The sequence below is a fragment of the Bacillus rossius genome, chromosome 5 (assembly GCF_032445375.1).
Source record: "Bacillus rossius redtenbacheri isolate Brsri chromosome 5, Brsri_v3, whole genome shotgun sequence".
NCBI lineage: Eukaryota > Metazoa > Arthropoda > Insecta > Phasmatodea > Bacillidae > Bacillus > Bacillus rossius.
The window spans coordinates 22,964,005-23,017,391 of record NC_086333.1 but is presented as its reverse complement, the minus strand read 5'-3'; the positions used below and the strand labels follow the sequence as shown (position 1 = coordinate 23,017,391).

General features: G+C 33.0%; 3 protein-coding genes across 6 annotated transcripts; 1 reads left to right on the top strand and 2 right to left on the bottom strand.

Annotated features, from left to right (window-relative positions):
* The first annotated feature begins 773 nt into the window (after positions 1-773).
* On the top strand, positions 774-25,082 carry LOC134531642 (hemolymph lipopolysaccharide-binding protein-like). Of its 3 annotated transcripts, none has more exons than XM_063367404.1 (5): positions 774-878; positions 13,433-13,612; positions 18,834-18,936; positions 21,318-21,569; positions 24,805-25,082. In XM_063367404.1, the coding sequence occupies exons 2-5, from the start codon at positions 13,457-13,459 to the stop codon at positions 24,954-24,956; spliced, it is 663 nt and encodes a 220-aa protein (XP_063223474.1). In that variant the 5' UTR covers positions 774-878; positions 13,433-13,456; the 3' UTR covers positions 24,957-25,082. The 3 variants fall into 3 exon arrangements, with proteins under 3 accessions (XP_063223474.1, XP_063223476.1, XP_063223475.1); XM_063367406.1 differs by having other exon boundaries at positions 776-878; positions 13,450-13,612; XM_063367405.1 differs by having other exon boundaries at positions 792-878; positions 13,417-13,612.
* Positions 4,778-7,046, bottom strand: LOC134531637 (uncharacterized). Its single transcript, XM_063367398.1, has 2 exons — positions 6,720-7,046; positions 4,778-6,621 (listed from the first exon to the last, which is right to left on the bottom strand). Exons 1-2 carry the CDS (start codon positions 6,945-6,947, stop codon positions 4,942-4,944), a joined length of 1,908 nt encoding a protein of 635 aa, XP_063223468.1. The 5' UTR covers positions 6,948-7,046; the 3' UTR covers positions 4,778-4,941.
* Positions 25,083-33,043: 7,961 nt separating the features above from the next.
* LOC134531639 (hemolymph lipopolysaccharide-binding protein-like) lies at positions 33,044-51,258 on the bottom strand. 2 transcript variants are annotated; one of them, XM_063367402.1, is made up of 5 exons: positions 51,158-51,258; positions 49,873-50,167; positions 40,793-41,003; positions 38,813-39,052; positions 33,044-34,143 (listed from the first exon to the last, which is right to left on the bottom strand). In XM_063367402.1, the coding sequence occupies exons 2-5, from the start codon at positions 50,077-50,079 to the stop codon at positions 33,983-33,985; spliced, it is 819 nt and encodes a 272-aa protein (XP_063223472.1). In that variant the 5' UTR covers positions 50,080-50,167; positions 51,158-51,258; the 3' UTR covers positions 33,044-33,982. The 2 variants fall into 2 exon arrangements, with proteins under 2 accessions (XP_063223472.1, XP_063223470.1); XM_063367400.1 differs by having other exon boundaries at positions 38,777-39,052; positions 51,158-51,245.
* Between the last annotated feature and the right edge of the window lie 2,129 nt (positions 51,259-53,387).

The following is a 53,387-nucleotide window of genomic DNA, read 5'->3' as shown; positions in this document are numbered from 1 at the left end:
ATAGTTTGCATCTTAGTGCTAAGCTTGTTTTCCTTCATTGCAACTACCTGACAGTTCCCTACATTTGCTTAGGAATATTTAAAAACCCTTTGATATCTTTATGTTTATTTTGTAACATATGTTTGTGATACACCTATTTAAACATTTACCTACTCTGTGAAATATGTTCCTGGTCTTTCAATCACCTGCCTTATTTGAAGCCAATGAAGTGATTAAATAAAATAATTTATGAGTTTGCAATGCAAAAATATATTTTAAACACAATAAAATAATAAATTAGATTTTTCAAAGAAAAAAAAGTGCGGTAATTAGCGCAGTAAACATGCATTGTAAAAAAATTGTTTTCTTAAAATTTTGTTTAAAAACCATTTTCAAAATTGGAATAGGAAATTACATTTATTTAATTTTGGCAATATTCAAAACCAGAATTTTCACTTGACAGACAGTGCCAAACTGCAATGGCATTGTCCAAGAAAATATATATTAAATCACAAATACAATTTGCATGAATCATTTAAGGAGCGTAGAATCATGGCATTTCAAAATATAAAACATTATATTTAAGAAAAATTTTAATAAGCATACCGCAAGTGTGTTTAAACGAAATAATGTCACATAATTTTAATAAATGTTTTCAATACCCTTAATTCCACAAGCCAATTAATTATATATGATAAAAATTGTGTTCTCGATTAAAAGTGTTGTCGTTACAGGACGACAAATAATAATCAGTTTGATATGTAAGAAGGAAGTTTCTCATTTCCTGGTGCTGATAAGATTCCGTCTTCATAGGGTGTAACCGTATGCCTATTACTTTGTTTTAATATGGTATGACATATTCTAAATAACGTTATAGGGTCCTTTGAAGAATACTGTTGGTAAGTACTCTTAAGATTTAATTTTAAAATATAGCTAAGTTAAACATTAAAATACACCAAATATTACCTTAAAAGACTATAAAAAATAAAATGAGATATTTTACTTTACAAAATATATTGATGTAACAATTTTAATACATAGTGGTAACTTGAGTATTCACAATTCTGTGTTTTATTAAAAATTCATATATGTTTATAGAGTCGTGGGTTTTCAGTAAATCTATATATATATAAAAATGAAACCCGTTTTCCTTGGTCACGGCATCACGCGTGAACGGCTGGACCGATTTCACTAATTTTTTTTGTTGTGTTTGCTATGGTCAGGAGAAGGTTCTTATGAAAGAAAAAAATTAAGAAAATTGTGCGGAAAATTAGAAAATTTAAGAATAATGAATTTCTATTTCCCTTGGTCACGCCATCACGCGTAAATGACTGAACCGATTTCACTAATTCTTTTTTTGTTGTGTTTGTTATTGTCATGAGAAGGTTCTTATGAAAGAAAAAGTTTCACGGAAAATTAGAAAATTTAAGAATACTGAACCACCATATATAAAATTATTTCCAAACTAACCCAACACGTTGTACAATATAAATAATTTAAAAGTAACCTTATGACGTTTGACATAGAATTGACATAATGTTTGCTGCAAATATCTTCAAAGAGGATGTAAAGAAACTGTATCGTTTAGGAAATATTTTTCAACATTAACGTTTTACTACATATTGTACCGGTACATTCGGTACAGAGCTGCTGGCGCAGGCTATTCTGGCTGTGTACATTCTGCCTAGGCCATTGTCATGCCATAATTCGTTATAACTGTGTTGCAGTTTAAAAATATAAAAACAAATCAATACATTATGTATACATTTTCTATGTTTGTTTTTGTGTGATATACTTGCTTATAAAGAAGAATACAACAGTTTTCTTTAATTTACAGTTGAATTTTCATTTTTGAACTTTTTTAATGTAACTTTATGTCGTTTGACATATAATTGTTTTAAAGACTAAGAAGATTTTTGTTTGCTACTAAGTGTTTGTTAATCATGGTAAGTTCACAGCTTCATATTGATTTTTAGAACTTTTTGGTGACTACACAATACTATAATTTGGTATACATGGTTATACAGAAAATGTATGAGAGCTTTTTATTTTCAGTTGGATTTTCGTTTTTAACAATGCCACCAACCAGACGTACAAGTTAGGCCGCAGAACTCGAAATACGGCAAGTCAAAGAAATATACGAGCAAATCAAAGTGATGAGCAACGCGAAGCGCGAAATGAACTTGAACGGAATCGATATCAAGATAGGAATGTTGTGTTTAATCCCCACAGAGCTGCATTCAGTTATAATGTGGCAATTGATTACAGTTCAGAGCAAATTGTTGCTATTGGACTAATGAATATTGTGTGTCCACATTGCAAGGCATTGAAATTTAAAAATGAAGCCCCTGGATTGTGTTGCGCTAGCGGCCAAGTCAAATTTACGCCATTTGTACCGCCACCAGAGCCACTACGTTCATTGGTTTCTGGAATTGGCCAAGATTCTTATCATTTTTTGTCTCATATCCAGCAGTACAATAATTGCTTTCAAATGACATAATTTGGAGCAACAAAAGTTATTCGAGACAATTTTATGCCTACTTTCAAAGTAAGTAAGTATAAGGGTAAACAATTTTTTTAGTTTTACAACCATGTAGCTGGTGCAAAATATGTTGAGCCAGTGATGTGTTTATTTTGTAAGCAATAAGTCAAATACTTAATAATAGTCTATAATCAAATGACTTAATCAGCAACATTTTATAACATGTATTTCATAGTGGCATGAGCAAGGTGTTCCAATACTTGGTAAAGACTATTACCTAAAGCTGCCATTGAAGGCTGTTCAATGTCGAGGTTTAAAGTAGTTTTAATTTGAAAAAATGATGTAAAGTATTGTGGCAATATTTTGCCAGCCACATGGTGTTACAATTTGCTATACAATTACCTATATACATATTTATATTTTTGCAGATTCAGAGTCAAATATATCATCGAACAGGTTCCTTATTGCCAATGCCTGATGAAGACTATAAATTTTTGCAAATATATTTTATGGGCAATTCAGCTAGAGAAGTCGATCAGCGTTGCGCACACAACAACTCAGTGAAAATATCCATTGTGGAACAACTTCAAACATTTTTCCATCAACACAATGAATTAGTTGCATTATTCACAACTGCATTAGACCGCATGCCATCAGATTATCACAAAATTGTCATCAGAGCCGATAAGGCGCCTGCAGGACAACATGCTGGACGTTTTAATGCGCCAACAATTGATAAAGTGGCTATTGTTGTCGTGGGTGAAAATTTAGAAAACCGAGACATTGTTTTACATCGGCGGAACAATCAGCTTCAGCGTGTGTCTGAAACACATCGTTCATATGATGCCTTACAATATCCTATATTATTTTGGCAAGGTGAAGACGGCTATCATTTTTCAATGAAGATGATAAATCCAGTTACAGGTAAATTGTTAACAATATGTTTACTACATTAAAATATATGTTTACTAACTTAAAATTTATATTATTAACACAAAAAATTGTTTACAGGTGCTGACACGAACAAAAAAGTTAGTTCAATGAATTATTATTCATACAGAATGATGGTTCGGGAAAATGAGGACAATCACATCTTAAAATGTCGGCGTCTATTTCACCAATACGCTGTGGATATGTATGTGAAAGTTGAAACTGAACGATTGACATTTATCAGGTTGAACCAGGCAAAACTCCGTTCCGAGGAATACATTCATCTTCGGGATGCCATTAATGCTGACGGAAATGCACAGAATGTTGGCAGAACAACTATTCTCCCAGCAACATACGTCGGAAGTCCGCGTCATATGCATGAATATGCTCAAGATGATACGTGCTATGTACGACATTATGGCACACCAGATTTGTTTATCACATTCACATGCAATCCAAAGTGGACAGAAATTCAACAAGAATTATTTACTAGCCAATCAGCCATTGATCGCCACGATATCACTGCAAGGGTGTTCAAAATGAAATTAAAATCACTCATGGATTTTATTGTTAAGCATCACGTGTTCGGCGAGACGCGCTGTTGGATGTACTCAGTTGAGTGGCAAAAACACGGATTACCACATGCACATATCCTCATTTGGTTGGTTGAGAGGATAAGACCGAATGAAATTGATCATGTGATATCAGCAGAAATTCCCGATTATAATGAAGACCCACTGTTACATGAGGTTATTACAAAAAATATGATACATGGTCCATGTGGAATATTAAATCCCAACTCTCCGTGTAGGGGAGACCGGGGCTAGTTGGCACACTTTTTAATAAAACATTTATATAATTTTTTCAATGTTGTTAATGTGAAATTTTTTTATGGCAGTTCAAGTATCTACATTTCAGCAATATATTTGAGCCACAACAATCGCAGTTTGAAAGTCATAAAATGGTTTATTTAATAATGAACTGTCCCACTGCTTGTGTGCCAACTTGCCCCTGGAACGGGGTAAGATGGCACACACGTAGGGGCATGTTGGCACACATTACAAAATTGAGCATATATGTGTATATATGTGCCTATATGTATAGGCTACATATATCTACATATATACAGGGATATATAGAATAATTTTACAACTAATTACTTTTTTGCATGTATCTTTATTTTATTTCATTACTAAATTTTATCGATTGCCTTCAAGTTTTTTTAACAGATATCACAAATTTATGGAAATACAATCATAGATAATATTACGAATGTGTTGCTTATTTAAGCTAAATATATAACATACATTAGCGCGCATATATATATAAGTATACATATATATATATATATATATATATATATATATATATCCAATTTCCGTATTTTTTAATGCTAATAATACAAAATCTTAAAATCTTAGCAATTTTACCTACAGTATTTTTCTCTGTATAGCCTATCATACAGTAAAATGTTAATAGAATGCCAATTCTGATCATGAAAATATTTATACTAAATTTTAACTGGTTGATCCAACATGAGCCAAAGTCTTCTAACATTTCTTACAGTTGTGGCACAAAAATTGCACGCTATTATCCGAACAATCTTCGTGGGCCCACATTTTGCAACCGACGCACTGCACCCACTGTTCACCGGGCCGGCTTTTGGAATATGGTCCTAAACAAAGAAGACATAATGTATCCTCCCTACTGGCTCTGCTGTTTGCTGTGTTGACACATATGTTTTTCTTTTTCTTGCATAACATTTTCACCTTAGACTTGCGTGGATTCTGAACTGTATCTTTCGAACTTCCAAACAAGTTTTTCTTAGCTCCTTTCTTCTTATCAATATCTGATTTCTTTTTAGCTAATTCATTTCTTATTGGAGTATCTGTCAACACTTCACTCTTCCTTTTCCTATTATTTACCCGGTTATTTTTCCTTGGACCAGCTTTGGGAAATGGTCTCACCATTTCTGGGCTTATGTTGCACGTAGAATCAACTACAATTTCCTTATCTTGTGATGCGATTTCGTGTAAGCCCCTGCTCGTTACGTCCATTGACGTTTCCTGATCAGCTTCTTCCTCAGTTTGTTGTACAATCAGCATATTTGAAGGGCCTGCTTCCATGATTACAGGTTCATTTGGTCTACATTGAACAGTGTTGTCTGAATTAGGCAATTCTCCACTGTCAACATCATTTTCGTCAGGTGCTGGGCGGTCTGTTACGTAACAACCAAGATAATCTGTATCATTAAAGACATCAGGGTTGAAAGGTGATACCCCACTTACTCTGAAACCAGATAAAATATTTCTCGGCGTAACCGCACTAGAAAAAGCAGCATTTACAACTTCAGGTATGTCATAAATAGTCATTGTTTTCCCAGGATGGTTCACCAGCCAAGAATCACAGGCACTGTTCACAAATTTCTTTAAAGGGCCAAATACACTCCGGTCTAATGGTTGCAGTTTATGGCTGCAGTGTGGAGGGAAAGAAAGGACAGTGACCCCCTTATCTTTAAGGTAGTCCAATGCTTCAATTGAAAGATGTGAGTCGTGATTGTCAAGTAGCAACAGACATGGGTTTTCTTTGGAACACTTAACATTTGTTACGAAGTGATGTGCAAATTTGACGAAATTTGCTTCCTTCATCCAGCCGGTAGCATTTGCATCTCCAGAACTACCTGTAGGCGCTCCTTTCAGAAAATATTCACGAAAATTGACGCGAGGGAAAACAAAATATGGTGGCACATGATTTCCTGTCGCAGATACTGCAACAGCTACAGTAACTAGAGTTCCTCTTTCGGCAGAAGTAATTTTACCTACTTGCTTAAAACCTTTCCGTGCAACTACTCTGTCTGGTCTTTGCACTGTAGTGATACCAGTCTCGTCCATGTTCCACACATCTCCAGGCCCAATTTTCAATCTATTCATAACGTCTTTCAAATTGTCGAAAAATGCTTTCACATTAGTGCGATTGAAACACGTAGCCCTTGAAAGACTGGTCGCTTCAGGTGTTCTTATAGAAAGTGTAGGATGCCGTTTTAAAAATGCAGAAAACCAATCCGCACCTGCCATTTCACAGTCAGCCCAAGAAGAAGGAAACCTTACCTTAAGTCTCACTGCATATTCAAATGCGAATTTCCTGACTTCCTTTGGTGACAATCCATAATAAATATCAGCTGCTTTCTTCAAATAATCAGCAAACTCATTCTCTTGTTCGTTTGTAAAAACCTGAAAAAAACAACCACAAGCCATTAAGCATCTTTAAATTCCTAATTGATATATTTATTCAGGTCGACAACATAACATTTTTTTTAAAAAGCCCTTACCTGTCTCAGTTTCTTGTAGCCAATTGTAAGAGGTGGGGTATCTTGTGGAGCAATAAGTTTTTCTTCAGTTACTTTGCTACAATATCGAGCCAAAGAGCGAAATGGAATTCCAAAATCCTTTGCTACGCTTCTGATGGACTTCCCTTCGAGTTTAACTTTCTTTACTGCTGTTAAAACAACGTCTTGGGAAGTCTGGCATCTATTACTTGTTCTTTTGTAGGTGCGCATGTTGAAGCCTAAAATAAAAAATGATATCCAATTAATAAAACTATAATATTTTGTTGTCTTTCCTACTTGTAATAATGTATGTAATGGTTTGAATTTCAAAAAAATATGCTATTTCATTCCAGTGCTAGCTTATACCTTTTACTCATAACAATGCGTTTCGTTTTGGAAGATCTAGAATCGCGAGAAAGTGTCCGGGGCATGTTGGCACATGTGCCAACATGCCCCGCCATCTATGTGCCAACTAGCCCCACAGCAACTTTTAAAACTTACTTGAGTGAACGAAAGAATTGGAATATATTTACATTATTTTAGTAATTGCTTCTTAAAACTAGCACGTTATAATGTTATACACAAATATTGTTTTAAAAATATATAATTTATTATAAAAGTTATATCCAAGTCTTTGTAAGACAAAATTTTTACTCACCAAACGTAGAAGTAAAGAAAATGGTCTCCTGTTTGTAATAGTGAAGACTCGCGGCGGAAAACAACAGGATCTAGGGACCTGGTCTGTGTGATCCTACATACAAGAGCGTTATGCTATCTGTCGGTAATTATTCGAACTATTAGCACTGTGCCAACTTACCCCTGTAGCCAACTAGCCCCGGTCTCCCCTATGGTTAAAGGAAAATGTTCAAAACGCTACCCAAGACAATTAGTAGCAGAAACTATTACTGGAAATGATGGATATCCACTTTATCGCCGCCGATCCATTGATGACAATGGAAAGTCAACAATAGTCAAATTAAATCGACAGGACATTGAAGTTGATAATCGTTGGTTTGTTCCGTTTTCGCCATTACTCTGCAAGGCATATAAAGCACACATAAACTTCGAATTTTGCCATTCCGTAAAATCTATTAAATACATTTGCAAGTATGTGAACAAAGGTAGTGATATGGCTGTCTACGGAGTTGCTGCCGAAAATTCAATTGATGAAGTCACTCAATATCAAATGGGTCGCTATGTTAGTAGTAACGAAGGCATGTGGCGTATATTTTCGTTTCCTATACATGAACGACACCCTACTGTTGTTCACTTGGCCGTACATTTGGAAAATGGTCAACGGGTGTATTTTACAAATGCAAACGTATTACAACGAGTTGACAGGCCACCATCGACAACATTAACCAGCTTCATTGAAATGTGCCAGAATGATGATTTTGCCAGAACGCTACTTTACTCCGAAATGCCAAGATATTATACCTGGAATGAATCATCAAAAAAATTCCAACGACGTAAACGAGGACAGCCAGTTCCAGGTTATCCACAAGTATTTTCCACCGATGCACTAGGCCGTCTTTATGCAGTCCATCCCAGTCAAGACGAGTGTTTTTATTTGCGTTTACTGTTAGTAAATGTTCGTGGTCCAACATCATTCCAACATCTGCGAACTGTTAATGGTCTATTGTGTGGCACATACAGAGAAGCCTGTCAACATTTGGGATTGTTAGAAAATGACACTCATTGGGACCACACTCTCGAAGATGCTGTGATTTTGTCAAATGCTAAACAAATACGAACATTATTTTCTATAATTTTGTCTACATGCTTCCCATCAACACCGACTGATTTATGGCATAAATACAAAGATCATATGGCAGAAGATATATTGCATCAGATGCGTCTTAGAACATCGAATGCAGATTTACAAATGAACGATGAAATTCACAATGAAGCATTAATTTTAATTGAGGACATGTGCTTGATGCTTACCAACAAAGTATTAACACAAATAGGAATGATAGCACCCAATCGCCCAATGCGCGACTCATTTGATCAAGAATTTAGACGCGAAGCTCAATACGATTCTGAAACATTACGAGAAATGGTTGATATAACTGTTCCCCTTTTAAATCAACAACAAAAATATGCCTACGATACGCTCATGAAAGTAGTGAACGATGGAACTGATGGATTTTATTTTTTAGATTCTCCTGGTGGAACTGGAAAAACGTTTTTGTTATCATTGATTTTGGCCACGATTCGATCGCAAAATGGAATTGCACTAGCCCTAGCTTCATCAGGTATTGCAGCTACGTTGTTGGAAGGCGGTCGAACAGTTCATTCAGCTCTCAAGTTGCCGTTAAACCTTCAAATAAATGAAACTCCAACTTGCAACCTTTCGAGGAATTCTGCCATGGCCAAAGTGCTGCAGCAAACCAGATTGATCATTTGGGATGAATGCACGATGGCACACAAAAAATCTTTGGAAGCATTAGATCGCTCAATGCAAGATTTACGAAATAACAAAAACCGGTTTGGTGGTGCAATGATACTATTGGCAGGTGATTTTCGACAAATATTGCCAGTTGTTCCACGCTCAACGCCAGCTGATGAACTAAATGCATGTTTGAAGTCGTCCATTTTATGGAAATACATTAAAACACTTAAATTGAGTATAAACATGAGAGTCGAATTGCAAGGAGACCAGTCTGGAGAACTTTTTTCCAAACAACTGCTCGATATTGGTAATGGTAATATTGCTGTTGATACATCATCTGGATACATTACATTCCCTACCAATTTTTGTAACTTTTGTGAATCAAAGACCGAACTCATGGAGATGGTCTTCCCAAACATTGCTAAAAATTACGTAAATCACGTTTGGTTAAGCGAACGTGTTATATTGGCTGCAAAAAATGTTGATGTGAATGAAATGAATTTTCTGATTCAAGAGAAAATATCTGGCGAATTGAAGAATTACAAATCAGTTGATTCCGTTACTAATGAAGATGAAGTTGTCAATTATCCAACAGAATTTTTAAATTCGCTTGAATTACCCGGCTTACCACCTCATAATCTGCAATTAAAAATCGGATCAGTAATTATTATGTTACGGAACATAAACCAGCCACGTCTGTGTAATGGCACCCGGCTTGCGGTGAAGAAATTATTGAACAATGTCATCGAAGCCACAATTTTGAAAGGGAAGTACAAAGGCGAAGATGTTTTAATCCCACACATCCCTATGATACCGAATGACATGCCATTCAGCTTTAAGCGTTTACAGTTTCCAGTGCGGCTTGCATTTGCAATGTCAATAAATAAATCGCAAGGGCAGTCGCTAAGTGTATGTGGCATCAACCTAGAAAATCCATGTTTTTCACATGGCCAATTATATGTCGCCTGTTCCCGTGTCGGAAAACCATCAACATTATTTATTTATGCGCCAGAACATAAAACTAAAAATATAGTTTATCAAAAAGCATTAGAGTAGAGAGAAGCAGTGAGGGGTACAGAGACTATTAGTTGATTTATAGAGCGCGCGTGGTATTGAGCTCATTGTTTACTTAAAAATGCCAAGTTGTTAAATAGCAATTTGTAAAAACATTAGTGGAATTATTGAATCCTATGGAATAAACAATATTTTGACAATATATATTTTGTTTTTTATTTAATTAAATTAGTAAGGTCCTTTTCAGTTATAGTGATACCAGGGAATTATGGATTCATTTTTATATGGAGGATATTATAGATTCCAGTTCAAATTGAATAGGTACTCATACCTAAGATAGGTCAGCTATACAAAATAAAGTAGTGCATCATTGCTACGCTAAGGCGGTACGAAGTTCGCCGGGTCAGCTAGTAAAGTAATACAATTACCAAAATTGTATTTTTGTACACTAAAGAACTTTCTCTGTGTATCATAGAAAAAGCGTTCGACATATCCTACTTGATTCCGACAAACTCACGTTTATAGGTGAAGGGTAAATTTTGTCAGTATAATATTACCGCCATATTTATCTTCTTGTGTGAATCTTCTTAAGTAGGTACTAACTCTGCCATGTACGAATTTTTATTAATAAGAAAATTAGTCCCGTAAGTAATCAAAAGTTATTTTCAGTTATTGTACTCTTAAAGACAAATTAATAAAGGTAAATTGAACAGTAACGTGGCTGCCATCTATGCTTACTATACAAACGTAGTTATTTATGTGATTGAATAAAGCAGCCAAGTCTGTATTTCAAGAGAGTTTATCCTATTTGTTGTCGCTGCCAAACAGTTTTCTTGATACTAGATGCAACTTGATCAAGGATTCTCCAGAGATCTTTAGGATATTAGCATAGCCGAGAAATTATTTTCCAAAAAGACAGGGATTTTTAATGTCAGTATATGCGGCCGGGGCCAAAACATGTTTTCCACCGTATTTGGTTACTCATTTTAAGTTAATACTGAACAATATTGACAAATATAAACTTCAAACGAAAAACATAAGTAGGGGTAGCATGTACGTTCTGGGGCGACAAAGTATATTCAAATTTGCTAAAAAAATCACTTTTACTTAACATCACCTCATTAATCAAGTTTTGACTTATTGTTCTCACCAATTCCCCTATTTATTTGCACAAGAGGACCCCTCCCTTTTCCCCAATTCCTCCTTCCCTCTTGGTGCGTGGCCCTCTTAATCACGTTTATAAATTTTCAATTCTATTTTATATTTTCTGTTATAATTGATTATACTAAGGTTTATTGTTGTATATAATAAAAACTAAACACATCAATTATTAAAAAAACAGTTTATAACTCTTTTCTATACCCATTAATTTAGAATTTAAATATTGAATCATTACTGTAGGTAATTTAAATATCAAATTTTATTTTAAAACAATTCTTAATAAATAATATGATTTCATTAAAATAAATGATTTTTTAACTGTAAATTTACTAAAACAATTTATTAATAACTACAGAGCTATATAAGCGTGAATCTAACCGCGAGCTTCTAGCAGCAAGCGAGTATGTTACCACCTAGGCCGCTGTGCCGCTGACCAGAGCGGAACTTAACTAGTATATAGATTTTACGTAACCTTGTCAAGGCCTTTCTTTTCGGAATTGGCTTACCAGTGTGGTTTATAATTTAAAGGGATGTACAACCTAAATATATACTACTAATAATTTGAGTCTCATGCCAAAGTGAATTTCCCAAGTCGTACCCTCCCTTCGTTAGTGGTTATTTTTGTCTCCACTTTTCAGCAAGTTAATAAAAAAAAATTTTTATTTTTTTTCGCTAGCAATTTCACTTATAATTTTAAAAGCAATAAATCGTTTTTTAATTAATTTAAAACATGTAAGTTGAAAAAATAACTAAATTTTTATAAACGGTACTATACGACATGTAGTATATATTATCCGTTGATATTAATACAAACGAAAAATATTTTTTACTAAAAATATATTCATGAATCATTTAGTTATATGTATATAAACAATTAAACCAACTTTGATGAGTTGAGTGGAGGAAATTTTTTTTTTAACGAAAACTGTATAATAATCTTTCTTTTTAGCAATACTATTAAATCTATTTCACTTGTTTTAATTCATCTTATTGTAATCATTAATATTTTATACAATTTATGATACAACCAAACACTTATCCAAAGTTTTGAAAACTAAAATATTTAATTAACAAAATAATAATAACCTTATTATTAGGAAAACTTTATTAATCCGTTAGGATTAATTGTATAATTTCTAAATAGTGTCCAAACATATTTTAATAACAATTTTTATGCTGCTATTTATTATCGAAACTGTTGAACTAAAATTATTTAAAAAAAAAAAATCACCCATGCCTCTAACAGTAAGGATTCGGTGGATTTTGCTATATGATATTTTTAACCTAATGTTACGTTTTTTTAATTGTGAAAAAAAAAATATCTCATTTAAATAACTATTACTTAAAAGGGGGAGGGGAAATTTAAAGGGGCAGAAGACAAAAATAAATTTCAAAACTTCTTTAATAGGGACAGTATAAAACCAATTTAAAACATTTCGATTATTACCTCAAAAATAAAACTAACATATAACGTTCAAAAAGTTTTTTATAATTCTAACTGTTGGCACAACGATTGAAAAAATATTTGTGAAGTTTAGCATATTGGACAAAATGGTTATATTATCTCACTGATAGTTTTTCCAGCAGTATAGTACCTGTACAGTTCAGTGTACCTGTACCATGTTTATTTTAAGCTAGTAGTTATGTTGTTATACTTCATAAAGACAACATTCTAAAAATTATACATAAGTGCTGTATGCATTGAATTGAAAAAACATTAAACATACTTGGTTCGCGAAAATATATAAATAAGACTTATCTAATTACAGGGGAAAAAATGGAAAAGTAATTTTATAAATGTAACATAAGTTAATAAAATATTCTAGAAGTTTCCATAACTTTCCAATAGGATATTGTCCCTTTGAAATCTAATTGCCCTCTTGGAATGTACCAAAGCGGGAATTTAATGTTAAGCTTTACGTAAATTTAATAGAAAACAGTTACAATTAATTATTAACATAAAAATAAGTTCATAAAATTTTGATCGTTTTCATGTGTGACACATTAAGTTATTAGTGACTGAACACACGACTATCTTGCTTATTCTTCTTCCTGAATGGACTGTACGAGCAGTTGCAAACCAGTTATAACCATGCAGACGTGAGTGAGGCGGGCGAACGCCGGTATCAGGTGATCGCGCCTGCAGAGGCGACTGTCCCGCAGAGCGGAGATGCTGCCCGTGTGGCTGCTCGTGCTCGCAGCAGGGGCGGTGCGACATGTTGCCAGCCAACCAGGGGCCGAGGCGCGCTGTGTCCTGGCGCGCCTGCGCGTGGAGGGAGACAACAGAGAGGCGGGCAACTGGTCGGTCAGCGTGGGCAGCCTGCAGGTTGGTGACTGCCTCCAGAGAGCATGCAGGTGGCGGGCTCTTTACTTGAGCGAGTCTCACGTCTCGTGCACGCTAGGCGGCCGTGTCGCGCCTGCGAGCGAACACTCGGCCGCGGTGGCATGAAGGTGGCAAACTGGCCGCTGATCACGTCTCTTGTGTGATTCTGCCCACCGCAACTTTGTCGCATAGTGTGCCTGAGCTATTAGAGCTAATAGTGTGAGACGCTCTCCCAAATGCAAATACAAAGTATGGAGGCGGTTAGCACATCTCCTGTATTGCATTTTATCTACTTTTATATATTTTCTGGTATATACACTCAAACGATATAGCTTTGGGTATATTGTAATTTTTTTTAGTAATTTATTTTACTTGCTTAAAATAATAAATGTGCTTATTTGCAAAATAGAATAATGTTTTTCTAGCAGTAAAATCTAGTAATAATTTATTAATATTTAGTAATATCTAATAGACTCAGAAAAGTGCCCTTTAGGAGCGTAAACGTGCATAGTAGTAAAACAATTAATTGGAATTTAATATTTTTACGAAAAATATTTACGTCTCACTAAATAAGATTTATGGGAGCGATGTGTTGAAAATAAATATTATATAACCCATTTTTACCTCCTTAAAAGATAAACTTCGATTAAAATAGCTATGACTAAACTCTAGTTTCAAATTATATTTCTATCGTTTATTATTTCTTATTTCCAGTTATATTAGAAAAGGAAGTGTTCTTTTCCGTTTTAAAAATATAGTTAAATATTTTATCTCACCTTTTGACTTACGAAAAATGGCTAAATTTAGTTGATTTACCCGTAATTTTTTTTTATTCGTTTGCAATTTTCTTGTGCTTGATTAGATTTGGAGTGGTATTATTTATTTAAAAACCTTTCCCCCTTTATTCACCACTTAGGTTTGAATTTCTCAAAATATTACAATTTTTATTGGTAATTTTCGTTTATTTTAAAAATGGTTTTTTTATGTTTTATTATATAAGATGTTACCTTTATTTATCAAAACCCATATTCAGTCAATATTCAACCCTAAGGGGTAGAATTTCGTAATAAATAAAATATTGGTTGGTAATTTTGTATGTATATTATTAGTACCCAATATAATTAATTATGCTTTATTCGATTTAAAGTCCAAATTTTTAATCTTAAAACCATATTCACCCAATTTTTTTCCCGGTTAGTGGTTAAATTTATTAACATGGTTAAAATTGTTTGTGGAAGTTTTTGTATTCTTATTATCAGTCGGTTTAATTTTATTATTTTTAATGAATTTCGGAGATATAACTATTAATTAAAAACTTTATTTTTTATCTTTTGAACATTTTGGGATTGAATTTCGCAAAATGTTATAATTTATTATCGTTTTTCAAATATTTTTAAATTGGAACCCAAATTATTTTATCATAATTAATTAGATTTGGAGTTATATTTATTTAACTTAATACCATTTTCATTTTTTTTTTCACCCCTTAGGGGTGGAATTTGATATAATGGTATAATTAAGTGTATGCCTGCAGGCCTAGACAATATATTTTATTATTTCATCCATATTAAATATGTAGACATGCCGTAATACCTCTATACTATCTACAGGTGCTTGATTTTATTACTCTTTGTAAAAAAGCTATGTGCCTTGCAAATCTAATTTCTTTATCTAAGCAATTGTGTTAAATTCTTTGAATCAAAAGTATGTTTATTGTTGGCATGTTGTTCCATTTTTGTAGAAAAGTGATGTTTAATGATAATTATATTGATTGTAAATGACATACATTACTAAAATTCAGGTTAATCTTCATCACATTTTGAGCTTTAATATGTAATTATTTTGTTTCAATGTAAAACATTGACTCGAATGATTTATGAACAAATTTGATAGCAAATTATATTATTCTTCATCTTTGTTTGAAAATATCTACGAGAGAATCGTTGTATAATGTAAAATTAGTATGTCGCTGAACTAAAAAACAATCCAGATGCAAAACTGGTACACAACCAATTTAGTATAAAAAAACAAATTACATTGGGGTGAAAGATTTTATGTTGATTATTTTAATTCAATATCCTTTAATATACTTTGTAGATTCGGAGTTATATTTATTTATCTCAACCATATTCACCCCCTCTTACCCCCTTAGAGATTCAATTTCACATGAGGTAGAATTTTGGCTGGTAATTTCTGTCGGATGATTACTGGTATTCCGTATCTTAAATTACGTTTGATTAGAGTCTGAGTTAATCTTGAAACCATATTCACTCCTTCTTCAACCCTTATAAGTTATTTTTTTCAATAAACGGTATAATTATGGTTGTTAGTTTTTTATGTTAATAATTTGATCCCAATAAATTGTATTGTACCTAATTAACTATAAGGACATAATTAAATATCATAAACGATTTTTACCACTATTTCACCCCCGAAGTGGTTAAACAGTGAATGGCAATTTTTTAACATTTATTGTTTCTACACAATATCTTTTCGTATTCTTGATTGGTTTTAGAGACACAATAATTGTTAAAACGATTCACCCCTTTTTCACCTCCTTAGGGGAGTATTTTCACAAAATCGTAAAATTTTAATTGCTGGATTTGTGTTTTTATGCTTGGTACCGAATATTATATTTTACCTTGATTAGTTTTAGAGATATAATTAATTATTTTAAACGTTTGTACACTAATATCAGAATCTTATTGTTTGAATTCTGTTATTATATATATCCTAGTTTTTTGAGTTAGTGAAATACCTTTATAACAAACAAATATTTATCAAAATCTGACCAGTAGGGTTTTGATTGATGCTGGAAAAAAAAGACACACGGACAAAAATACAAAAACTTTAAAAACTATATTTTTGTGTTTCTGATAATGTAAATTGCCATTTACAAAAGTTTTTTTCATACCTTTTATCTCGTACAATTTTGTTATTGTAGAGATGATTTTTTAAGAAAAATATAATTCGTTTCTAGATATAATTTTCATTAATAAATGAGAGTGTTTTTCTGACTGACTTTTGTTTGTATAACGCAGAGACGGTGAGGCCAAGCCTTTTGCACATTGAAGAGATTTTTTTTTTCAAAATTCATATTAATTTTTTTAAATTCTTCTTTTTTTTTGAGATATTGACTTCATTTTCCTGATAATATGCTTGGAAAACGGCTAATTCATTGTTGAGGATGGTTTCTTCGTCTCCTGGAAACGACTTTTGCATTGTTAATGTTTTCTTTGTCTCTTGCTGACGGCTACAACATTGTTTTTACCTCGTTCACTTTCGTATCTTAATCCAGTAGTTCTGTAATTATTCTTTGACGCGCGGCAGTGCTAACCTCCCAGAAGTTCATGTGCGAGTTCTGCCAATAGACTTCCGCAGCGAAGTGCGGGTGCGTCATCTGGATTTAATGTAGTTTTTTTTTTGCTATGATGTAACAAGGCAAATATAAATACTTTAATAATAAGTGAAAACATGTATTTTATATGTATATTGTATTATTGAATCATCAATGCGAATAGTTTTAATTAAAATGTAAGTTTTTTTAGGTTTATAAAGGCAAATAAAACAATAAACGCAACAAATTAAACAATTCAAAAATATTTTCTTTTGATACAATAAATTAACACATGAATGGGTTCAGCTACATTTTTTACTATTGATATATAGTATTTACTAACGTATTTTTAACCCGTACACAAAATTTTGTACTAAAATTGAGATTATTGCTATGCCTAATATATATCCTTAAAATTATACGGTCGTGTTTCCTACATGCCTGAAGATGTCATTATAAATTGTAAATCAGCGTCGTAAGCGCATCTAACGTATATTTTTATGGGTCAGTAGTTTTAAATATCAAGGCACATAGAGGGTTAACTTTAAATTAGAATATAAACTGAGGAATACAGTGTGCATGCATAAAGAATTTGTGATAATATCTTTGGTGAGAACAACGGCAGGTCTTGGTGTTCTAGTAGTCAGAATTATAGACAGCTATTTTTGAGTTCACATGTCAATTACCGCTTTGGGCAAAGTATTTTTAAGAGTAATTAAAAAATTCATAAATTACTTACATCAGAAATGGAACAAGCATGTAAAATCTTATTATGCAGGTGTTGTGAAGCATGGAAAATGGGTCCTGCATAACCAAAATGTTTACTACGGCTTAAAATCTACGTGATGCTGAATTGTAGGGGTTAGAAGCGCATTGAGAAAAGCTGCATATTTTACGAATCCTAACACATGTAACACTTTATGTTTTGCAGCATACTTGTGGCAAAGAAAATTATCAGAAAATGTATTTTTGTAAACAAGCATTTGAATACCCAGATGAAATATTGAGTTTATTGTAAAAACAAGTTTATTATTTTTAATACTATAAGTTCTACTAAATGCAAAGATTATATTTGTTTGGTAACTGGGTATCTATTGTATTGCATAGCAAAATTTCTATCTTAGCTTATAATTTCATACATATAAATACAACAGAAAACTTCAATTGAACTCTTTTTGACTATAAATTATTATAGTATTCCTTTTAGTAAAATATATATTTTAAAAAGTTTTTTTTACGTTGTTTTTGTAATCATGAAAATTTTTAAAACATATTTTTTTTTATATTTACCCTTTTTTTAATAACAAAATAAGGATAAATCAATAAATAAAACATATTTAAATCTAACTGTATGTATAATTTTTTTATTAGTAATGATAATAGAATATACGCTTTGCACACACATTGTTATTTATCTGACAACTGGGTAAAATTACTTTAATTATACTATTTTTTTGTAAGTATTTAGTACCTGTAGAAAATAAAATTTTAGAATGCTTTTTAATTGTTGGCTAAATACGTTCAGTTTAGATATTTTAGAATGTGTTTTATTTAAACAAAGCGATGCAAGAATATTTTTAACGGTAGCCCTCAATTTTTGTAACCTACATTTGTATCGCATTGCAGTAAGAAGGTTGTATTGAATTTACAAAACAATGCCTTTTGTTTTAAAGGTGCAGATTTTTTAAATAAATTTTTACAATTTTTGTTTCAATAAAGGGCACTGGTGTAATATTTTGTTAATTGAATGTAATTTTTACAGTAAACCAAATTATTTGTCAACTTTAATCTCAGTGTTCCCCTCTTTTTTCAGAATAATATTTTTAATATGATAAATTCTGAATGTAAATATTCATATATATTTCATATTGGCAACAATATTTTCAGGGTATTATTTCACATACCTTTGAAGGAAGAGTTGCTGAAGGTGATTATTCAGGAAAATGGAAAGCGGCAGTATACTACCACCTGAAAGGATGTGGAACACATGGTAATTAATTGTTACGTTTATTTATATATATTTTTTGTTTGTATATGGTTCTGTTTTTATAAAAAAAAGTAACAGTTTTCCTATGACCATAAAAATTAGCATAGTTGCTCTTTGAAATTTATATTTTTAACAGTCACATTCAGTCCCATTTCCCATACTTAAAAAGACTATTGTTAGTTTTTTTATTTAGTATTACTGAAGTTTAAATTAAGAGAAAAATTACTGCCTAAATCCCTGGACGCTCCAGATGGACAGACGAAAAACATTTTGTTTTGCAATAAGAAGTTCGTAAGTTGCAAGAAAGAATGTTTGTTTAGTTGTTTGCTTTCGGTATAAATGTAATCTGCAGTTTTATTCGATGTGAGTAAAATATTATCCAACTGACTTGTACAAAAAGTAAGAACAAATTCACTGTCTAACTAAGAATAAAAATATAACAATCTTTATCGCCCGAAATTAAGCCTCTTCACTCTGCGTAAAGACCGGACAACGAAGGGTATTTCATGTATAAATTTGTAGTTTTTTAAGACAGCATATATTATTTTCAGCTATATAGTATATGGCAGTCGTTATTAATTAAAACATTATCATACATGAAAAATGCGAAATTATTTTAGCATTTTGATAACTTGTGATGTTGAGTATGTGTGGACAACCGGAGAGTAGACTTATAAGTCTACGAGAGACCGTGTGAAGGGTGATAGGTTTGGTGTGCATGCCACCTTAATCATGTGTGTTTCTTGAACAGTTAAGTTTCTAAGCCATTGCCTATTAGCTTTCTCACATATATTTAATACACACACATTTGCAGTTAGCTAATACACTTGATGATTAGGAAGTAATATTGTCAAAATAAGATTATCGTTTAGTAAAACTTTGCGTTTGTACCTCGGCTTTTAATTATTTTGGCTTTACTTTATACTTTAAAGCTCGTTCAACAAAACCTTAAGAGTAGGAGGCATAAATAACATAAAAAACTTAATTTCAAATTGAGAATTAATTAGTCCTTTATTTTTCAAACATTCCCTAAAGAGTTTCACTTATAGGCCTTCTTCCACTTTAGCGTGTCATGGAACCAATTTTAGCAATAGTGAACAATCAAAGCATAAAACTTTTTTAAAATACAATGGATATTTATTTTTTTACTTCTTTATTGTTTATATTTAAACCAAATACATTTGGTTAAAAAATATTTTCACCTTAAATGTAATTAAACAACACTATATTGAAATTGAGACATTGCTGGATTGCTATTGGCTCAGTTTAAAAATATATATATGTATTTAGTTGATGGTAAAAGATAAAATTATATGACATTTAGCTTCATGCCATATTTTAAATGGCTTAATGAACTATCACAAGGCGTCTGCTATTATTTTTAAATATATTTAAAAAATCAACGGTTGATTTTTAACGTGAACAATGTTAGCATCTTTATAACAATTTTAAAAGTGGTTTCTCTAAATGGATATCACTCAGACGCTGATAATTGTATGCTGAAAGTATTTCATTTTCTGACTCACTTTTCATTTAACGTTAAAAAATATAATGTTTAAAGAAAGACAACTACGCGCAAAATTTCTAAACACCAATGTCCAATTTCCCTTTTATTATTATATATTAACATCATAATTATTTTTCCAAATTATTTTATGGAAATATAGAAAAATAAAAAAAAATATTAATAAGCAGGCGAAAAGTGTAAAAAGGAACCTAAATGAAATAAAATAGAGCTTATAGCTTATCATTAAATAAAAAGAAAAATAATGCAGTTTATATGACGCATTGTAAAAATGAGTTTGGGCCGTCTCCGCAGTAGAGACGACATGCGCGTAGAGTGTGTTTACCTCCTCCCCCACGACACGCGCAAAGAGTGTGTTTATGTACACACCACTCCCGCGAAACGCGCGTAGAGTGTGTTTACATACACACCACCCCCGTGACATGCCCGTAGAGTGAGTTAACCTCCACACCTACCCTGATACACGCGCGTAGAGTGTGTTTACATACACACCACCCCCGCGACACGCGCGTAGTGTGTTTACATCCACACCAACCCAAACTCCCACTACCTCTTCAAAGACAGTTTTAAGGGTGAAGGCCTGGTGTGTGCCCAGAGACCCGGCAAAGATACGGGGCCTTTACTGCACACAGTAAACATACTGAATGTGTTAAAGTAATGCTCACGCAAACTTTTCTAATAAATAAAATACCGGAACACTCTCATTGCTGAAGGGACTGGAGGAAAAAATTTCCAATAGGCCACAGGGATCTATTCCTTTACTTCCACGTGTTCCGACAGCCCAGTGGGATCATAAAGTCATTTTTGGATGAGCAAGAAATATGTCAAATTGCGAGAAAGAGTATTTTGTGTGTGGCAGACGAACATGGGCAGCCCCACGTAATGCGAACGTACGCCTTTCACTCTACACGCTCTACGTGGGAAGATGCGGTGAAGACCTGCGAGTCCAAAGGCGCTTCGCTCGCGTTCCCCGACTCCGAGGAGGAAGCTAAGGCGCTGCGAGAAATCTTCTCTCAGCACCACAACATCAGCGACAACGTATTCATAGAGAACCAGGCTCGCATAGGTGCTTATTCGCCCCATGAAGACGGGCATTTTGTGATGCTTAATGGTAGGTACCATAGCTCTATTGTTTTTCTGCGCCTTTCCATTGAATAGCTTATTTAAGAAATATTATTTATCACTGAACCCTAATTTTTCAGAAGTTTAAAAAATATAGATACATATGTTCTGTTTGCATGAACCTTTTTATAAGTTTTGTTTGCATTGTTTATGAAAATAGAAATTTAACTTTAATTATTTGAAAAAAATATATCTGTTTCAGTTTGCATTTTAAAATTAATAAATTCTATTAAAATAATGTTTCCAAAATAAACATTTTTACCTTTACAATGTTTTCAACTATACATATTTAAATACAATGAAATTAAAACACATAAAACATAATATTCAATAACCTAAATACTACATATGTTGTATAATTACAAGGAATTGCCTACAATTAATCTTTTATACTTGAACTATAATTTATAACTTGTTTTTTGTATTTGAACATAGTTTGTGTCACTGTTATAGTACGAAATATTAAAGAGCTTAATAAAAATTGAAACTATTTCTCTAATACTTATGTTACATAATAATCAGTTATGGTTAAATTAATTTATTTTTATTGCTTCCTGTTTCTTTTTTTTATAAAGTGGAAACATAATTTCAAAACCAAATGTCAGATTATAAAATTACTGAAACCACATCACACCTTTTTTAAAAAACATCTACTTCACACTCCAGGCTCAAAACTAACACATTTTCTTGAAACACCAAAACATTCAATTATTACTAACGGTTTTCCAACCTCGAATGTTTCCGTTGTCGATAAAGGTATTTTTGTTTAAACAATTTAATACAGAAACAACATAACCCTCTGACAGTTGTATCTGCAATAAATGATGGTTTTTCTTCATCATCTTAAACTCCAAGTTAAAATATTGACTGATGTTTATTTTGTTTGAACCTTTGTGCCTACATGTACAGAAGTAATTCACACTAGCCACATTAATGACATATGTGGTTTCTGAAATTACCGATTCAGTTATTGTACTGACGGTGTATTTGACCTATTTGTAAAATTTTGAAGCTAATTTTTATATAACCTTTTTATTAAAAAAATGGATATTATATTTGGAAATTTTTAAATATTTACTATGGAATAAATTGGTAAAAAATATTATAATATATTTTAAGATTAATTTTGTTACCAGAAGCTTTAAAATGATACTTTTTTTTTGCCATAGCTATTATAACGAATACCAATTTTGTAACTGGAGTTTGGGAAGTGAAATATATCACCTAGATAAGATTGGGATTATGAATGAACATTTTTCAAAATAAGTAGGCTTTCAAGTTTTCGTTTTCCATCAAGTCTTAACCATGGGAGTTTTATATTATTAGGGTTAATGCTATCTCGTGTTTAATAGAATGAAAAAAAATTATACAGTTTGATAATTCTTGTTGCTCGTGTGAGTGGTTATTTAAATTTTGCCCCGGCTCGTTGCCTGCTTCCTGTGAGCATCTGAACGTGTCAGGGCTGTTACCGCGCCTCCTCTCGGCCATCCGTGGCGCATAATGCGCGCCAAATTCAAACTGCAAGCTAATGATTGCACCTTTTATCTTGCAGGTTTGCGTTCCCGGACGTTGGTCAATAGTAATGAAATACTTGTTAAGGCTTTCTCTGCCAGGCATTTAATTTATGTCCAGCACTTTCCTAACAATTTGTGTATAAAACACACACACAGTCACACACACATACATGTATTTATACCTATGTATATATATTTATATATTTATTTGTGTCTCTATCATTGTGCACTATTAAAATTTCTCAAGCTCAACCTTTCGACGAAGTGATTTAAAGGCATTTCTGAGCTCCAAAAGATAAATATAGCAATATCTCTGAAAGCAAAAATCGCTAAAAAATATTTTAAATTAAAACAAATATTGGGAATTTTAATAATAAAAATTACACATTACATTTACTTACAATTTAAACATTTCCTTACATTTACATAATACAGTGTTTTTAAATATTCTTGTAATAATATGATGATGATATTTCGTATACAAGGATTTTGTATAGTTAATAATAATAATGCTAAAAATTACTTAGATCATGAATAAAAAGTTATGTAATAACTCAAAAACAATACATCTAATCAAAAACAATCCTATCTAATATTCTAGGTTTCAAAATTTTATTATAATGAAACTTATTGACAATTGTATACATAATCAAATGTTCTTAAAATAAAACGAAATAATTTCATGAATAAAATTATTTATCGAAAAAAAACTCTATTAACATAATTACTACACAAAAATTATAATTTAAAAATATATTTCTTATTATGTCTCACTTAAATAAAGGATATGCTCATAAGTAATAGAATTACCATCAGATGTAAAAATTCAAATCTTTTTATAGAAATTAATTAAAATTTTTAATTAACCAACATTGTCAAAATATAAAAAAATCAAATTATTATTACTTATTTTTAAGAATGGTTGGAAAAAAATTAAATTTGACAATTGTGCAAAAAAGTATTCATAACAAACAAAAGGTTTTCTTCCTAAGATTAGTAATTCTGGTTATGATTATTTATAAATAAATATTAATATTATCAAAAATCATACAATATCTTTATTTAAAAATTTTTTAATAAAAAATTATGCTCTTTCTCAGCAATATTATACATAGATATTTAAATTTTGTTCTAATTCACATTTAAATATTGTTATTTTTTTCTACCACTTAAAAAAAATCACCATTATGACACCAAAAAGACATGCTAAAAACCCATAGAACACAAAATGCGACGTTTTCACTTTCCAAGGAATAAAATTCATAGTCTATTTTTTTAAAAAGCAGCTGATTTTTTTTTTAATATTGAAATAATTATGTTTCTTTTTTTAACTGTTCTATAAATTATATAGTTACAAAGTTTAATAATAGTCAACTTTAGTTTCCTAGTTATTATCACTTATAAAATATTACAAGGTATATAAAATGATTTTTATTTAATATTTGGAGTTTTAAATTTAGTTTTATTCTCACTTTTTCAGAAAACTTAAAAATATTTTCTGCAAGTTATGTTTGCTTTATTTTATTTTATGTATAACTACTCACAGAATTTAAGTTAGAACTCTTTGTTGCTTTAAACGTAACATATAACATAACATTAAAAAGTTGAATTTTATTTACATATTAATATATATTTTTCTACATTTAACTTTGACAATATATTTGAATTTAAAGCCTGTCACTTAAATGTTTATGCCTGCTGACGTTACAGGAAAAGCAGTAAATAAAAATAAATTCATCCGGTGGGCAGAAGGACAACCAGACAACTATCTCCAAGAAGAAAACTGTGTGGCTATTTTGCGTGAAGGTTTACTAAATGATGTTCCATGCTGGCTTCAATTACCTTTTATCTGTGAAAAATGAATTTTTAGTGCCTGCTTTCTTATAACACAATTTCCGAGAATATATGAAAAAAGGATGAAAAAATTTCTTTAAAATAAAAATTTTTGTAATCTTATTTAATTGTCAAGTAAAAAAAAATCACTAACATGACTTGTATTTCCTATAAGAAAAAAAGTTTTTTAATTGATAATTTTTATATTTAAAATTAATAAACTTATGCATATGTTTATAAAATTATATTAAAAATTATTTTTTAAAAATAAATTTAAAAGCCACTATTGTGAAAAAATTATTTTGGTAAATTGTATGAATAATAAACATATAATATTAAACAAAAATATTAGGAAATAACCAAAAAATACGTAAGTTGTACAGTTAAGAAAAAGAGAATAAATTCTGATTTAACCAACGTTTCTTGTGTTTAAAAAAATTATTCTCTGCAAAGTAGGGGAATGAAATAACCGAAACTCAATATACATCTTGAAACACTAGCGCCTGACGTAAATACAAACAGTGCTCTTACTTGCTCTGGTCAAAGAGCAGTGCTTCCGGCGAGTAACCGCCCGCGCCGCTTCTCCTCACAGCAGCACACGCGACGATCAATGCTTCACCCCACAGCACCACCAGCGACCATCGCCACTTCACCCCACAGCAGCACCCGCAACCATCGATGCTTCACCCCACAGCAGCACCCACTAACCACGCCGCTTCACCCCTTAGCACCACCAGTGACCAGCGCCGCTTCACCCCTCAGTACCACCAGTGACCAGCGCCGCTTCACCCCTCAGCACCACTAGTGACCAGCGCCGCTTCACCCCTCAGCACTACCAGTGACCAGCGCCGCTTCACCCCTCAGTACCACCAGTGACCAGCGTCGCTTCACCCCTCAGCACCACCAGTGACCAGCGCCGCTTCACCCCTCAGCACCACCAGTGACCAGCGCCGCTTCACCCCTCAGCACCACCAGTGACCAGCGCCGCTTCACCCCTCAGCACCACCAGTGACCAGTGCCGCTTCACCCCTTAGTACCACCAGTGACCAGCGCCGCTTCACCCCTTAGCACCACCAGTGACCAGCGCCGCTTCACCCCATAGCATCATGCGCGACCAGCGTCAGTATCTATATTCGGCATCTGGGCACTGACAGAACTTGCGCCACAACAGTCTTTAAACTTTCGTTTCAGAAAAAAAAAACACTTGTAATTAATAAACGGAAAAAAACTTCTTTAAACTGGAGCGATTTATCAAAATTTGTTACTTCTAGTTTTGTTCATTTTTAAAACTTTCTCAGCACCTTAAGTATTATTTTCTTAAGGTAATATTCAAGAAATTTCTTAACCGAAAGTACATAAAACCACCAAAGGGCAGTGCGGTGAACTTTGTTACGTATGTAAAATAACAGCGTGCATTCATGTGATTTGCATGAGCCATGTCAGCTCACTGCCATAATACACGTACAGGGAATATCAAACTTATGGTCGTGCCAGTATTATCCTGAATAATTTTTACTTTTGTGCGTGGAGGTAAGCGGGGTCGCAACAACTAAATTTCCAAAAGGGGGGAGGGGCAATATACCTTTTTATAAAGAATCATCGATCCCCCCTGTTGAATCGGGGGGTCCGGGGGTTCTTTCCCCGGGAAATTTTGTATTTGAAGGTGGAAAATGGTGCTATTTAAGCAGTTTTATTATCTAAAAATTTACTACACAGCGCTTTCTTTTCCCCCGTTTGCCCCCACTTCATGGTTTCAGAGGGGGGGGGGTGTCAAAATACCCTTCCCTCCCCTGTTGTTGCGCCCCTGGAGATAAGCAATGTACTAACTTGTAAACGAGCTTAAAATAAGAATGTTTTCAAAACATCAATAGAAAAAGTTACAGGGCTTAATATTTATGACCTTTTTATTAGTGCGAAGAAAAAAAATTAATATTATTCAAAAATCATTTAAATTGATGTTTTTCCATAGCATGCATTAAAGGTAAATTTAAACATGGAAACGCTTAGTTTTTCTTGTACATATACATTAATGGTGTTATAAATTTCAGTAAGTATTTTAAAATGTAAGTTTTTTTATCAAAAACCAAGCCAGGCACATATTTATGTTTTTTTGTATTAAAAAAATTCAAATCTTTTTCATTAATTAAAAATGTTAAAAAAATTACTGTGCCAACTATGCTAAGTTACAAACAAAACCCCCGAAGTAGAGGCACAGTTTTGAGGTTGGTTGCTTACCTGGTGTATCGTCCAAAATTCCTCTGAGATGTTAATTTGCAGATTGCATAGAAAATAATATTTAAACTTGACTGAACAGTCTCTATCGTGATACCAGTTGATGGTGAATTTTTTCAGCATCCTGTTTAATTTTATATATATATATATAATTGGCAAACGAGGTTTTTGTTAGTTACTACACATTTTTAATTACTAGCCTATAACCCATTCCTTCGCCTGTGCAGATTTAAGGGGATATATTTTTACTCCCTTTTCACCTCTTAGGGGTTTTAATTTCACAAAATTTTAAATTTTATTTTGAGGTTTTGGTATGTTTAAAATTTAAACTATTTTTATTTATTTATGCTTGAAAAGCTTCGAGAATTTGATTTATTATATTAAATACATACATACCCCTTTTTCATCCATTTTAGAGTGGAAAAATGTAACTATAGACAACCTAGATTTAATATCAACCAAAGACTTAACTAATTAACACCGTTTTAACAAAATACGTCAGGAAAATTTCAATTTATTGTGAAACCATTAAACAAACTTACAGACGAACAAAAATAAATTTAAAAAAAAATATTTCTCACTTCTAAATAATTTAAACAGCCAACTCATATAATTTTTTTTCTTCATTCTATCCAATTATTGTTGATTTGGTTGTTCACGATGCGGAGTGTATTTCACCGTTGTGTGCGGCTGGGCTGGACCAGAGTCGCGTCCCTGCTCGCGCGCGAACGAAAATGACATCCGCATACGTGACGTCACCAGTTCGTGAATGAACGTAAATGTGAGTGTTTTGCAAGTGTGCTAGTCAGAACGTATGCGAGTATGCAACTGTGCATGTACCCAAGTGTGAAAACATACATAAATAAGCGAGTGCGCAAATATGTGATTGTGCTGTAATGGAAACATGTGATCGAGCACCCCATTTCTGAAACCCCTCTACACATTCGTTACGCTCTGACGATGTCATCGTCTCGACTCACCTTACCGGCTGTAAATAAATTTTGATATGAAACAAACCTCACAAGTATTCTTTGGACCAAAAAATATATAAGCTACGTAATTTTATAGAATGAGCGCTTCTCCGAGAAAATATCAAATAGTATTACAAACACTGTTATTCAAATAATCGTTACATCTTTAGATGAAATACATTCTTAACAACATCAAATTATTTGAAATTTACTGTAAAACTATTAGATATTATTTCAAATACGAGTCCGAAACAATGTTTTACACCCATATTTACAACCGCAATGATTAAAAAAATATGTTAAAAGAACAACATAAATAGTATCTCCAATAGGAGGTCTGTCTATCATGCAGTTCTTATATTTTTTAAAAATGTTTTCTTATAATTGTATAAATTTTATATCCAGTACAGGTTTCGATATGAAGAACCATTTACTATGCAAATGGTAAAAATGTAGTGTTTGAAGGACCAAAATTTATATCTACAATAATAATCATAATTTGATAAATGTTTAAATTTTTTAAAATTAATCTTTGTATTACCAAAATATGTTGTATAAAAGTTTTTATTAATATAACCCTTAGCATAAGGGGAGAATACAATTGCTTATTGCTTAGCGTATGGTAAAGAATTATGTTTTCTGTATGGGTGTGTTGGAAACCAACACAGTTCAGAACCTTTCTACCTGGGCAAATTTGTTGCTCATATCACGTCACTTTCTCAATACTATTCTCATAGAGAATAGTATTGAGGATGCATTTAATATATAATATTTGAAACAATTTCACTGCACGAAATATGCAAACATGTTTGATATCTGCGTTTGGAATAATAGAGAGCATGTAGAATTTTGTATGCATTAGTTGTTTTGATTTTCCAGAATTTTATAGAAAGTACAAAACAAATTAAAAAATTGAAAATCTATATGCCCCTGTATGAAAATCCGAAAACTATTTTTTTTTATTGCTGCTGCTTTTACTAGAAAGGAAGTAGTAAGTTATTAATTAATGGTAGGCTATGTAACGACTGTGATTTAAATGTTTACTATCCCGGGAAAAAAAAACATTGTGCAATTCATCACCTTCCTACCCTCGAACAGAAAAAATAAAAGAGAGAGGAAGGGCATGATGCGTCTAAAAATAGGTTTAAACAAATTTTTTTCAGTAGTCATACAGAATCCAAAATAAATATTTATTGTTTTGAGTTTTGAAGATTCATATAGTGGTTTCCTGAGTGCACAAGTTCAGGGATAATGCTGACATAAGCTGACGAGCAGTGGCCATTGGAGCCAAGGGGCGGTTCCACGGAGCCGCGGGGGATGCAAAGTGCAGACATCTGTCCCTGAAGCTCCGTCTCTCATCGCAAGTTGAATTTTTAATTTACTCGCGATAGCTATTTTTTGCGGGTTTAAACTGGTATTTTAACTCAACACCTTCCTTGAATTTGATGTTCTTTCACAAAATATTTTCAACAGATATTTACTAATTATAATACAGCACGTCCAAGAAAGCATGTCTCAGCTATAAATTTTTATATTATCAACTGTAAGTGTTGTAGAGTTTTAGTTCGATGTCACAATTAAAGAGTAACTAAAACAATTTTAGATAAGCGCATGTGCGAGCAGTGGCGTAGCCAGGATTTGCGTATGGGGGGTGTTAAGAAGCATGGCCCCCCTCCCCCCGTATTAAAGCGGGGGGTCCGGGGGTCCTCCCCCGGAAAAATTTGGTTTTTAAGGTGTAAAATAGTGCTATTTTAGCAGTTTTCGGTGCTTAAATTTAAATATTGTAATGGTAAAAATTTTATTAATTTTAATATGAAATTTGTTTGAGTGATGAGTAAGAAATTAATTAAAGATTTGGTGCTAAGGGGGGGGTTAGAACCCCTAAAACCCCCCCCTGGCTACGCCCCTGTGTGCGAGCACTGTTTGTTTTCGCGCTTGTAGCGCCACCTACTCAAATTGGCCACTTCTGAGCTTAAAGCGTTTTGTAATCTGCAATATGCTAATAGTTAATATGTAATTTCAGTTAGACGCGCGTTTCGTTTAAAGTTTAACTGTCGAAATCCCTGTCCGTTGGATTGGCCGGAATGTTCGATACGACAGACCTCTTTTTCACTTGACATAACGATGTGCGATTTTATTCTCCTTAGGGGCTTTATGAAAGATTGTGTCTGTGTTCCGCCACAACAAAATGATTTGCCGGAGTTGAGACACAGAACTAAAGAGGCCATTGCTTCTATTACTCCGGACGTGTTAACCATAGTGTGGGAAGAATTGTATTTAGGTGGGACGTTTGCCGTATAACTATAAGTGCACATATTGAACATTTGTAAGATAAACTAATTCAGTTTAAGTTTACTTTAATGTATGATTTGTTTTAAATAGTCTTCATTAATATTTTATAACATACCATTGAATCTGGGACATTAATTCATGGACATTGTACAATTATTGGGAATTATTGAGAATTATTGGGAAGAGGGTTATCAAAACGCTCTCTCCTTCAGGTACCTAGTTAAGAATACGTTTCTCCCCAGCTCTGTGATGCACAGTCTGGTACCACTGCACTATCTCGGTGTAGCAATACTGAGACTCCAACCTTCTGTTTCAGTTTGGTGGAAGGCAGGTAACCCCTAGGAAAGACGTGATGGACGAACAAAATGATCGCAGAATTCTAATTCAAGGCAACACCATTTATTGAGGAAATTTAAATACATTTTTTATTAACACCGTTAGTTCGCTAGCAGCCGCGAGCTTCAATAAGCGGGTGGATCTCGACAAGGAGAAGAAGTTGCGAGACCTTACTACATGACCGTGTAACGGACAAAGAGAAACATTCATTGTTTTTATTGCACTTGGTTCAGCCATTTTGACATGAAGAGTTAATTACAGAATTACGATTGAGATCCATCCCATGGGAACAATCCATTTTCCGGCATAAAAATTAGCGACTGTAACTCTCCGGCCCATAAACTATCTTTATGCAAAAAATCATGTCGAACCGATGTTCCGTGCTGCGTGAATGAAGGACAAACCAACCAACTCACTTTCCAATTTATAATATTAGTAGAGGTAAAGATTTCTCTCTTAGATTTCTAGCATCTATAAATATTAGCTCTAATAGTCTTAGTATATAATATAAATTCCTTGAAAACATTTTTAAGATGCTTATACCATATTTCCAAAGACTTGTAATATCTGTCACCAAAAAAGCGATTTAATATTTTTGACGTGACAACGTCTAATAAATCGATGAATGCCGGCTGCACGCACGAAAAAGTGTCCCGTAACGCATATTGTCCCACTACGGATGTGTCCTGTTACGCTCATTGTACGCATGCGCCGTATCTGTCTTCCACTCGGTTGGAACAACAATCGATTTGACTTTTCAAACATGTTTTCGTCGTTTGAATTATTAATATTTTATTGTTTAACGATCGTCCACCGATTTTCAGCACAATCGGTACGGTTATTTGAAAGTAATGATGAATTTTCAAATACGTTTTTAACGAACACTGTTGTCTTACAGTTACACATAATTCAAATTACACCCGGGATCTTTTGCACAATGTTTTAAAAAATATTGTAACACATTATAAATACGTTTGGTGTATTTGGGATGCGTATTTGTTACAAAATCGTATTATAAAAACGAAATAATATCATTCCCCTACGGTGCTGCTATCTACGTTGACGGACGCGCACCGAATGAATCGCGATAATATTCCACTATCGCGAGAACCAGGCACTCCTTAATACATTTTTTTTTCCCTTGGTTTATCATGAGGGGCGTTATTATTAATGAATTATAAATCAAATTTCGTCACCGGGGCCACAATCGCATATCATTTTAAGCCCTGGAAGACATAAAAATGTAAAATATTCTCGACGAATTTTAATCTGTGGTTTTGATTGCTTATTACAACAACAATTTCGGCAATAAAGGGTAATTACGAAAAATAAATGTGGTTTTCATTGCTTAATACAACAACAATTTCGGCAATAAAGGTTAATTATACTTGCATTTTAAAAATCTGATTACTAGTTTAATTTCAAGTATTTACTCTTTTATTATAAAAATAGTAGCATATGTCGGCGAGTGCAGTAATAATATGTTATGTGACAATTGACAAAAAAAAATATTGTGATTCATATTTTTGATGGTAGATATTTTATTACAGTTTATTTATATGAAAACTTGTTCATAATTAAATTTTAACTTTATTGCTAAACGCCAGTTTTTAAAATTAATTACAAGTCATCTACATATGAACTGTTTCTTCGACTGTTTATAAAGTGAAGTGAAAAGTTAATGTGGTTTCCATTGTTTATTACAACAACAATTTCGGCAATAAATGTCAATTATTCTTGCATTTTTAAAATCTGATTGCTAGTATAATTTCAAGTTTTTATTCTTTTATTATCAAAATAAAAATGGTTCAATTTTATTCATACAAGTATGCAATAATTTCATCAATGTTTTGTTATGACGTCACGTTAAACTATCGTCCGTCAACCGACTTTACACACAACCAATTTTTTTTGGCTTCAGTGAAGTCACATAGAAAGAAAGTATTTTAGTTTCAAAAAATAAATGTGTTCAGCTAAGTAAAACTATCCGACCAAAAAAAAGTAATGTTAATTGGAAAATATCCGCATAGTCTATTGTTTGAGAAAGTCATAATGACGTACGCATGATGATAGATTCTTATAAAGCTTCGTTGGCACTCTAAAAAAAACCACTATGAAGTTATTGAGCCTGTTAAATGAATATTTCGTTATAACCATAACTTATTTGGTAAACTTGTTTTTCTTGCTTATTATCTACTTGATATTCTCGGAATAACCTTACTTTGACGATTTTAGACTACAAACTAAATTTGTTTAGTCATATAATATAGATAAATAACAAAAAGTAAAAGAAATTGCAGAATTTATTCAAAATAAAGGAACAAATAAAGTGTAAGCTCACAAAGTGTGTAGTGACTGAAGTAACAAAAACATTCTTCAAAGATTTCATCTTATTTAGTTGAAAAATCTAAGTAATAAAAAAAAACAAATACAATTAAGGCATTACATTTTTAATTAATTAATCATAAGAAACTATTCATCTATCAAATTAATTACCCTACTTCATGCCTCGCCGTACTCAACTCGCCCTGAGCGCACGTACACGTATACATGCGCACAACAGGCAACATGCGAGAAAATAATAATGTACTTAGCTGCATTATGTAGATACTTAGAAACACGATTTCCCGTTGTTTGTCTCATTCATAAAGTGAAAACTGTCATCAGTAACGGGAAACGTACTACCGTGTTGATATTGGTTAAAAACAAGGTGACCCCCTTTTTTTCTAAAGTCAGAGAACTGATTGTTTGGAGAAGTGGCAATTCGGAGAAGTGGACATACGGAGAACTAGTAGGCCCCCGCGCAAAATCCCTCGCTCTGGTAGAAAAGCGCAGCGCTCAGTCCAACAGCCAGACCTCACACAGGAAGTGAAGTGCAGCGCTCATTTCAGCAGCCAAGCCTCGCACAGGAAGTTCAGTGCGGTGCTCGGTCTAGCAGCCAGGCCTTGCACAGGAAGTTCAGTGCGGTGCTCGGTCTAGCAGCCAGGCCTTACACAGGAAGAAAAGCGCAGTGCTCAGTCCAGCATCCAGTCCTCACACAGGAAGTGCAGCGCTCTGTCTAGCAGCCAGGCCTTACACAGTAAGAGAAGCGCAGTGCTCAGTCCAGCATCCAGTCCTCACACAGGAAGTGCAGCGCTCTGTCTAGCAGCCAGGCCTTACACAGGAAGAGAAGCGCAGTGCTCAGTCCAGCATCCAGTCCTCACACAGGAAGAGAAGCGCAGTGCTCAGTCCAGCAGCCAGGCCTCGCACAGGAAGGGCAGTGCTGTGTCGCAATGCTCGGTGCTCAGCAGACCGCTGCGTGATATAGCCACGCAGTGCTTGCCGTGACCCAAGCTTGGTTCGCCCTCGGCCCAGCGGTCATAGCCCAGGTCCTGCATGCGCTCTCCTGCATCACATGTATCACAGAGTCCCTTGGTTGCACAAATACATTAGCACACACGTACGTGCATGCAACCATGTTTCGGTTTACGAGTCAGTTAACTGTGAATTAAATGTGAGCGAGTCTTTCTATACTCGCCAGTGATGTGTAAACACATAACCTCGGAAGTGAGCAAAACCACGTGTTCTCATGTTGCAAATAAATTTAGGATACGAATTTTAACACCAAATTTAACATACATTCTTTTAAATATTTCCGAGATACACAAATATACTTAAAGTATTTATTCAAAGGAAAAAAAGAAAAGTTTTTTTCCTATTTAATTCTGTTTTACATAATGATATATATTATTGATTTCTATGGGCTAACCGAACAAAAGGATTTCCTTCCATATTGCATGTAAATGACTAAACGGATTTATATTTTTCGTTAGACCTAAATTATCATTGTTGTTGCATTTGAGAGGCATTTAAGTATGCAAAATAAATATAGTGAAATAAGTGAGATGTTTATATGTATGTATATCCTGCTACTAGAGTTGGAGTGTGGTGTGTGTTGGCGGTGTCTACCATCTTTTATTGTGACGTAACGGCGGCATCTTGATTGATTTTTATCTTAAATATTTATCTTCAAAATATGCAAAAAAAAAATATTCAAAATTTGCCAAACATTCAAACAATTCGCCTAAACTTCCAGTTTCATTTGCGGGAAAAATATGTTAAAATTGTATTGTTGTATTTGCTTTTAAGGCAGGATCTCTTTGAGATTTGTGTAGGGCTTTGTTACGATTCCCTTTGACACTGTTTGCAAGAAGTTCAATAAATTTTAATTTACTTAGTTAGTTACAAAGTCAGTTATGACGTACTTAATTATTTCACCTGACTTATATTGCACATCGACCATTAAAGTTATGTATTTGGATACTAAAACAATTTTTTTTAAATATTCCACTAAACTATAAATAACTGCAGACATAAGACACCTCATTTGTGGAACTACAAATGTAAGAATGTATTAAATCATTGGTTTTTTTGCCATTCATACATATAAGCACTTACATGAAGCAGTTCTTTGTTTGCACTATTTACGACTTTTTTTTCTTCAAAATCATACCTGCTATGCTTATACTACCTAGACTGGCACTTTTGACATTTTAATAACCTCATCTCTGGTTCTTGATTCTATTTCACTCATCTTGTGCTCTGAAACGTTACCGAAATATCTAATCATGTGTTTTAAGTGTAATCTATTTTGCATTCGTTTGCAATAAAAATTGTGTTATTGCGTAATATGTTCAGTTAACTGCATCACCAAATGACAAATTATTTTTTGGCTGGCTTGTGAAAACGCTTTTCCTAACACAGAACAACAGAGTATATGTATGTATGAACGCAATTTTATTAACGTAATTCTCTTAGGAACGAAAGGTTGTATAATATTTATTATGATGCACAAAGATGAACTTTACAATATGATAATTTCATACTAATGTTATAGCACCTATTTTTATAAATTCCCTTTTTTGGCTTTGTGATACAAAAAAAATTCGTGTCTATGTATTTAGAATATATAATTATATTGATATGTCATTCATTATGATTTATTTATCCTACAGTCAAGAAATTTCTCAGATGGATATTCGATTGCCTAAAACAATATATATTTTTACGTACAATTTTTTTAGTTATTAACCTTCACAAGCTTCTTATATCTTACAATCTAAATAAAATAGTTTTTATTGGTCGTCTATTACCTACAAGAATGCATCGAAAAGTATACTGCTTACAAAGAGAGCTCTAATTAAAAGGTTTTTAGGAAATGTATAGATATAGCCTTATCGACTGTTAAATTACAGCGATTCATTAAAATACAGTTTTAAATACAAGAATTAACTTAGAAAATAATTAAATCTTAAAATCATATAAAAATCAGAATTTTTATAGTTTTGAAATGTTTACCATTAAGCAGATAATTTATTGGGTACATAAAACTTTCGGGTAACATAAGAGAAGTTCATACGTGTAAAAATAATTGGTTAAAAATCCTTTAGTTTCGAAAACATAAAGTACAAACAATCTCTATTCTTTGCTTATGTGATGATTCAAAAATATATAAAGTACCTTTTAATAATGTTAAATTACAATCCCATGTCTTTTTATTTCTATTTTTAAAGTATACAGAAATAAGATTTTTATACATTTAAGAAGTAAGAAACAGCAAATTATGCCTTAAAGGGTTTTGATTATTATGAGCTATTTGTCAAATAAAATTAAGTAATATCTGTTTTATATTTATCTTTATAGCAAATAAGATTAAACGTGGTGAATTGATTTTACTTCAAAATTAACATGTGTTTTGGATTTTTTTAGGAACTTTTAAAATTATAATAATATTATACTTTAAAAAACTTAACAAATTTAAATTTAAAAGTATATATTTGTAACTTTAAATTCCAATTAGAGTTTGTCTCCTCGTGTAATTTATGATATGCCAAGCATATTTTAATTTTTCTTAAAAAAAATAGAAATTTACCTAAACTGAAAAAAAAATATATATCTTAACACTTTTTTTACATTAAAAATTCTTATTTTTTCCTAATATATTTTTGGTTCAAAGTATTCATGCAAGTCTATACTGCTTTATAAAATCTTCCTCCCATTTCGCAAATATCCCTAAATCATGTGAAACTGTAAAATTTGGACCTAATATAGTAAAATACCTTTTTGGTAATCTAGTAAGTAAATAATTTTATCATGGTGAAAACATTTTTTTTTGCTTTAGCATAAAAAGTTAGTACATTTTATATTTATTTGTAATGTTAAAAGTACATAAGTATTTTCCAAACACAGCAAACACCCAGTATATTATTAATTACAAATGAAGGAGTTTAAAATATGAATAATTTATACAAAATGTTTTTCTGACTTTAAAAAAATTGGTTGTCTGTAAAGTCGGTTTACGGACGATAGTTTAACGTGACAACGTCATAACAAAACATTGATGAAATGATTGATCCAGAAGAAAAGGAAATATCATATTCGGCCTGAGACTGAGCCGTAATAGGTTTTTGCAACCAAACCATTTAGGCATTAAAAATATTATATTCTTTGAGGAAGAATTTTTTTTAATTTTTCAATCTTTTGCATGATAAAATCAACCTCTGCATACTTTTATGAATAAAATTGAATCGTTTTTATTGAATTATCACTATTTTGTATGGATACAAAGGAGTGAAATTAAATGTGCAATTGTATTGCAATATATTTATTACTTTTGAAATGTTGCGTGCGCCATATATATTTTTACAAGTACATTAAAAAACTCCCAGCTGCCGGGTTTCTAACCGACAACCTTTAGTTTAAGAGTTAGGTACGCTAACCACACGCCCACGAGGTCATACTAAGGTAATGCAGTTTCAAATGTTATATATATTTTTATAAAATCTTTGTTCACGGTAGGGGTATAATATTAACACGATTTTATAACAAATACGCATCCAAAATACACCAAACTTATTTATAATGTGTTACAATATTTTTTAAAACATTGTGCAAAAGATCCCGGGTGTAATTTGATATATAATGTGTAACTGTAAAACACCATTGTTGGTTCAAAACTTATTTGAATTTTCAAAATTACTTTTAAATAACCGTACCAATTGTGCTTAAAATCGGTGGACGATCGTTAAATTACACAATATTAATAATTCAAACGAAGAAAATATGATTGAAAAGTCAAACCGATGGTTGTTCCAATATAGTAGAAGAGAGATGCCACGCATGCGTACAATGAGCAAACAGGACACATCCGTAGTGGGACATCCGTAGTGGGACACTTTTTCGTGCGTGCAGCCGGCGTTCATCGATTTATTAGACGTTGTCACGTCAAAAACTTAATATTATTGAAATTATAAATTTCTGAGACATTAGTTTTTTATTATAGTATGTTTAAAGCAGTAAAACATATAATAATATAATACAATAGGTCGTTTTCAAACATGTTTCGAAACAGCATTTCTACGAAATTACTTTTGATCACGCTAAGGTATTTGAATGTCATTGTATTTTGTTAAGCTTAGAAAAAGTATTTTTCAAATTAATTTTTTATCTTAAAAGGCGAATTTTTTAAATGTTTATGAAAAGCGATTACTCGAAATAAAATAATTGACCTATTTTGACCACAGTAAAGGAACTTTTAAGGTTTTTTTTCTTCCTGCGACTTATATCTACTTAAGTGTATAGAAAACCTATTCAAGTAGAAATCATATAAATTAAAAAAAACATAACAAACTTAACATTGAGATTATAAATAATAATAGGCAAACAAGAGAGAACCAGGGTAAACATACAAGTTCTGGACGAAGTCCACCTAAAATCTTATTATAATTTTTTTTTTTTGCTAGATAACTAAACTATAACCAATGTTTAAGAGAATTGGCAGTGGGAGACGTTTTTTGGTAGGTTCTTAATTAGGTTAGACAACAAAAACAAGAAATATTCTTGGTATAAAAGATCTAACTTATAATTACCAATTTAAATTGCAAGGATTCAAAGCCTTTTGGCATTAACACGTTACCATGTAACTACAGTGAAAATACATCCAACCTAAGTGAAAGGCACTATGATACGAAGCTTGGCACCTGAGCGCTCAGCTGCAAGGAGCGAAGGGCACGCACCCAGCACGCTGACGAAGCTGCCCTCCGACTGGCGGTCGCTGAGGCCCAGGAAAGCAGCGGGCGAGGCCGCCAAGAGGCGCCGCAGGGCTTCAGCCTCGGGCCAGGAGTTGGCGGCGGCCAGGTACGCCTGCTCGTCGTCACACGTGTCCGCGGCCTCGGACCAGCAGCGGGGCTCGCTGTGCAGCTTGTACAGCCCCAGGCCAGGCAGCCGCGTGTAGCCCTGGTACCGCGGCCTGCGGGCTGCAAGGCAACACTCACAAAAACCTTTTAATTTAAAGATGTTCCTTTAAATGGATGCACATACATATATTCAGATATTTCTAATTACAACTTCGAATTTACAAAATTAAATGTTGCATACATACCTATTGTAAAATAACTAAACCAACGTACTTATCTGTTAATGAAAGTTAACAAAACAATTATCTAAACAAATAAAGGAGATTATACCATTTACTTTACATTGGTGTTTAACTCAATAATGAGCTACACAAAAAAAAAAAACATAGTATTCCGCGGTGTCGGGAGTAGAACTTTGTGATTTTAAGTTTGTAACTAGGTACTTGAACCCTTACTGATTAGACACTGTACTATTTTTCAGAAAATATTTTCATAATAGTTACCTAATTTTAAGATTAAAACGATTTAAAAAAAACATTATTACTTGTGAGAAATTAGGATTGTAAAATTTACTATAGAATAAATTTGCTATCACAAGGAGGGTTTTTGCCCACGGATGTGCTTGATACGTTCTCTGATGTTCAAGTAGGCGAACATATACAGGATACCACCACACGAAGTCAGCTACGTTAATGACTTTGGCTCAAAGCTACAGCAAAAAAGCGAATGCTATAGTTTTCATTGTGTTAAACTATCGTTTATTGAGAGTGGCGCATTTAATAAATTTCTAGTTGTTAACTATAATTTCCACCTCATTGTGCCCAAAAAAGATTTACTTCAATAATTATACAGATTTTCTAAAGTATTCGTGACATCTCTCATTACTAACATACCTAGCTATCAGTTTTGAAATCAATTAAAAATATTATGTTTAATTTTAAAATTTACATTGAGAAATGTATACTATTAAAATCAAAATACTTAATGGGGATATGGATATTTTTCTAATGCTTTTTTGGTGATATAAGTTACCAATCTTGAAATTTATGAACCCACTTTTGAAGAATAAATTAAGAAATCGTGCAATATCATGGGTTCATTTATAAAGTATAATCTAATAACGCATTGCACATATTCCTTTAGTAAAGTCTTGCAAAGAAAAATATTATTTACAGCATATTTAAAAAAATATATTTATTTATGAGGGTAAATTTTGTTATAATCCACAACTTTATTTTGACATACCTAAACTAAGCCATAGTGCTTTGAATCTCATGTGTGTTAAAAAATAGGCGACTATCCATGTACATTTAAAATTATCTGTAGAATATAAATATTTCTAATGTGAATATTTATATGAAACACCATGTGGTTTTACCACAGCCACTTAAAAAAAAAAAAAAAAAAATGTGTTCTTAGAGTCTCCACGATACCGAAGTGAGACTTCTAAATTATTTTATTGTTAGTTATAAGAAACAAATCATTTCCTTTAGGTTACAGATCAAAAATATATATTTTTTAATTATGTGAGCACTAAATTATGCTATTCTGCAAGTATACAAATTTGAAAGTATGCAAGTGTGCCAGTACGCTGCGTCCTTTCTATCTCTCCCCTGTTGTCTACTCTAGTTGTTCCCCAAACACGTTTCTAGCTATTCCCCTCATGTGATCGGATTTTTTGTAACGCTCAAAAGTTATAGCGTCCTCAGAAAAGAAGTTTTACTTGAAAATATTAAAATTGACTTTTTTTTACACCAAAATTGATTTTTTAATATGTTTTCCCTAGTTTATTAAGAAACGATTTTTAAAATACAGAAGTGGCTCGAAGAAGCTGGTAACGTAAGAGTTATAGACACTCACCTTTCGCTGCTTCTGGTGGAAATGCGTGGGATTGATGTGGACGAGCATTTATATCGACAACTATTGCATCGTAGCCCCAGTCAGTGTGGGATTCTTGTCGCTCCGTCTTCTGAGCAGCGCAGCTCGGGTTCCAGAGGCTTATGTTGACTTCCCAATCTTGGTAGCTCCAAGGATATTCATCTGATGCATTCGTATGGTGAGTAATATTTATCTAAGGGAACATTTATAAATATATATATTTTTTTTTCAAAAAGTTACCAATAATATAAATAATAGGTATGGGTTTACAATAACAAAGCTCTATGTAGTAAAGATCTATTTTTACGGACAGAAAAAAATTACCGTTTTCTTAACAAAGCTGTTGAATAACGGTTTATTAATCACAAATCAGCAACTAATACAATTTTCTTGAAACTTAAGTGTAGTATTTAAAGAAAAGTGTTAGTGGGCCGTTTATCATTAAGTAACTTTTTGTTTGTAACATTACAGGAAACTGGAGTAAATGCATGATAGTGCGTTAGCAAATTTAAGCCTAGCATTGCGTCACTATTCAGGATCATTTTAAACTAATAAAGTAATTATAAATTCTTATTTGTTTTATATGCTTACAAAATATTGACAAAGCTTTGTTTATATAAGGTGGTATTTAATTAATAAATTATAAATCAAAAGTTGGGCTGGTACACTTTGTTCAAAACAAAATAGCATATATATATGCACATCCTGTAGAAACTTTTCTGTGTATCCTACCCTGTACCTTTTCATACGCACGTAGTTCAATGTAAGAATGCCTCACGTATAAAACAAGATTTTGTGACAAAAATGCGGATAAGATATTATTTATTTTCATGCAAAACTATGATTTTCATAAATTGAATTTTTCTCAATTGATACAAAAATTCTATGTCTTTTAATTGTTCTGTGTAATCTACAGTTAAATTTTTTTATCTTAAACGTTTAGTTTTTATATTTTTTGTAGCGTAACTATTATGAACACAATTATCTCATCATAAACATTCAAAGACTTAATGGAACGTGTGTATGTTTGTTTTTCCTTTCTTCACGCAGCAACGGAGTAACAGATTTACTCCATTTTTTTGTTCATAGAGATTGTTTATGAGCCGGAGAGTGAGAAGGCTTATTTATATCCCAGAAAAATGCACGGTTTATGTGGCATAGTTCTGGAGCGTATTTCTGAAATACATCTACATGCTTACATGGCTGAACGGATTTTGCTATTGCATTTTTGAAGCTTTATTTGCATTCATGGTGATGGGAAGTCTACAGTTCACAGGAATGAGAGCAACAACCGAACAGTTCCCAAGTTCTTCGAAGTTTTTACAGTACGCTCTTGAAAAATATATATTCCAAGAATTTGTATATTAAACTTTCATAGAGAATATTAAATAACGTAAATCAAACTTAACAAATTTTAATTTTAGTTACTTGACCTACCCTCCCGGAAACTTAAGAACTATTATTTATTACACTGATCAAACATAACCTAACCTTTCACTTCGGTAAACTTCGGAACTGTTCGGGTTTTGGTTGTGGCTTTCATCCCTGCGAACTGTAGGCGATCCTTCTTCCAAGCCGCACCGGCCGGAGAGATCCACTTTCCGTGACGTCATCACCTTCACGTCCGGCCGGGGAAAGCAACAACGTACAAATGACACAGCATTATCGTAACGTTTTTAGCAAAACAAAATTCGGCTGAAATCATAAAAAAATTAAAGTTAAATTTTTATGCCAGTGCTTTGCTTTGAAAGTTATTGCTGCACAATTTCCCACGCAAGCTCTCAAAACATTTTATTCCGCTACAAACATTTTGAACGGATATTCACTAAGTGTAATGTAGTGGCTGAAAAACGTCTAGTTATAAGTTCGATATTAATATTATTTACGCGACTTTTTACAACCACTATAGTACACTTATTAAAAATACATTCAACTTATTTATCAAATGCAAGAGAGCTATAATTTTAATGGCATGTGAGATAAATTTTTTTAATTCCCATATAAAATTTATGTATATTTATTTACTTAGAGATTGAACACTAGGCTATATACAAAAGTTACCAAACATAAACCGTAATACATATTACGTCAGTTTATGCAATCAAATTTACAAAAATATATTATAATAAAGGTTGTTTTAAAGAAAGAAATAGGTAATAAAAAATTCCACCCCTCCTTTATCAATAAATCGAGAACTATTTGAAATCAAGCAAGTAATGTGCAAATTTTATTTTTTTACGAGAGATTTTAATACTATAAAATCACAGGTAGAATTATTATTATTTTATTTTAATTATAAATAAATCAAGGGTTTCAAAAAATTTTAGCAAGTTATTATGTCAAAAAAATAATTAATTTTATTATAATTTAAAACCAAGCCTATACCTAAATCAACAATAAAAAGATTTTAAGGGTAATACTCTGATGAAAGAAGTCTAGTAAATATATTACTGTAAAACGCCAAATTTTTATTATTTTACGATAAGTAAAAAATCACAGTTATATAACTAATGTATTAAAAATTTACTTTAAAATTGATAAAATAATGAAAAATGTTTAAATATAATAATATAATATCATGGACGGAAACATACACATGCCATAGCCGCAATATTGATTGACGTAAATGCTAGGCATCGTCGCTCGTATGCTGATTGCAGCAGCGTTTATCACTGGTATAGATCCTGAGAGTTAACTACTGACCATATAATTCATCTTTCACTTGATTCTACACGAAATAAACAAGGTTTGTCATGTCGACTGATCGTGCCGGCCATTGCACAGGATCTCCATCACCCATTCAGCGAGAAAGTGTGTAGTTGCAATGTATTAGCGAATACTCAACTATAAATTGGATAGGCTCGCTGAAAATTATTTGGATAAAATCTGTATTCAGGGCGTTTGGCTGTGTTTTACAAGGAAACCATAACAAAACATACTTGTGAACTCTTACATTCGTCTTTACCGCAAATTAAGATTTACATCAGGACAGACTTCTTTACCTGCATAGGTAAAAGTAGTTTAATCGGCATAGTCATTTATTTTGTAACTTTTCTTGTTTACTTCAAGTCACCCTTTGAGTTGTGTACTATCTCGTGTAGTCTGTGCTGCCTATTTGTTATAATATTAAAACTAAGCTTTTACTTTTAGATACGTACATCACATTTACAGCTTATTTAAAGAATTTTTAACAAGAAGCAACAATTTATCTCTACGAACTTGTTACTTTATAAAATTAAAATATAAATAAAAAATAAAAGTTTTGGCTTGTAAAATTAAGTGCTGGAATGGAATTACAACCAAAATCTTATTTCAAAAAAAATTAAGGTGTGTAAAATATCTGCTTTATTAAAGACTTTTCATCGACAAAATGCTTATATTCAAGTTGAGTTTGAATTTACTTGCATATGCTTCTACTAAAATTTATTTATTTCCTTATTGTTTAATACGATTATTATAAAGTAACAATTTTTTTTGTATAATAATCACTTTCCGGGGATTGTCGGCTTGTTGGTAACCACCCGGCTCTACCACCAATAAGCTCATATGATTAAACGATTGCATTTATGTGGGCTTTGTTTTTAAGATAGTAATAGTATTATACTTTTGACCAGGTTTTAAATAAATCAAAGTTTACCTGTCATTTTTGTGTACATTTTTTATAATAGATACATCATCTTATTTATATTTGCTTTCGAATAACGTAAACTAGGGCTATGAAAAGTAAATTGAAAAAATAATTTTACGATTAAGCGTCGTTTCAAATTAACTAAGATATCTTTTTGTACTGGTTATTACAAGAACTAAATTATTTTAATCTAAATTGAATTTAATAGTTCTCCCGGTACCGGTTTAATGGTTTCGTGTTTTAACTTATTCTTAACTGAACTTAGTTTAAATAAATATTTGTTTATGATGTAAAGCTACCGAATTAAGTCCCGCAGAATTTAAAATAAAATATTTATATAGTTTTACATAACGAATGGGTAAACTTTTAATTATTACTTTAAAAATGTAAAACATTATAATTATATGGCTTTCCGTTATCAACACCCAAGTAACAAAAAATATAATAAATATTTTAAATGTATCATAAAAACTACTACTATTCAGGATGAAATATTAAAACTTGTATTTCATGAATCTTGTTAAGTATTAATAATCCTATATTTTTAAAACAAAATTAACCGCTGTTATCGTTGAATAAACTAAAAAATGAAACATAAAACTTATTTTTGTGTTTTTTTTTCAACAGCCAAATAATGTACTACAACTCTCTTGAACTAAAAACGTGGGGTGCTTTATGACATGTGCCTTAAAATTGATATGAGTAAAAGCAATATGATTTGTAATACATTTTCTATCACTAATTTTAGGATGTAATCAATAGGAAGATTTTAGGATATAATCATTTCAAAAAATTTAGGATATAGTCATTACGAAAATGAATATATGAACCGAATGACCATAATGACCTTAAAATTGGTAACATGGTGCTTTAAGGGCGGAAATATATAGGATAAGCTCGTTGGATCAGCGGAAATTTGCAGGGGGGACTGGGGTGGGCCGCGTGGCCCGAGAATTTTGTACGCGGGGTTAACCGATACGTCATACCTTGATGCGGTGCCCGTATTCAGTATACTGTCCATATTTCAGCCTACATGCATGCAATAAGAAGAAAACTTTATAATATACAGAAAGTTGTTACGCGTAACTATAAAGACTACCAGTCAGCGCCCCTGCCCTTCTGATGGATACCAACCGCAGCACAGGGGCGTGCACCTTTCGATTCTTGCGCGACGGCCGGCAATGCTTCGGGGCCGCTCGGGCCGCTTCGACTCCGCTCGGCTTTGCGGGCTTCGTCCGGAACTACCAACATGACGTACTTCCGTCGCGGGTATCCAGACTGTTCCTTGGTTGGGGCCCGGCGGACTATAAATACGGGCCCAGCCAACGCTTCTGCAGTCAGTCTCTGACTCGCCCGGCTGCTTGAACTTGCGGTGACCACGACCCGCACCATCGACCTCCTCCGTCACGCTGCCCGCGGACATGCCAACTGCTACTGCCAGGAAAATACGGTAAGAGACGCCGTCAGAAACTAAGTCCGTCAGAAACCAAGTCCGTAAGGGACTCTGAAATTATTCGCAACCTAGTAGAAAACAATACAAGTCCGCGAGGGACTTAGAATAATTTCAAGCAGAAGTATTTTGGACTTAGAATATTTTCGCAGAGTGAGGAAACTGAAGTTTTGCCTCGTATGTAGAATAAAGGGAATTGTCTCGTGAAGGTCACGGGGCATGGAAGTGTTTGACTGGAGCTGATAGTAATACGGCAGTGGGGCAGTGTGGCAAGTGACGGAGGAGAGGTCGAGGTCAATTCGCAATAACGTAAATTGTACCAACCAGCAATAAGTTGATGATTAGCGTGATGACTGACACGTCCGTAACTAACGTATCCTTTACGTACCTGGATTCGACTGAACATTACTCTAACTTCCTGAACAGTGCAAGTCAATGTAACGACCAGTACACAACTACTTCGTGGAGGCGTAGAACTACTGACGGGGCGAGTCCACAAGACGTCGCCAACTCCGTGGCAGGCTTCGATCCGGAACCTCCCTGCCCAATCAACTGATGTAACGGGGACGCTACCAGCGGGGTTGTCTGCTAAGTTCTCCAGGAGGCAGCTACCTACCAAGACGAGTAAATAAAAGAATACTCGCCTCAATATTGGCGGGGCACCATGAAATACGAGTACCGCTGTCACTAGTCAGGAGAGATTTGAATAGAACTCGCTGCTTATAACAAATGTGTGTGTAAGAACATAAACAGTTTAGTGTAATAATTTGTAATATGGGTCTATAATAAGAAAGACCGAGACTTACACCAAGAAAACTGTTGTTAACTTAAAAGTACTGTTTCCTTTAATCATATCACAGTGAGAGTGTATGTATTCAGAATTTTTAAACTGTGTAACCGAGTTACAGGCAATATTTAATCTGTGCTATAAGTAATTTGATTTTAGTTGTCTTTGATTATATTCTTTAGCTTGTTCTATTTTAAAATTGTGAATTGATATTGTTTGGTATGTTAAATCAAGGCTATTAAAGATGATTAACGTAAGTTTGAATGTGCCGAAACTTGATTTGTAAGGAGCCTAATAATTTGACGTTCGTAAAATGTAAATTGCTGTTTGCTTTGGAAAAGGGCACTAATTAAATTTGCGTAATTTGTATAAGTGATCCAATGTTGTTAATCTAGTAAATCTGTTCATAGACACCTTTGACACCTCTCATTGTGCTAGTCATCACAGTGCTAACTCAGAAGTTTGTCAAGTCTGATCATTCGTGTAATGAAGGGTGTGATGTTGTTACAAGTTTTGTCAATAAAAAAACTTCTATTTCACGAACTTTTGAACCATCTCTGAGATTCTAAACCTTGTCCTCCCGCCCTTCCGGACAGGAGGTAACAAAGTTTTTCATAAGACATAGGCATATGAACAAAAAACGCATGGCCTCCCACAGCGGAACCCATGCTGCATGAGTTCGACTCGCACTTGATCGGTTTTTTAGTAACATTTAACTGTAAAACCGTGGGTGAAACAGTGCAGTGAACTAGAACTTGTTTCAGACACAAAAGTGACGATAGTTAATTATTGTAAAATAAATTCTTGCAGGCTTAATACATCTTTTAGAATGTAAGCCTAGTCCTTCACACTTGCAAAGAAACTTCCAGAAGAAGACCGACCATTTACTCTGTGTTAGAGCTTCAGGTCAGTGAATTTGTTTTCTATTTGTGTCGAAGTTTAATTAATTTCTGAAAAATTGTATTTCATATTTAAGGACTAATGAATAGATGTACAAGTTTTTTTGTCGGAATGTTACAAAACCTGTGTGAAATAGGAATAGTTCTTAAAAAAATAAATCATTGTGTATTTTGAGAGGAAATATATTGCGATATAAATAAATATTTATTAATAACTAAAAAAAAAATTTCGTTCATTGGAAATATTTGAAATATTAATATCAATTTTGTAACGTGGTAACAAAGACAGAAAAAGTTGTGTTTTTACACATGTAACAAAATTATTTTAAAATATTTTAAAATAACTCTCTAAAAGCTTTGTCTGATTCAATAATAACCTGTTTGAGGTTATAAATATCTTATCCATCCCAGAGTGTTGTTTTTAATCGCTATGTCAGTCGGTTCATTCAAGCGTCGTCGATGATCTACGTTTAACGCTCACAACACAAATATGCAATGTGGTCGAACCAGATGAAACCAGTTTACAGAACAAGCTCATGCTTGAACACTGATGGCGATTGTCCGTAAGTGTTGTGGAAGGCAGTGGGGAAACAGGACGGAATCGCCTCGCTTTGTGTGCTCTGCCTACGTCATTGTAACTCCTCCACGGCGACGGCCCTGGTCCAGCCAGACTCCGGGTTGTGTTCGACATCATTATCCTGCTGATTCTTCAAATTATTATTCCAGCCCAAAAGACAAAACTGGACTTCTTTTTAAATATGAATGATCCCCTTTAAAACCGAGAAACCACTTTTCCACATCTCAAACAGGTAAAACATTTTATTATTTCACTTATAATTCTATTTATAATGGGGTTAAAAGTCGTTAACACAATTAAGTAAAAAATTCAATTTTTAAGTAACCAGTTTATATCTTTTATACCTTTAAAACAGTATTCATCAAGTAAAATTACAATTAAATTACGTTGTTTTTCATGAAAAAATATTAACGATAGCAGAACGCATTTCTACCCTTCATGTAATAACCAATGTTATATTAATATGAAATAGTTCACGAACATTCTGTTTACATTTGTAATTTAATCACACCACTACGCGTGAAACAAACTAAAAATTTTAAAAATGAAGGCATGTTGTTAAAATTTTTGATAACAGCTACAGCTCACTATAATTAATTAGGCCTACTAGAATAAAATGAGATATTCTGTTTGGAGGTATATTTTGCTGTTAATTTTAAATTTGTTTTTAGATATAAGCACGTCCTGTAAAGTAGTCAATACATCACTTTATTAATTAAAATGTAGCAAAAATCGTTCATGTCCAGACACCTCAACCTTATCCAGTACATGAAAAAATATGATAATTGAATAAATATAATGTAGAAAAATTACAAATAAGGTAATATGATTAAATCTTGAGACAAATTATTGCGTTCTGTAACTGAAATGTAAATGAATTTCTTCAAATGTACCCTACTTAAAAACACAAGAAATAAAATCTACGGTAACAATAAAACTTTTTTTTTAACTATTAAGGTTTTGTAAATTTTAATCATATTATTAAAGTCTATTCAAAAAATAGAAACTTTCACATTTCTTTGTTTTATTCATTATGAAATTTTTAAAGTATTTTCCTAACTTCTAGATTTTATTCAAGTAACTACAGACAATGGCTGCAGAAGTGTGTAATATTTATAAATTTTGGTATGTAATAATTAATTAAGCTAAATGAATAATTTTTTATGTATTGTCGAGCTAATAATTAGAGCCTACATTTAAAGTTTTGTGCATCATATATATATATTGCATTTTTGCAGTTAAGTGTAATTTATAACCTTGGTAACAAATGCAGTAGTGATAAATCCTTGATTTTAGAACCTGAATAAAAAAACCTGTCTTGCTATCCGGTACGGCCATCCTGGTTAAGCTGTTCTATTGTTTGCGGAACCTACTGACTTATTTATTGTAAAAACTGTGTGTTGTGTTGTTTAACTCTTAATAGGCATTTAAAAAAAAACATTTTGTCAGATAACAAATTTGGAACATATTGAGAAAACGAGTTCTCATGCTAGACTACAAGAAAGCTTTCTAAAATATGTAATATAGTAAGCTTATAAAAATATTGAAACCTTTATTTTCAGATTGCAGTATCAGATTAGTATCTGATTTAATAAATTTTTTTTAGTAACAGAATTGTTTTCCTGTAAACCAACTGTTTGTTTTAATCTAGGTAATGTGGCTGGCGGTATATAATTCAGCTGGGAGGATCTGTATCTGCCGAGGCACGGGCTGCAACTGACCTCGGTGTCGCCCACGTGAGAGATCCAGGAGCCCGAGAGGTCGTTCCTGCCGCTGAGACCGAGTCGCGCGACGGGACAGCCCGCGGGCCCACCGGTGGGCCGGCCAGTGGGCCGGCCAGTGGGCCGGCCAGTGGGCCCGCCAGTGGGCCAGCTGGCCGCACTAGCGCCCAGGCAGCCCAAGGCCAGCAGCAGCAGCAGCGCAGCCATGTCCGGGCGGGCACTGCAGTAGTTAGGCGAGGCGGTCAGGGCGCTCGAACACGCTTCTTGCGTGGTGCATCCACCAGAGGGAGCTTTCCTAGTTTACAAACTATAGAGTCACGACTGTGTTTTTCTGCGGTTAAAAACAATGAGACATAAACCTTCTTCATGAAAATATTATTTTCTCATGAATTATTGTTTTAATATTTAAGGAAGTTTGGTGAGTTCAAAACAAAATAACAATAATACCAACACATTAATAAAACATAAAAATAACATATTTGGTAAGATCAGAAAACATTCACTTAATCAACGTAAATACTAACTTGGTTGATTAAAATAATATGTGAGACTAAATATGAAAAGCAAATGGAACCTAAACTTTCTGGTAAATTATTTAAAGGCATATACATTTGGTTATTTATTAGGAAGGGTATTGTCTTTAATTAAAAACAATTGTTATTTATTTTAATCTATTATATAGATAATATCATAATGAGTCCAAACATTTTAAACAACAAAGATATTTTTAAAAAAAATTATAATCATTCCTTAAAAATTTCTAAAACAATATCAAATTTATTTACACCATTAATTGAATAAATTACGAACTAAAATTTTGGTATGCATTTGTGAACTAAGGAAGTTTTTCTTTTTTCTTTTCATAGTAAATTAATATTGTGTTTGACTTTTTATTTAAATAGAGAAGTTAGCATGTTCAATGATTTAATACTAACATTTAATTTACCACTGGATGTGGCGTATCACAATTCCATGAGTTGTAATTTTTACCATATTATTTAACTCGAATTTATAGCAATTAAATGCACTTAAATCAGATTCTTACAAATTGTTTTCGAATAAATCTGAAAAAATGACTTAATTATTTATAACTCGATCATTAACAATTTAATATTAGGTTTTTCCTTGTTTAATATTTTTTATGCTTTCATTGATTTTTTTAAAAATTCTGGTATAGGTATTTTTATATAAAAAGATTTGGAAAAACCTAATTAGTGAAATATATTAACTTTGAAACATGCACATCTGAACTTTAAAAAAAAAACTTAATTACATGGATAGGTACCTGTTTCCAAGTATAAAACACTTAGTAAGAACAAAATAAGTTGTTCGCACGAGCGCTTCCCAAGTCAGCTGTTGACATCAAAAGCACGCAAACAGAACTGCGGGAAGCCAGAGATTAAATGAATGATGACGCAACTAGTTAATTCTCACATTTAGCAGCAACTTGCCTCAAGAATGAAGAATTTTCCTTGAACTCCGTCATGTTCTGGTAAATAGTCTCATTATGCTTAAAAGCAAGGAAAATCTTCAAAGTTAAAAAAATGACTGCGAAATTCTTTTATGCATCACATAATGCAATTTATTAAAAATTGTTTTCATCCCTGTAAACAAATCAAATTTTAGCAACGGTAATCAAAACATAAATGCATAGATTCATCGCTCGGTAATAATCTTATAGTACATACAGTTGAATGCTCTCATAGTTAATTCACACTGGAGATCAAGCTGGTTTAATTTTTATGCATTAAAATCACTTCGCCTGAAGATGGAAAAAAGCGCGACTTGGCAACACCGCACCGCCGGCGAAAATAACTTCCATCGGACACGCGACACTTGACGCCTCCTTCTCTTGTTGTTCAGAGCTAACGTCACGGTGCGGGTAATCGACACCTGCTGCTGCTGATTGAGGTACCACCGTAGCACGAGGAAGGTCTCCGGAACAGAAGATACAGTGACCTAGCCGTCAATAGCACAGTGTCAGTCCCACTGCAAGCACGTGAATTACGTGAAGGTACTCATCGCCACTGGAAGCTGTTGGTCGGGATGTCATCCGTGTTGTCACTCCCGTCTGATGTCACACCGTGGACATCACGAGCGGTATGCAGCCGCCTTGCCGAGCACAATGTGTCCGGTAGCTGCGTTAGGGCCGGACGACAGGCCCTCGGCACTGCCTGGCCCGCGGCATCTGCAGCATCTACTGCCCCATACAGTAGAAGAGATCATAGCAGATAGCATCACGGTCCGTGAGGTTCGCCAGCTTCATAGGAAAAACTGTAGCCACACGCATAACAGACCTGTACTTATCCTGCTAATCACTCGTGCAATGAAGCATTATGCGTCCATGATTTCACTCGTTCAGTCTCTGTTTGTGCCATATCCGGATCTGAACGATATGCTGAAAACCCTTACATTTATTACTAATTGTAGGAATGTATTTTTTAATTTTAATCAACAAAACCATTTAATAATTATCATGCTTAATAAAAACAGCAATAACTTTTAGATCGAAGTAATAATCACATTCCATGGTAAACAACATAAACATTCAATAATAATTATTCAATTGATAACATAAATATATTTAATATTTTGCAATTACACAACATAAATACTTTGTCTCTTAAACCATTGTTTAATCTCAGAAAAATCACAAGTGCATGATAAAAATATACATAACTGACATCATATATTGAACACTTTTCATAACATTTCCAATCCTATTAACAATACATGTAAACATTGATTATCGGCTTGTGAAAATACAGTGTTCTGAAACTTAGCCAAAATCAAACAAAATATTGCTTGTTCACATTGCAAAATTTATAAGTCCGAACTCAAAATATTATTTTTCCTCAAATAACTTGTAATTTCATTTGAATGTGAATAGTCAAATCACATTAACTTATTTTCACACATTATCACAATTTGAAACAACTTTGTACACGATTAACCTTTAGGAACACAAGCATATATAGCTCATTTGGTTAGAATTTTTTCCTTCGACAAAGAAACAATCATTGTGGACTTACCCAAAAACATAACTGCTGATATTTAAACCAAATATTGAATGCATGAACTAAATTTGATAAAATGTTACAGTCGAATACATAGTTGGCTCAACCATAGTTTACTGTCTTTATTGGTTTAAATTTATTTGAGCGATATTTCACTTGTTATTTGCCAATTCTCAAGAAAGATCTTCTTGTTTATGTGACGATGATTAGCAGGGTGTGATGTACTGACCCTTGTAGTTTTGGTAACTATTCCCTAAAGTGCTTTTACTTTTATCCTCGCTACTTGTTACACCACATGTATGCCACAACATATGCTTACAGGCAGGAGGCAACACACCTCAAACGTATGTGATAAATAATCTTTACCTGTGCAATGTAGACTTTCATAGCGTAATTAAATCAATGACAATTTTTCTTTCATTTCTTATATTAAAAGCTTACAATTAACTTGTTCCCAGTGTTAATAGGAAAGAGTAGTCTTTAGGAATAACCACTTAA

Bases quoted from the DNA above. Each gene is read 5' to 3' on its own strand.
- LOC134531637 (XM_063367398.1), bottom strand. From the start codon at position 6,947: ATGCGCACCTACAAAAGAACAAGTAATAGATGCCAGACTTCCCAAGAC. The intron at 6,622-6,719 runs GTAAGGGCTTTT...TGTTTTTTTCAG, and splicing joins GCTACAAGAAACTGAGACAG to GTTTTTACAAACGAACAAGA.
- LOC134531642 (XM_063367404.1), top strand. From the start codon at position 13,457: ATGCTGCCCGTGTGGCTGCTCGTGCTCGCAGCAGGGGCGGTGCGACAT. The intron at 13,613-18,833 runs GTTGGTGACTGC...CAATATTTTCAG, and splicing joins TCAGCGTGGGCAGCCTGCAG to GGTATTATTTCACATACCTT. The intron at 21,570-24,804 runs GTAGGTACCATA...CTGACGTTACAG, and splicing joins GCATTTTGTGATGCTTAATG to GAAAAGCAGTAAATAAAAAT.
- LOC134531639 (XM_063367400.1), bottom strand. From the start codon at position 50,079: ATGGCTGCGCTGCTGCTGCTGCTGGCCTTGGGCTGCCTGGGCGCTAGT. The intron at 41,004-49,872 runs GTCAGTTGCAGC...ATGTTCCCTTAG, and splicing joins CTCACGTGGGCGACACCGAG to ATAAATATTACTCACCATAC. The intron at 34,144-38,776 runs GTGCCAAGCTTC...CATGTGATGCAG, and splicing joins CCTTGCAGCTGAGCGCTCAG to GAGAGCGCATGCAGGACCTG.